This window comes from Zea mays, chromosome 7, assembly GCF_902167145.1.
Source record: "Zea mays cultivar B73 chromosome 7, Zm-B73-REFERENCE-NAM-5.0, whole genome shotgun sequence".
Taxonomy (NCBI): Eukaryota; Viridiplantae; Streptophyta; class Magnoliopsida; order Poales; family Poaceae; genus Zea; species Zea mays.
The window spans coordinates 142267428-142338552 of record NC_050102.1 but is presented as its reverse complement, the minus strand read 5'-3'; the positions used below and the strand labels follow the sequence as shown (position 1 = coordinate 142338552).

The window sequence follows — 71125 nt, the reverse complement described above, 5'->3', positions numbered from 1 at the left end:
AAGAGGACTTCCTTATTAAATAAAACAAAACGCATGTTAAGGTTAAAAATGCTTATGCTCTAGAGGTAGAAAAATGTGAAAAATTAACTAGTGAGCTAAGCACTTGCCATGATGTTATTTCCAACCTTAGAAATGAAAATGCCAAACTAATTGCTAAGGTTGAGAAGTTAGATATTTGTGATGATTCAATTGTTAGTCTTAGAAATGATAATGCTAGTTTGATTACTAAGATTAACAATTTGAATGCATCTCTCTCTAGCCTTAAAATGAGAATGAAAAATTAATTGCTAAGGCTAAAGACTTAGATGTTTGCAATACTTCTATTTCCAATCTTAGAGATGACAATAAAAACTCGGCCGGGGAGGGAAAGACCGCCCTCCCGGTATTATATTAAGAAGAGACCGAAACAATGGTCCCGGCCGAGAAAATCCCCGAACCCTGGCCCCCCATCACTAACGGGCCGGCGTCAACTGTCCACTCTGCAACGGCCCAACCGGAGGGTGGCGCACAGGACATCGTAACCTGAGAGCGGATGGGGCACAGCGAGGGGATTTTTTTAACCAAGCCTAAAAATTCGCTCCCGAGGGGAATCGAACCCAGGACTTGGAGGTGCTACTTGGAAGTCCTTAACCACTAGGCTAGAGATGACAATGATATTTTACATGCTAAGATTGTTGAATTAAATGATTGCAAACCCTCTACATCTAGCGTAGATCATGTCTCTATTTGTGCTAGATGTAGAGATATTAACATTGATGCTATTCATGATCACCTTGCTATGATTAAACAACAAAATGATCATATAGCTAAACTAGATGCTAAAATTGTCGAGCATGAACTAGAAAATGATAAATTTAAATTTGCTCATAGCATGCTTTATAGTGGGAGATGCCCTGGCATTAAGGATGACATTGGCTTCCAACAGGGAGACAATGTCAAGCTTAATGCCCCTCCTAAAAGATTGTCTAATTTTGTTAAGGGCAAGGCTCCCATGCCTCAAGATAACGAGGGGTATATTTTATACCCTGCTGGTTATCCTGAGGATAAGATTAGGAGAATTCATGCAAAGAAGACTCATTCTCATCATGCTTTTATTTATAAGAATGAGGCTTCTAGCTCTAGGCGTTCTACACATGTTAAAATGCCTAAGAAGAAAACTCCTATTGCATCAAATGAACCTAATATTTCATTTAAGACTTTTGATGCATCTTATGTGCTAACTAACAAATCAGGCAAAGTAGTTGTCAAATATGTTGGGGGCAAACACAAGGGGTCAAAGACTTGTGTTTGGGTACCCCAGGTGCTTGTTTCTAATGTGAAAGGACCCAAGACCGTTTGGGTACCTAAGAACAAGGCCTAAATTTGTTTTGTAGGTTTATGCATCTGGGGGCTCAAGTTGGATCATCGATAGCGGGTGCACAAACCACATGACAGGGGAGAAAAGGGTGTTCTCTCCTATGAGAAAAACCATGATCCCCAACGAGCCATCACATTCAGGGATGGAAATCAAGGTTTGGTCAAAGGATTGGGTAAAATTGCTATATGACCTGACCATTCTATTTCCAATGGTTTTCTTATAGATTCATTAGATTACAACTTGCTTTCTATTTCTCAATTATGTAAAATGGGTTACAACTGTGTTTTTACGGATATAGGTGTTACTGTCTTTAGAAGAAGTGATGATTCAGTAGCATTTAAGGGAGTGTTAGAGGGTCAGCTATACTTGGTAGATTTTAATAGAGCTAAACTCGACACTTGCTTAATTGCTAAGACTAACATGGGTTGGCTCTGGCACCGCCGACTAGCCCATGTTGGGATGAAGAATCTTCATAAGCTTCTAAAGGGAGACACATTTTGGGACTAACAAATGTTCGTTTTGAGAAAGACAGGGTTTGTAGCGCATGTCAAGCAGGGAAGCAAGTTGGTGTTCATCATCCACACAAGAACATCATGACGACCGACAGGCCACTTGAATTACTCCACATGGATCTATTCGGCTCGATCGCTTACATAAGCATCAGCGGGAGTAAGTATTGTCTTGTAATTGTGGATGACTATTCTCGCTTCACTTGGGTGTTCTTTTTGCAGGAAAAATCTCGAACCCAAGAGACTTTAAAGGGATTCTTGAGACGAGCTCAAAATGAGTTCGGCTTAAGGATCAAGAAGATTAGAAGCGACAATGGGAAGGTGTTCAAGAACTCACAAATCGAAAGCTTTCTTGGGGAGGAGGGCATCAAGCATGAGTTCTCTTCTCCCTACACACCACAACAAAATGGTGTAGTGGAAAGAAAGAATAGAACTCTATTGGACATGGCAAGAACCATGCTTGATGAGTACAAGACTTCGGATCGGTTTTGAGCCGAGGCGGTTAATACCGCTTGCTACGCCATCAACCGTCTCTACCTTCACCGAATCCTCAAGAAGACATCATATGAACTCCTCACCGGTAAAAACCTAATGTTTCATATTTTAGAGTCTTTGGTAGCAAATGTTTTATTCTTGTTAAAAGAGGTAGAAAATCTAAATTTGCTCCTAAGGCTGTAGAAGGCTTTTTACTTGGTTATGATTCAAACACAAGGGCATATAGAGTCTTTAACAAGTCCACTGGACTAGTTGAAGTTTCTTGTGACATTGTGTTTGATGAGACTAACGGCTCTCAAGTAGAGAAAGTTGATCTTGATGAGCTAGATGATGAAGAGGCTCCATGTGTCGCGCTAAGGAACATGTCCATCGGGGATGTGTGTCCTAAGAAATCCGAGGAGCCTCCACATGCACAAGATCAACCATCTTCCTCCATGCAAGCATCTCCACCAACTCAAGATGAGGACCAAGCTCAAGAGGATGAAAATGAAGATCAAGAAGATAAGCCACCTCAAGAGGAGGACAATGATCAAGGGGGAGATGCCCATGATCAAGACAAGGAAGATGATGACGGTCCAAGACCGCCAAACCCAAGAGTCCATCAAGCAATCCAACGAGATCACCCCGTGAACACCATCCTCGGCGATATTCATAAGGGGGTAACCACTCGATCTCGTTTTGCTCATTTTTGTGAACATTACTCCTTTGTGTCTTCTATTGAGCCATACAGGGTAGAAGATGCATTAAGGGATTCAGATTGGGTGTTGGCAATGCAAGAGGAACTCAACAACTTCACGAGGAATGAGGTATGGCATTTAGTTCCACGTCCTAACCAAAATGTTGTAGGAACCAAGTGGGTCTTCCGCAACAAGCAAGATGAGCATGGTGTGGTGACAAGGAACAAGGCACGACTTGTGGCCAAAGGGTATTCACAAGTCGAAGGTTTGGATTTTGGTGAAACCTATGCATCCGTAGCTAGGCTTGAGTCAATTCGCATTTTACTTGCCTATGCTACTTACCATGGCTTTAAGCTTTATCAAATAGACGTGAAAAGTGCCTTCCTCAGTGGACCAATCAAGGAGGAGGTCTATGTTGAGCAACCTCCCGGCTTTGAAGATAGTGAGTACCCTAACCATGTCTATAAACTCTCTAAGGCGCTTTATGGGCTCAAGCAAGCCCCAAGAGCATGGTATGAATGTCTAAGAGATTTTCTTATCGCTAATAGCTTCAAAGTCGGAAAGGTCGATTCTACTTTATTCACTAAAACAATTGCAAATGATTTGTTTGTATGCCAAATTTATGTTGATGATATCATATTTGGGTCTACTAACAAATCTACTTGTGAAGAATTTAGTAGGATCATGATTCAAAAATTCGAGATGTCTATGATGGGGGAGTTGAAGTATTTTCTAGGATTTCAAGTAAAGCAACTCCAAGAGGGCACCTTCATTTGCCAAACGAAGTACATTCAAGACATACTCACCAAGTTTGGGATGAAGGATGCCAAGCCCATCAAGACACCCATGGGAAATAATGGACATCTTGACCTCGACACGAGAGGTAAATCCGTAGATCAAAAGGTATACCGGTCGATGATAGGATCTTTACTATATTTATGTGCTTCACGACCGGATATTATGCTTTACGTATGCATGTGTGCAAGATTTCAAGTCGATCCTAAGGAAGTTCACCTTAGGGTCGTAAAACGAATCTTGAGATATTTAGTTTACACTCCTAAGTTTGGCCTTTGGTACCCCAGGGGATCCACTTTTGATTTAATTGGTTATTCCGATGCTGATTGGGCAGGGTGTAAAATTGATAGAAAGAGCACATCAGGGACTTGCCAGTTCTTGGGAAGATCTCTGGTGTCTTGGGCTTCAAAGAAGCAAAATTCTGTAGCTCTTTCTACTGTCGAAGACGAGTACATTGCCGCAGGCCATTGTTGCGCGCAATTGCTTGGATGAGGCAAACCCTTAGGGACTATGGTTACAAATTAACCAAAGTTCCTCTCCTATGTGATAATGAGAGTGCAATCCGCATGGCGGATAATCCCGTTGAGCATAGCCGCACTAAACACATAGCTATTCGGTATCACTTTTTGAGGGATCACCAACAACGGGGGGATATCGAGATTGCATATATTAACACCAAAGAACAATTGGCCGATATCTTTACCAAGCCATTAGACGAGAAAACTTTTACCAAACTTAGGCATGAGCTAAATATTCTTGATTCTAGGAACTTTGATTGATGTTTTGCACACATAGCTCATGTATATACCTTTGATCATCTCTTTCATGTGCTATGACTAATGTGTTCTTCCAAGTGTATTTCATGCTAAGTCATAGATTGAAAGGGAAATGGGGTCTTCGGTGAAGATAAAAGGCTTCCAGTCCACTCCATCGAATTATTCATCCTTCGTCGTCGCTCCACAACGCTCTCCCATTTGGTATAATCTTCACTCATATATTATTTGCCAAAGGGAAAGAAAGTAGAAGGGCTTATATTTCACTCACAAGTATCCATTTTTGGCGATTCATACCAAAGGGGGAGAAAGTATTAGCCCAAAGCAAAAGGACCGCACCACGACCAAAATTTCAAAAAAGTAGTCTTTCAAATTTGTGTTAAGAAAAGATTTTTCTATTGGTATCTTATTTTTTATATAATTTCAAATTGGTATATCCTCTTCAAAATTAATATCTAAAAACCCTCTTGAACACTAAGAGGAGGATTTCATTAAGGGGAGTTTTGTTTAGTCAAAGGAAAAGCATTTAAAACAGGGGGGAAATTTTCAAATATTGAAAATGCTTCTCAAAATCTTACTCATATACCTTTGACTATTTGCAAAAGATTTCTGAAAAAGAATTTACAAAACTTTGCAAAACAAAACAAGTGGTGCAAGTGTGGTCCAAAATCTTAAATAAGAAGAAAGTCATCCATGCATATCTAGTAGAAATAATTATTGGTTTCATTCCAAGCAACATTTGCACTTACCTTATGCAAACTAGTTCAATTCCGCACTTTTATATTTGCTTTGGTTTGTGTTGGCATCAATCACCAAAAAGGGGGAGATTGAAAGGGAAATAGGCCTACACCTTTTCCTAATTGATTTTGGTGGTTGAATTGCCCAACACAAATAATTGGACTAACTAGTTTGCTCTAGATTATGAGTTCTACAGGTGCCAAAGGTTCACAACAAACCAATAAAAAGACCAAGAAAGGGTTCAAATAAAAAGAGCAAAAGACAACCGAAGTGTGCCCTGGTCTGGCGCAACGAACTGTCCGGTGTGCCACCGGACAGTGTCCGGTGCACCAGGGAACCCGACTCCAAACTTGCCACCTTCGGGAATTCTGGGAGCCGCTCCACTATAATTCACCGGACTGTCCGGTGTAGCACCGGACTGTCCGGTGCACCAGCGGAGTAACGGCTACACAACGCCAACGGTCATCTGCAACGAGCAGTTAATGCTCTACAGTGCGCGCCTGCGCGCGCAGATATCAGAGCAGCGCCAGAAGGCGGGACAGTGAACAGGGACTGTCCGGTGCACCACCGGACTATCCGGTGGCCCAGCTGTCAGAAGCTCCAATGGTCAGAACCCAACGGCCGGGTGACGTGGCTGGCGCACCAGACAGTGTCCGGTGGCGCACCAGACTGTCCGATGCGCCATACGACAGAAGCCCTCACCAACGACTCCTTTGGTAGTTGGGGCTATAAATACCCCCAAACCACCACACTTCAATGCATCCAAGTTTTCAGCCTTCACACCTCATACAAGAGCTATAGACTTCATTCAAGACACATACAAAGAGATCAAATCCTCTCTCAAGTCCAAAGATCATTCCAATCAATTAGTGACGAGAGAGAGAGACATTTGTGTTCATTTGAGCTCTTGCGCTTGGATTGCTTTTCTTCTTCCTTCTTTCTTGATTCCAACTCAATTGTAACCAAGGCAAGAGACACCAATTGTGTGGTGGTCCTTGTGGGGACTTAGTGTCCCGTTTGATTGAGAAGAGAAGCTCACTCGATCTAAGTGACCGTTTGAGAGAGGGAAAGGGTTGAAAGAGACCCGGTCTTTGTGACCACCTCAACGGGGAGTAGGTTTGCAAGAACCGAACCTCTGTAAAACAAATCACCGTGTCATCCGCTCTTATTCGCTTGTGATTTGTTTTCGCCCTCTCTTTCGGACTCGTTTATATTTCTAACGCTAACCTCGGCTTGTAGTGTGTTCTTAAGTTTATAAATTTCAGATTTGCCTATTCACCCCCCCCCCCCTCTAGACGACTTTCAAATTAACTACAGGCTGTTACACTTCAGTAGACTGAAGGAGACCAAATAAGGTTTGAAATATTTAAGGGAAAATGTAGTAAATGCTCGAACCTCCATAGCTGTTCTAGGTTCTCCCACGTCCTGAAATATGAAGAGCAAGACTTAAGTTAGCCAGGTGCACAAATGACTGGTGGTCCTTAGTGATAGATGCATCGAAAATACCTTTCCAAATACTCTAACAGCAGAGTTGGTCAAGTACATCCTGTTAATCATTCGACTTGGATCTCTCATGTAACCAGCAACTTGATCACTAATGTTCTGTTCTCATCCTGTTAATCATCGTGGGGGCGGCATCGTCGTCTCCGAGCTTGCCGGGGGAGGGCGGCGCGTGAACCTTCAATATGTGAGAACTAATATCTGAACCTTCAAGTGGTAGATTTTGTTGATTCACTAGTTTGTAGTCACTACACAGTAGTGCAGGTGCAGCTCCTGCAAGGTAAAAGGATCTTCTCAACCAGATATCAAGTAGTCCAAGGAAAAGTGATAAAGCCTAAGTCTTTTGACAAATATCAAATTCAATATATAACCTTTGCATTTCTATGCCATAACAGAAGTTTAACAGAACAGTTCAGTTACGTGAGAACAAGAGAAAAGGAAGTCATATTTTTAGGTCTTTCTAATGTTGTTACTGACAAACATAACAGAAAAAAGTAGGCAAATGATTAGATTAATTAGCTCCGAGAAGTGAAGCTTTTGGAATAGATTCTATAAAACATATGGTCCAATCTAATTTCTGTCTTCCTCAAGTTAGGTGTAAAGCAAAATTCAGAAGTCATATGTTATCTTGTTCAAAATTTGGACATCATCAACCCACGTGGTGAAGGTGGCTGATGGCTGAAGAAGTCAAGTCTGAAAGTGACAAAACTCTGACTTTCTTCTCCAGACTTTAATCAAAAAGTAGGCAAACGAACCCTAGACTATTGTCTCAAACGGAGCTGAGTAGATCAGCGTGCTCCCTCATGGAGTCCCGGTAGAGCCCGTGCACCCTTTCCACCGCCTGGACTAATACTTTTCTATGGAAACACCATTAATAATACAATGAACATGTCTCCATGAATTGGCAAAGCCGATTTTGTGTATGCCAAGCTGAACAAAACTACTAATGGCGCTAGTAAACAAACCTACAATAACGTAAAGAACAAATCAGCAATAGTATAGAAAAGTTAAAGACAAATCAGCAACCTCAGACTTTAATTCGAGCAGGCAGAAAATTATTAGTCAAAGTCGGATTAAAGTAAAGGATCACTTGGCACCTCAGTTGGAGAAATGGATCCTTCGATTTGTTCCTCTTGCTTCTTTTGTGGGCACATCATTTTCCTGTGAGTTGTTGAGAGCACCTAGAGGGGGGGTGAATAGGTGATCCTGTAAAAACTTAACTTATAGCCACAAAAACTTGTTAGGGGTTAGCACAATAATTGCCAAGTGGCTAAAGAGAAGATCTTGCACAATACGACAATCACAGAGAATTCAACACAGAGGAGACACGGTGATTTATCTCGTGGTTCGGCCAAGTACAAAACTTGCCTACTCCACGTTGTGGCGTCCCAACGGACGAGGGTTGCAATCAACCCCTCTCAAGCGGTCCAAAGACCCACTTGAATACCACAGTATTTTGCCTTGCTTATCTTTATCCCACTTGCGAGGAATCTCCACAAATTGGAGTCTCTCGCCCTTACACTTAAGATTCACAAAGAAGCACGGAGTAAGGGAGGGAAGCAACACACACAAATCCACAGCGAAACGCGCACACACGCGGCCAAGATTCGAGCTCAAAGACTATCTCACAGTTTCTCACAAGAACAGAGCTCGAATCACTTAGAATCACAAATGGATGCGCAAAGACTGAGTGTGGATGATCAGGAATGCTCAAGAGTTGCTTGGTTTTCTCCTCCATGCGCCTAGGGGTCCCTTTTATAGCCCCAAGGCAGCTAGGAGCCGTTGAGAACACATCTGGAAGGCTATCCTTGCCTTCTGTCGTCGGGCGCACCGGACAGTCCGGTGCACACCGGACACTGTCCGGTGCCCGATTTGTTTCCATAAAAAGCTCATCCGACCGTTGCTTTCTGATGCAGATCTGCGCACAGTTGGCGCACCGGACATGTCCGGTGCACACCGGACAGTCCGGTGTATCTTTCCGACCGTTGGCTCGGCCACGTGTCGCGCGCCGATCGCGCGGCCGACCGTTGGCCTGGCCGACCGTTGGCTCACCGGACAGTCCGGTGCACACCGGACAGTCCGGTGAATTTTAGCCGAAGTCGCCGGAGAAAAACCCGAGAGCGGCTGGTTTGCTCCACGCTGGTCTGGCGCACCGGACACTGTCCGGTGCACACCGGACAGTCCGGTGCCCCAGCCCGAAACAGCCTTTCGCTGTACACAGCCACTCTCCACTTCTTTTCTTCTTCTTCCTGTTTCTAACACTTAGACAAGATATTAGTACACAAAACCAATGTACTAAGGCTTAGAAACATACCTTTACTTGTGATTTGCAACTTGTCCATCCATGGGCATAGATTCACATTTAAGCACTTTGTGTTTGCACTCAATCACCAAAATACTTAGAAATGGCCCAAGGGCACATTTCCCTTTCAATCTCCCCCTTTTTGGTGATTTATGCCAACACAACATAAAGCAACTAGAACAAGTGCAAAATCACTTCAAATGGAACTCAAATTTGAGTTTTATTCAATTTTGGCATATATGGATCATCCTTTGCCACCACTTGGTTTGTTTTTGCAAATCAAACTCAAATCTCTATTTCTAAGTCAAACACACATGTTGAAGCATAAAGAGAGTCATTCCAAAGAAATTTGACCACGGATTTCAAAAACTCCCCCTTTTTCCCATAATCAACATTTCTTCCCACAAGAAGCCAACTTTTGACAAAAGAGACAATACAAGAGTTTTGACAAACCAAAAGCTCTATTATACTTTTTCAAAATTTCTCAAGTGGTAGCTGATCCATTTATTGCTTTGGCCTTTATTTTCTCCCCCTTTGGCATCAAGCACCAAAACGGGATCAATCTTGGCCCTTTAACCCCATTGCCTCACCAAAATCTTCAATTAAGAGCAAATGGCAATAAGAGGTCATGAGATGGACTTGGAATAAGTTACCCTCTCATCGGAGTGCAGTGGAAGTCTTTCATTGGTCCAAGTCCACCTTTCCCTTTCAATTCGCCTTCGAGACTAAATCAAGCAAACTCAACCACATGGTTAGTCTCAAAGGGTCAAGTTGTAACACATCTCCCCCTAAACATGTGCATCACTTTGCAACGGACTTGTGAGGTCCAGGGAGTGTTTGTACAACTTGAGCACCACAATAAGCAACAAAATGCAGAATGAACATGATCAAAGGCATAAACACATGTATGCTACAGTTCAATCCAGGTTCCGCGAATCTAAGACATTTAGCTCACTACGCAGCCTGCAAAAGGTCTTCTCATCTAGAGGCTTGGTAAAGATATCGGCTAGCTGGTTCTCGGTGCTAACATGAAACACTTCGATATCCCCCTTTTGCTGGTGGTCTCTCAGAAAGTGATGCCGGATGTCTATGTGCTTTGTGCGGCTGTGTTCAACAGGATTTTCCGCCATGCGGATAGCACTCTCATTATCACATAGGAGTGGGACTTTGCTCAGATTGTAGCCAAAGTCCCGGAGGGTTTGCTTCATCCAAAGTAGTTGCGCGCAACACTGTCCTGCGGCAACATACTCGGCCTCAGCGGTGGATAGGGCAACGGAAGTTTGTTTCTTAGAATTCCATGACACCAGGGACCTTCCTAAGAACTGGCACGTCCCCGATGTACTCTTCCTATCGACCTTACATCCAGCATAGTCGGAGTCTGAGTATCCAACTAAGTCAAAGGTAGACCCCTTTGGATACCAGAGCCCGAAGCAAGGCGTAGCAACCAAATATCTAAGAATTCGCTTCACCGCCACTAAGTGACATTCCTTAGGATCGGATTGAAATCTAGCACACATGCATACGCTAAGCATAATATCCGGTCTACTAGCACATAAATAAAGCAAAGAACCTATCATGGACCGGTATGCTTTTTGATCAACGGACTTACCTCCTTTGTTGAGGTCAGTGTGTCCGTCGGTTCCCATCGGAGTCTTTGCGGGCTTGGCGTCCTTCATCCCAAACCGCTTCAGCAGATCTTGCGTGTACTTTGTTTGAGAGATGAAGGTGCCGTCCTTGAGTTGCTTCACTTGGAACCCAAGGAAGTAGTTCAACTCGCCCATCATCGACATCTCGAATTTCTGCGTCATCACCCTGCTAAACTCTTCACAAGACTTTTGGTTAGTAGAACCAAATATTATGTCATCGACATAAATTTGGCACACAAACCATCACATGTCTTTGTAAAAAGAGTTGGATCGGCTTTCCCAACCTTGAAAGCGTTAACAATTAGAAAGTCTCTAAGGCATTCATACCATGCTCTTGGGGCTTGCTTAAGTCCATAGAGCGCCTTAGAGAGCTTACACACGTGGTCGGGGTACCGTTCATCCTCGAAGCCAGGGGGTTGCTCCACGTACACCTCCTCCTTGATTGGCCCATTGAGGAAAGCGCTCTTCACATCCATTTGGTACAACCTGAAAGAATGGTGAGCGGCATATGCTAGCAAGATACGAATGGACTCTAGCCTAGCCACAGGAGCGAAAGTCTCCTCAAAGTCCAAACCTGCGACTTGGGCATAACCTTTTGCCACAAGTCGAGCCTTGTTCCTCGTCACCACCCCGTGCTCGTCCTGTTTGTTGCGGAACACCCACTTGGTTCCCACAACATTTTGCTTCGGACGAGGCACCAGTGTCCAAACTTCATTGCGCTTGAAGTTGTTGAGTTCCTCTTGCATGGCCAACACCCAGTCCGGATCTAGCAAGGCCTCCTCTACCCTGAAAGGCTCAATAGAAGAGACAAAGGAGTAATGCTCACAAAAATTAACCAATCGAGACCGAGTAGTTACTCCCTTGCTAATGTCACCCAGAATTTGGTCGACGGGATGATCCCTTTGAATCATCGCTCGAACTTGGGTTGGAGGTGCCGGTTGCGCTTCTTCCTCCATCACTTGATCACCTTGTGCTCCCCCTTGATCAATCGCCTCCACTTGAGGTACCTGTACGTCACCTTCGGTTGGGGAATGCACCATAGTTGAGGAAGAAGGTTGATCTCGTTCATCTTGTTCCTGTGGCCGCACTTCTCCAATCGCCATGGTTCGTATAGCGGCCGTCGGAACATCTTCTTCATCTACATCATCACAATCAACAACTTGCTCTCTTGGAGAGCCATTAGTCTCATCAAATACAACGTCGCTAGAGACTTCAACCAAACCCGATGATTTGTTGAAGACTCTATACGCCTTTGTATTTGAGTCATAACCTAACAAAAACCCTTCTACAGCTTTGGGAGCAAACTTAGAATTTCTACCCTTCTTCACTAGAATGTAGCACTTGCTCCCAAATACACGAAAGTAAGATACATTGGGTTTGTTACCGGTTAGTAGCTCATACGAAGTCTTCTTGAGGAGGCGATGAAGATAGACCCTGTTGATGGCGTGGCAAGCCGTGTTCACGGCTTCCGACCAGAAACACTCGGGGGTCTTGAATTCTCCAAGCATTGTCCTCGCCATATCGATTAGCGTCCTGTTCTTCCTCTCTACCACACCATTTTGCTGTGGTGTGTAGGGAGCGGAGAACTCGTGCTTGATCCCTTCCTCCTCAAGGAACTCCTCCACTTGAAGGTTCTTGAACTCGGACCCGTTGTCGCTCCTTATCTTTTTCACCTTGAGCTCAAACTCATTTTGAGCTCTCCTGAGGAAGCGCTTGAGGGTTCCTTGGGTTTCAGACTTATCCTGCAAAAAGAATACCCAAGTGAAGCGGGAAAAGTCATCAACAATAACTAAACCATACTTACTCCCTCCTATGCTCAGATAGGCGACGGGTCCGAAGAGGTCCATATGCAGCAGCTCCAGGGGTTTTGAAGTGGTCATCACGTTCTTGCTGTGATGCGCTCCTCCCACTTGTTTACCTGCTTGACAAGCTGCACAAGGTCTATCTTTTTCGAAATGCACGTTAGTCAAACCTATCACGTGTTCTCCCTTTAGAAGCTTGTGAAGGTTCTTCATCCCCACATGTGCTAAGCGGCGATGCCACAGCCAGCCCATGCTAGTCTTAGCTATTAAGCATGCATCTAGACCGGCCTCTTCTTTTGCAAAATCAACTAAATAAAGTTTGCCGTCTAATACACCCTTAAAAGCTAGTGAACCATCACTTCTTCTAAAGACAGACACATCTACATTTGTAAATAGACAGTTATATCCCATATGACATAATTGACTAACAGATAGTAAATTATATCCAAGACTCTCTACTAAAAATACATTAGAGATAGAATGCTCATTAGAAATTGCAATTTTACCTAATCCTTTTACCTTGCCTTGATTCCCATCACCGAATATAATTGAATCTTGGGAATCCTTATTCTTGACGTAGGAAGTGAACATCTTCTTCTCCCCCGTCATATGGTTTGTGCATCCGCTGTCGATAATCCAGCTTGAACCCCCGGATGCATAAACCTGCAAGGCAAATTTAGGCTTGGGACTTAGGTACCCAACTCATGTTGGGTCCTACAAGGTTAGTGCAAATATCCTTAGGGACCCAAATGCAAGTTTTGTCTCCCTTGCATTTTGCCCCTAACTTCCTAGCAACAATTTTCTTATCCTTTCTACAAATAACAAAGGAAGCATTTAAAGCACAATAAATTGTAGAAGGTTCATTCACTACTTTCCTAGGAGCATGAATAACATTCTTTCTAGGCATAGCATTTTTCCTAGACATATTTCTACCATGCATAAAGGAAGAACTATGAGCATCAAAATCATCATAAGCATTATAACCCCTATAAGCACTTCTATCATGATACAAAAAAGCATGGTTCTTTTTAGTGCTACTAGCCATAGGAGCCTTCCCTTTCTCCTTGGCGGAGATAGGAGCCTTATGGCTTGTCAAGTTCTTGACTTCTCTCTTGAAGCCAAGCCCATCCTTAATTGAGGGGTGTCTACCAACCGTGTAGGCATCCCTAGCAAATTTTAGTTTATCAAAATTACTCTTGCTAGTCTTAAGTTGAGCATTAAGACTAGCTAATTCATCATTCAATTTTGAAATAGAAACTAAGTGTTCGCTACAAGCATTAATATCAATATCCTTACACCTAGTGCAAATTTCAACATATTCAACACAAGAGTTGGATTTATTTGCTTCTACTAGTTTAGCATTTAAATCATCGTTTATGCTCTTTAAGTTAGAAATAGAATCATGGCATGTTGACACTTCACAAGCAAGCATTTCATTTCTCTTAATTTCTAATGCAAGGGATTTTTGAGCCTCTACAAACTTATCATGTTCTTCATATAACAAATCCTCTTGCTTTTCTAAAAGTATATTCTTTTCATTCAAGGCATCAATTAATTCATTAATTTTGTCTATCTTAGATCTATCTAAGCCCTTGAACAAACATGAATAATCTACTTCATCCTCATCACTAGATTCGTCCTCACTTGAAGAAGCATAGGTAGAGTTGCGAGTACATACCTTCTTCTCCCTTGCCATAAGGCATGTGTGACGCTCGTTTGGGAAGAGGGTTGATTTGTTGAAGGCGGTGGCGGCGAGTCCTTCATTGTCGGAGTCGGAAGAGGAGCAATCCGAGTCCCACTCCTTGCCTAGATGCGCCTCGCCCTTTGCCTTCTTGTAATGCTTCTTCTTTTCCCTCTTGTTTCCCTTTTCCTGGTCACTGTCATTATCGGGGCAGTTAGCAATAAAATGACCAATCTTACCGCACTTGAAGCATGAGCGCTTCCCCTTTGTCTTGGTCTTGCTCGGCTGCCCCTTGTGACCTTTCAGCACCGTCTTGAAGCGTTTGATGATGAGAGCCATCTCTTCATCATTAAGTCCGACCGCCTCAATTTGTGCCACCTTGCTAGGTAGCGCCTCCTTACTTCTTGTTGCTTTGAGAGCAAAAGGTTGTGGTTCGTTGATCGGTCCATTCAAGGCATCGTCCACGTACCTTGCCTCCTTGATCATCATTCGCCCGCTGACGAATTTTCCTAAGACTTCTTCGGGCGACATTTTGGTGTACCTGGGATTCTCACGAATATTATTCACCAAATGAGGATCAAGAACGGTAAAGGACCTTAGCATTAGTCGGACGACGTCGTGGTCCGTCCATCGCGTGCTTCCGTAGCTCCTTATTTTGTTGATAAGGGTCTTGAGCCGGTTGTATGTTTGAGTTGGCTCCTCGCCCCTTATCATTGCGAACCGTCCAAGCTCGCCCTCCACCAACTCCATTTTGGTGAGCAAGGTAGCGTCATTTCCCTCATGAGAGATCTTGAGGGTATCCCAGATTTGCTTGGCGTTATCCAAGCCACTCACTTTGTTATATTCATCCCTGCACAATGAAGCTAGAAGAACAGTAGTAGCTTGTGCATTCTTATGGATTTGCTCATTAATGAATATAGGATTATCCGAACTATTAAAGTGCATTCCACTATCTACAATCTCCCATATACTAGGATGGAGAGAAAATAGGTGACTACGCATTTTGTGGCTCCAAAATCCGTAGTCCTCTCCATCAAAGTGTGGGGGCTTGCCGAGTGGAATGGAAAGCAAATGTGAATTTGAACTTTGCGGAATACGAGAGTAGTCAAAGGAAAAGTTAGAATTAACCGGTTTCCTTTGCTCGTAGTCGTTGTGGTCGTCGTCCTTTTGGGAAGAGGAAGATTCGTCGCTGTCGTCGTAGTAGACGATCTCCTTGATGCGCCTTGTCTTCTTCTTCTTCCCTTCCCTCCGTCTATGGCCCGAGCCGGAGTCGGTAGGCTTGTCTTCTTTGGGCTCGTTGACGAAGGATTCCTTCTCCTTGTCGTTGATCACGATTCCCTTCCCCTTAGGATCCATCTCTTCGGGCGGTTAGTCCCTTTCTTGAAGAGAACGGCTCTGATACCAATTGAGAGCACCTAGAGGGGGGGGTGAATAGGTGATCCTGTAAAAACTTAACTTATAGCCACAAAAACTTGTTAGGGGTTAGCACAATAATTGCCAAGTGGCTAAAGAGAAGATCTTGCACAATACGACAATCACAGAGAATTCAACACAGAGGAGACACGGTGATTTATCCCGTGGTTCGGCCAAGTACAAAACTTGCCTACTCCACGTTGTGGCGTCCCAACGGACGAGGGTTGCAATCAACCCCTCTCAAGCGGTCCAAAGACCCACTTGAATACCACAGTATTTTGCCTTGCTTATCTTTATCCCACTTGCGAGGAATCTCCACAAATTGGAGTCTCTCGCCCTTACACTTAAGATTCACAAAGAAGCACGGAGTAAGGGAGGGAAGCAACACACACAAATCCACAGCGAAACGCGCACACACGCGGCCAAGATTCGAGCTCAAAGACTATCTCACAGTTTCTCACAAGAACAGAGCTCGAATCACTTAGAATCACAAATGGATGCGCAAAGACTGAGTGTGGATGATCAGGAATGCTCAAGAGTTGCTTGGTTTTCTCCTCCATGCGCCTAGGGGTCCCTTTTATAGCCCCAAGGCAGCTAGGAGCCGTTGAGAACACATCTGGAAGGCTATCCTTGCCTTCTGTCGTCGGGCGCACCGGACAGTCCGGTGCACACCGGACACTGTCCGGTGCCCGATTTGTTTCCATAAAAAGCTCATCCGACCGTTGCTTTCTGATGCAGATCTGCGCACAGTTGGCGCACCGGACATGTCCGGTGCACACCGGACAGTCTGGTGTATCTTTCCGACTGTTGGCTCGGCCACGTGTCGCGCGCCGATCGCGCGGCCGACCGTTGGCCTGGCCGACCGTTGGCTCACCGGACAGTCCGGTGCACACCGGACAGTCCGGTGAATTTTAGCCGAAGTCGCCGGAGAAAAACCCGAGAGCGGCTGGTTTGCTCCACGCTGGTCTGGCGCACCGGACACTGTCCGGTGCACACCGGACAGTCCGGTGCCCCAGCCCGAAACAGCCTTTCGCTGTACACAGCCACTCTCCACTTCTTTTCTTCTTCTTCCTGTTTCTAACACTTAGACAAGATATTAGTACACAAAACCAATGTACTAAGGCTTTGATAGTCGCCTAGAGGGGGGGTGAATAGGGCGAAACTGAAATTTACAAAAATAATCACAACTACAAGCCAGGGTTAGCGTTAGTAATAATAAATGAGTCCGCAAGAGAGGGCGCAAAACAAATCGCAAGCAAATAAAGAGAGTGACACGTGGATTTGTTTTACCGAGGTTCGGTTCTTGCAAACCTACTCCCCGTTGAGGAGGCCACAAAGGCCGGGTCTCTTTCAACCCTTCCCTCTCTCAAACGGTCCCTCGGACCGAGTGAGCTTTCCTTCTTCTCAATCAACCGGGAACAAAACTTCCCCGCAAGGGCCACCACACAATCGGTGCCTCTTGCCTTGGTTACAATTGAGTGTTGATCACAAGAGCACAAGAGAAAGAAAGAAAGCGATCCAAGCGCAAGAGCTCAAAAGAACACGGCAAATCACTCTCACTAGTCACTAGGGTTTTGTGTGGAATTGGAGAGGATTTGATCTCTTTGTATGTGTCTAGAATTGAATGCCTAGCTCTTGTAAGTGGTTAGAAGTTGGAAAACTTGGATAGCTATGAATGTGGGGTGGTTGGGGTATTTATAGCCCCAACCACCAAACTTGACCGTTGGCTGGAGGCTTCTGTTCGATGGCGCGCCGGACAGTCCGGTGCACACCGGACAGTCCGGTGCCCCCTGCCACGTCATCGTTGCCGTTGGATTCTAGCCGTTGGAGCTTCTGACTTGTGGGCCCGCCTGGGTGTCCGGTGCACACCGGACATGCACTGTTTGATGTCCGGTGCACCGGTATGGGCAGCCCTGACGTCTGCGCGCGCTGCGCGCGCATTTAATGCCGCGCAGAGAGCCGTTGGCGACGCAGAGAGCCGTTGCTCCGCTGGTACACCGGACAGTCCGGTGCACACCGGACAGTCCGGTGAATTATAGCGGAGCAGCTGTCGCGCGAACCCGAGGCTGGCGAGTTCCGGAGGCCGAGCTTCCTTGGAGCACCGGACATGTCCGGTGCACACCGGACAGTCCGGTGAATTATAGCGCGCCGGCTTCCGAGAAATCCCGAGAGTGAAGAGTTGGAGTCTGAGTCCCCTGGTGCACCGGACAGGTACTGTTCACTGTCCGGTGGCACACCGGACAGTCCGGTGCGCCAGACCAGGGGTGCCCTCGGTTGCCCCTTTGCTCCTTTATTGAATCCAAACTTGGTCTTTTTATTGGCTGAGTGTGAACCTTTTACACCTGTATAATCTATACACTTGGGCAAACTAGTTAGTCCAAAGATTTGTGTTGGGCAATTCAACCACCAAAATTATATAGGAACTAGGTGTAAGCCTAATTCCCTTTCAATCTCCCCCTTTTTGGTGATTGATGCCAACACAAACCAAAGCAAATATCGAAGTGCATAATTGAACTAGTTTGCATAATGTAAGTGCAAAGGTTACTTGGAATTGAGCCAATAAGACTACTTACAAGATATGCATGGAATGTTTCTTTCTTATATAACATTTTGGACCACGTTTGCACCACATGTTTTGTTTTTGCAGAACCTTTTGTAAATCCTTTTCATAGATCTTTTGCAAATAGTCAAAGGTGAATAAATAAGAGTTTGCAAAAGTATTTTCAAGATTTGAAATTTCCTCCCCCTGTTTCAAATGCTTTTCCTTTGACTAAACAAAACTCCCCCTAAAAGAGATCCACCTCTTAGTGTTCAAGAGGGTTTTGATATATTTTTGAAATACTACTTTCTCCCCCTTTTGAACACAATAGGATACCAAATGATAAAGACTTTTGGAAAGCGCTAAGTTTTGAATTTGGTGGTGGTGGTGCGGTCCTTTTGCTTTGGGCTTGGAAAGCGCTAAGTTTTGAATTTGGTGGTGGTGGTGCGGTCCTTTTGCTTTGGGCTCATTTCTCCCCCTTTTTGGCATAAATCGCCAAAAACGGAATCATTAGAGCCCTTTGAAGTGCAATCTTCCCCTTTGGTCATAAATAAGTGAGTTAAGATTATACCAAAGACGAGGTCCTTTTGCGTTTGAGCTTTTACTCCCTCCCCCAAGGATGAAGTCCTTTTCCTTGATGCTCATTTCTCCCCCAAAGAAGAGAGAGTTGCTCGGAGTGGTGGCGAAGTATGAGTTACGGAGTGGAAGCCTTTGTCTTCGCCGAAGACTCCAATTCCCTTTCAATATACCTATGACTTGGTTTGAAATAAACTTGAAAACACATTAGTCATAGCATATGAAAGAGATATGATCAAAGGTATTCAAATGAGCTATGTGTGCAAGCTTAACAGAAGAAATTTCTAGAATCAAGAATATTGAGCTCATGCCTAAGTCTGGTAAAAGATTGTTCATCAAGTGGCTTGGTAAAGATATCGGCTAATTGATCTTTAGTATTAATGTAAGAAATCTCGATATCCCCCTTTTGTTGGTGATCCCTAAGAAAATGATACCGAATGGCTATGTGCTTAGTGCGGCTATGCTCGACGGGATTGTCGGCCATTTTGATTGCACTCTCATTATCACATAGCAAAGGGACTTTGGTTAATTTGTAACCGTAGTCCCGCAGGGTTTGCCTCATCCAAAGCAATTGCACGCAACAATGACCTGCGGCAATGTACTCGGCTTCGGCGGTGGAAAGAGCGACCGAATTTTGCTTCTTTGAAGCCCAAGACACCAAGGATCTTCCCAAGAACTGGCAAGTCCCCGATGTGCTCTTCCTATTGATTTTGCACCCCGCCCAATCGGCATCCGAATAACCAATTAAATCAAATGTGGATCCCCTAGGGTACCAAAGCCCAAACTTAGGAGTATAAGCCAAATATCTCAAGATTCGTTTTACGGCCGTAAGGTGTGATTCCTTAGGGTCGGATTGGAATCTTGCACACATGCAAACGGAAAGCATAATGTCCGGTCGAGATGCACATAAATAAAGCAATGAACCAATCATTGACCGGTATACCTTTTGATCCACGGACTTACCTCCCGTGTTGAGGTCGAGATGCCCATTAGTTCCCATGGGTGTCTTGATGGGTTTGGCATCCTTCATCCCAAACTTAGCAAGAATGTCTTGAGTGTACTTCGTTTGGCTAATGAAGGTGCCCTCTTGGAGTTGCTTGACTTGGAATCCTAGAAAGTACTTCAACTCCCCCATCATCGACATCTCGAATTTCTGTGTCATGATCCTACTAAACTCTTCACATGTAGACTCGTTAGTAGACCCAAATATAATATCATCAACATAAATTTGGCATACAAACAAGTCATTTTCAAGAGTTTTAGTAAAGAGTGTAGGATCGGCCTTGCCGACTTTGAAGCCATTAGCAATAAGGAAATCTCTAAGGCATTCATACCATGCTCTTGGGGCTTGCTTGAGCCCATAAAGCGCCTTAGAGAGCCTATAGACATGATTAGGATACTCACTGTCTTCAAAGCCGGGAGGTTGCTCAACATAGACTTCTTCCTTGATCGGTCCATTGAGGAAGGCACTTTTCACGTCCATTTGATAGAGCTTAAAGCCATGGTAAGTAGCATAGGCCAATAATATGCGAATTGACTCAAGCCTAGCTACGGGTGCATAGGTTTCACCAAAATCCAAACCTTCGACTTGTGAATACCCTTTGGCCACGAGTCGAGCTTTGTTCCTTGTCACCACACCATGCTCATCTTGCTTGTTGCGGAAGACCCATTTGGTTCCTACAACATTTTGGTTAGGACGTGGAACTAAATGCCATACCTCGTTCCTCGTGAAATTGTTGAGCTCCTCTTGCATCGCCACCACCCAATCCGAATCTTGGAGAGCTTCCTCTACCCTGTGTGGCTCAATAGAGGAAACAAACGAGTAATGTTCACAAAAATGTGCAACCCGAGATCGAGTAGTTACCCCCTTATGAATGTCGCCGAGGATGGTGTCGACGGGGTGATCTCGTTGGATTGCTTGGTGGACTCTTGGGTGTGGCGGTCTTGGTTCTTCCTCATCCTCCTTTTCTTCATCATTTGTATCTCCCCCTTGATCATTGCTATCATCTTGAGGTGGCTCGTCTTCTTGATTTTGCTCTTCATCATTTTGAGCCTCATCCTCATTTTGAGTTGGTGGAGATGCTTGCATGGAGGAGGATGGTTGATCTTGTGTACTTGGAGGCTCTTCGGATTCCATAGGACACACATCCCCGATGGACATGTTCCTTAGCGCGATGCATGGAGCCTGTTCTTCACCTATCTCATCAAGATCAACTTGCTCTACTTGAGAGCCGTTAGTTTCATCAAACACAACGTCACATGAGACTTCAACTAGTCCAGTGGACTTGTTAAAGACCCTATATGCCCTTGTGTTTGAGTCATAACCAAGTAAAAAGCCTTCTACAGTTTTAGGAGCAAATTTTGATTTTCTACCTCTTTTAATAAGAATGAAGCATTTGCTACCAAAAACTCTAAAATATGAAATATTGGGCTTTTTACCGGTTAGGAGTTCATATGATGTCTTCTTGAGGATTCGGTGAAGATATAACCGGTTGATGGCGTAGCAGGCGGTGTTGACCGCTTCGGCCCAAAACCGGTCCGGTGTCTTGTACTCATCAAGCATGGTTCTTGCCATGTCCAATAGAGTTCGATTCTTCCTCTCCACTACACCATTTTGTTGTGGCGTGTAGGGAGAAGAGAACTCATGCTTGATGCCCTCCTCCTCAAGGAAGCTTTCAATTTGAGAGTTCTTGAACTCCGTCCCATTGTCGCTTCTTATTTTCTTGATCCTTAAGCCGAACTCATTTTGAGCCCGTCTCAAGAATCCTTTTAAAGTCTCTTGGGTTTGAGATTTTTCCTGTAAAAAGAATACCCAAGTGAAGCGAGAATAATCATCCACAATAACTAGACAGTACTTACTCCCGCCGATGCTTATGTAAGCGATCGGGCCGAATAGATCCATGTGCAGGAGCTCCAGTGGCCTGTCAGTTGTCATTATGTTCTTGTGTGGATGATGAGTGCCAACTTGCTTCCCTGCTTGGCATGCGCTACAAATCCTGTCTTTCTCAAAATGAACATTGGTTAGTCCTAAAATGTGTTCTCCCTTTAGAAGCTTATGAAGATTCTTCATCCCAACATGGGCTAGTCGGCGGTGCCAGAGCCATCCCATGTTAGTCTTAGCAATTAAACATGTGTCGAGCTCAGCTCTATCAAAATCTACTAAGTATAGCTGACCCTCTAACACACCCTTAAATGCTATTGAATCATCACTTCTTCTAAAGACAGTGACACCTATATCAGTAAAAAGACAGTTGTAGCCCATTTGACATAATTGGGAAACAGAAAGCAAGTTGTAATCTAATGAATCAACAAGAAAAACATTGGAAATGGAATGGTCAGGTAAAATAGCAATTTTACCCAAACCTTTGACCAACCCTTGATTTCCATCCCCGAATGTGATAGCTCGTTGGGGATCTTTGTTTTTCTCATATGAGGAGAACATCCTTTTCTCCCCGGTCATGTGGTTTGTGCACCCGCTGTCGAGTATCCAACTTGAGCCCCCGGATGCATAAACCTACAAAACAAATTTAGTTCTTGTCTTTAGGTACCCAAACTGTTTTGGGTCCTTTGGCATTAGATACAAGAACTTTAGGTACCCAAACACAAGTCTTGGAGCCCTTGTGTTTGCCCCCAACAATTTTGGCAACTACCTTGCCAGATTTGCTAGTCAACACATAAGATGCATCAAAGGTTTTAAATGAAATGGCATGATCATTTGATGCATTAATAGTTTTCTTTCTAGGCAACTTGGCATGGATTGGTTGCCTAGATCTAGATGTCTCACCCTTATACATAAAAGCATAATTAGGGCCAGAGTGAGACTTCCTAGAATGAATTTTCTTAATCTTATTCTCAGGATACCCGGCAGGGTACAAAATGTAACCCTCGTTATCCTGAGGCATGGGAGCCTTGCCCTTAACAAAGTTAGACAAGTTCTTAGGAGGGGCATTAATTTTGACATTGTCTCCCCTTTGAAAGCCAATGCCGTCCTTAATGCCCGGGCGTCTCCCATTATAGAGCATGCTTCTAGCCAATTTAAATTTTTCATTTTCTAAGTCATGCTCTCTAATTTTAGCATTAAGTTGTGCTATGTGATCATTTTGTTTTTTAATTAAGGCAAGGTGATCATGGATAGCATCAACATTAATATCTCTACATCTAGTGCAAATGGACACATGCTCAATAGTAGATGTAGAGGGTTTGCAAGATTTTAATTCAATAACCTTAGCATGCAACAAGTCATTCTTAGTTCTAAGGTCAGAAATAGTAGTATTGCAAACATCAAAATCCTTAGCCTTAGCAATTAATTTCTCATTCTCACTTCTAAGGCTAGCGATGGAAGCATTCAATTCATCAATCCTAGCAAGCAAATCAACATCATTATTTCTAGGATCAATGCAAACATGAGAATCAACCTTAGCCAACAAATTAGCATTTTCATTTCTAAGGTTGTCTAAAATCTCATGGCAAGTGCTTAGCTCACTAGATAATTTTTCACATTTTTCTCTTTCTAGAGCATAAGCATTTTTAACCTTAACATGTTTCTTGTTTTCCTTGATTAGGAAGTCCTCTTGGGAGTCCAAGAGATCATCCTTTTCATGGATAGCACTAATTAGCTCATTTAATTTTTCTTTTTGTTCCATGTTAAGGTTGGCAAAAAGAATACGCAAGTTATCCTCCTCATTTTTATCATCCTCATCACTAGATGTTTCATATTTAGTGGAGGACTTTGATTTTACCTTCTTTTTGCCGTCCTTGGCCATGAGGCACTTGTGGCCGACGTTGGGGAAGAGGAGGCCTTTGGTGACGGCGATGTTGGCGGCGTCCTCGTCGTCGGAGGAGTCGCTTGAGCTTTCGTCGGAGTCCCACTCCCGACAAACATGGGCATCGCCGCCCTTCTTCTTGTAGTACTTCTTCTTCTCCTTCCTCTTGCCCTTCTTGTCGTTGTCCCTGTCACTATCACTTGATAATGGACATTTAGCAATAAAGTGACCGGGCTTACCACACTTGTAGCAAACCTTCTTGGAACGGGATTTGTAGTCCTTCCCCTTCCGTTGCTTGAGGATTTGCCGGAAGCTTTTGATGATTAAGGCCATCTCCTCGTTGTCGAGCTTGGAGGCGTCAATTGGTTGTCTACTTGGGGTAGACTCCTCCTTCTTCTCCTCCGTTGCCTTGAAGGCCACGGGTTGCGCCTCGGATGTGGAAGGCTCATCAAGCTCGTTGATCTTTTTGGAGCCCTTAATCATGCATTCAAAACTAACAAAATTCCCGATGACTTCCTCGGGGGTCATTTGTGTATATCTAGGATTGCCACGAATTAATTGTACTTGAGTAGGGTTAAGGAAAATAAGGGCTCTCAGAATAACCTTAACCACTTCGTGGTCATCCCATTTTGTGCTCCCGAGGTTTCGCACTTGGTTCACCAAGGTCTTGAGCCGGTTGTACATGTCTTGTGGCTCCTCCCCTTGGCGAAGACGGAAGCGACCGAGCTCCCCCTCGATCGTTTCCCGCTTGGTGATCTTGGTGAGTTCATCACCCTCATGCGCCGTCTTGAGTAGGTCCCAAATCTCCTTGGCGTTCTTCAACCCTTGTACTTTGTTGTATTCCTCCTTGCTTAAAGAGGCAAGGAGAATGGTTGTGGCTTGAGAGTTGAAGTGCTCGATTTGGGCCACTTCGTCCGTGTCGTAGTCCTCATCCCCTACGGATGGTATCTGTACACCATACTCAACAACATCCCATAATCTTTTGTGGAGAGAGGTTAGATGAAATCGCATCAAATTACTCCACATAGCATAATCTTCACCATTAAAAGTTGGTGGTTTGCCTAATGGGACGGAAAGTAAAGGTGTATGTTTAGGAACGCGGGGGTAGCGTAGGGGGATCTTACTATACTTCTTACGCTCTTGGCGTTTAGAAGTGACGGACGCCGCGTCGGAGCCGGAGGTGGAGGTCGATGAAGTGTCGGTCTCGTAGAAGACCACCTTCCTCATCCTTTTGTGCTTGTCCCCACTCCGATGCGGCTTGTGAGAAGATTTTTCCTTCTTCTCCTTATGGTGAGAAGAGGAAGATCTTTTCTCCTTCCGCTTGGAGGATTTCTTCTTCTTCTCTCTTCTCTTGGTGCGGGACTCTTCCGATGAAGTGCTCCCTTGGCTTGTAGTGGGCTTGTCGTCGCCGGTCTCCATCTCCCTCTTGGTGTGATCTCCCGACATCACTTCGAGCGGTTAGGCTCTAATGAAGCACCGGGTTCTGATACCAATTGATAGTCGCCTAGAGGGGGGGTGAATAGGGCGAAACTGAAATTTACAAAAATAATCACAACTACAAGCCGGGGTTAGCGTTAGTAATAATAAATGAGTCCGCAAGAGAGGGCGCAAAACAAATCGCAAGCAAATAAAGAGAGTGACACGTGGATTTGTTTTACCGAGGTTCGGTTCTTGCAAACCTACTCCCCGTTGAGGAGGCCACAAAGGCCGGGTCTCTTTCAACCCTTCCCTCTCTCAAACGGTCCCTCGGACCGAGTGAGCTTTCCTTCTTCTCAATCAACCGGGAACAAAACTTCCCCGCAAGGGCCACCACACAATCAGTGCCTCTTGCCTTGGTTACAATTGAGTGTTGATCACAAGAGCACAAGAGAAAGAAAGAAAGCGATCCAAGCGCAAGAGCTCAAAAGAACACGGCAAATCACTCTCACTAGTCACTAGGGTTTTGTGTGGAATTGGAGAGGATTTGATCTCTTTGTATGTGTCTAGAATTGAATGCCTAGCTCTTGTAAGTGGTTAGAAGTTGGAAAACTTGGATAGCTATGAATGTGGGGTGGTTGGGGTATTTATAGCCCCAACCACCAAACTTGACCGTTGGCTGGAGGCTTCTGTTCGATGGCGCGCCGGACAGTCCGGTGCACACCGGACAGTCCGGTGCCCCCTGCCACGTCATCGTTGCCGTTGGATTCTAGCCGTTGGAGCTTCTGACTTGTGGGCCCGCCTGGGTGTCCGGTGCACACCGGACATGCACTGTTTGATGTCCGGTGCACCGGTATGGGCAGCCCTGACGTCTGCGCGCGCTGCGCGCGCATTTAATGCCGCGCAGAGAGCCGTTGGCGACGCAGAGAGCCGTTGCTCCGCTGGTACACCGGACAGTCCGGTGCACACCGGACAGTCCGGTGAATTATAGCGGAGCAGCTGTCGCGCGAACCCGAGGCTGGCGAGTTCCGGAGGCCGAGCTTCCTTGGAGCACCGGACATGTCCGGTGCACACCGGACAGTCCGGTGAATTATAGCGCGCCGGCTTCCGAGAAATCCCGAGAGTGAAGAGTTGGAGTCTGAGTCCCCTGGTGCACCGGACAGGTACTGTTCACTGTCCGGTGGCACACCGGACAGTCCGGTGCGCCAGACCAGGGGTGCCCTCGGTTGCCCCTTTGCTCCTTTATTGAATCCAAACTTGGTCTTTTTATTGGCTGAGTGTGAACCTTTTACACCTGTATAATCTATACACTTGGGCAAACTAGTTAGTCCAAAGATTTGTGTTGGGCAATTCAACCACCAAAATTATATAGGAACTAGGTGTAAGCCTAATTCCCTTTCAGGCTTAGAAACATACCTTTACTTGTGATTTGCAACTTGTCCATCCATGGGCATAGATTCACATTTAAGCACTTTGTGTTTGCACTCAATCACCAAAATACTTAGAAATGGCCCAAGGGCACATTTCCCTTTCAGTTGTCAAGACTAAAATATTGGTCTAATGCAATTAGCTTCAACACAGGGTGGATCCATGGCACCATTATTTTCTACAAGCGTATCAAAGTTCGTAGCTATTTCAATTGAAAGTACATTTCTAAAAATCAATAAACCAAATTAACCCAATGCAAGCAACGGTTAGATTACGAGAGTACTAATTGAAAGAGAAGTGAAAAGACATAACAGAAGTTGCATCATGAATATTGTGAAATCAGTTTGCACCAGGGATCTTGATGCCTGCTAGTGGCTGCCGTCCTTATCCTTAGATTTCTTGGTACACCGTGTGTCGTGCGACTTCTCTGGATGAGCCTGTCCGCCATGGCTGACTTCTCTGGACGAGAGTACTAATTGAAAGAGAACACCTTGCGGGGCATGGCGTCTGGGACGAGCCTGTCCGCCATGGCTTCCAGCACATCGCTGTCGTAGCATAGGGCCTCGATCTCCTCCTCCCTCTCGTCCAGGATAAACCCCTTGCTCCACACGGCGTAGTCCTCGGCGTCCTCTGGATCAGACGTGAACGTGGCCGGATCCGCTTAGAGCTCGCGCAGCTGCGCCTCGAAGCGGCTGTACCGGACGTGGGTCCCGGAGGCGGAGCTGGGGTCGGAGTCGCCGCCGTCAGAGGCCTGGGGGCCGTCACCGGTGGCGGCGGTGGACTGGGAGAGCGCCTCCTTGCTCCACGCGCGAAGTCCTCGGCGTCCTCGGGATCGGGCGTGAACGTGGCCGGATCCGCCTGGAGCGCGTGCAGCTGCGCCTCGAAGCAGCTGTACCGGACGTGGGTCCCGGAGGCAGAGGGGGTAAGGGCCTTCTTGCCCTGCGCGACGATGGCAGGTCCCACGCTGCCCGGGCGACGGCCTTGCTGAGCACCTCGATCTCGTGGCGCAGGCCGGTGCCGAACTCGGCGAGGTCGCGGGGGTAGGCCTCCAGGACGGTCTCGGACTGCGAGGTGGGCGTCTTGAGCAGGCCACCGATGGAAGGTACGCTGTGCGCGCCATCCGGATGGAAGATTTGCCAACACCATTAGAGGGAGCCCCGCTATGGGGCTGGCCGTCGAAGGAAGTCGCGGCTGCTTGATTTTTGGATGGAAGGAAGCCTCCACTGCTCGATTAGAGGATGGAAGGAACTGCGGGATCCGCGGTCGGGATTCGCGGGAGCCGCTACGGGCTGGGCAACGAAGGAAGCCGCTGGATTAGCGGAGGATGGATGGAGCGCGGAGGGAGGCGGAGGGAACACGGAGGGAGCGCTGGATTCGAGAATGGAGCGCAGTTTACGGAGGGAGGGAGGGAGGTGGATGAGCGCGGAGGGAGCACGGGAGGGGGCGCGCCGGCCACGGCAGAACCGTGCACCATCCTCAAATGTGGACGCCTACAATCTCTACTACTACATAAGACTATTGTAGACGTCCACACTACAGTGGTGCACGGTTCTGCCTCGAATTGACCGCCATCAACGCTCGCTGCCGCAATCTCCGCCGCCCGGCTCTCCTCTCTCCCGCAAACCGCCCGGCTCTCCTCTCTCCCGCAAACCGCGCGGCCGCAGTCCCAGCCGCCCCTAATCTCCTCTCTCTCCTCACCCCAAATCACCGCCCACGGATCTCCGACACCAGTGCAGTGACCCAGCCTCGTGGACAACATCCGTGGAGTCGCTCCTGGGCGGCCGACCCGGACACCGCGCTCCGCCTCGTGGCCAACCTCCGCGGCATGCGCGGGAGCGGCAGTCCGACCGCGAGGGCTTCTACAGTGGTGCACGGCCGACCTCTTCGCGAGGCTCATCGCGGAGGACATGCGCAAGCTCGCGGCCGGCAAGGTCCGGAAGTTCTCGCTCGCCGCCAAGTGGTGCCCGTCGCTGGACTCCTCCTACGACCACTCCACGCTCATCTGTGAGGCCGTCGCGCGCCGCCTCTTCCCCAAGGGCTCCGCTCCCGAGCTCGCCGCGGACCTCGCAGACGAGTACGCGTACCGCGCGCGAGCGGCTCTGCAGGGTGGCGCTCGTGCCGCTCCGCCGCGCGCTCAAGCTCCCCGAGGTCTTCATCTCGGCGCGCGCGTGGGAGTCAGTTAGGTACACCCGCGTCGCCTCTGTGGCCATGAAGAACTACACGGACCTCTTCCTCAAGCACGACGGAGGCAGTCCAGCGATGGGAGAGCCGACGGAGGCAGCGCCGGGAAACAGGGCAGGACGAGGCGGCGGAGGACGAGCATCGCGGCGAGGTAGCTGCAGATGACGGCAGCCGCGAAGGACGCGGTCGCGCCGACCGTGCGGCCTGGCTGCCAGCGGGACGAGGCCACGGCCGGGTGCTCCACCAGGAGCCACCGCGACCGGCTCAGCAGCGACGCGGCCGCCATCGATCACGCCTCGTCGTCCGAGAGAAGGAAAGAGGGGGAAAAGGACCAGGCCAAATTCATCGGTGGCGGTGTCCGAACCCACCTCATGCCGTCCCTCGCAAGTAACGAGCCTTCTCTACTGCGGCTACACGTCCCCCGCCTAGATCGAGCGGCCAGCCGGCGAGAAAATGGTGGCGTCGAGTGGTGGCGCGTGAGGGGTGCTACCACTTCCGGATCTGAATCTCGCCATCAAGTCCGCTTTCTTGCCTCCAGGTCTGGGCGCCGTCAGGAGGAGAGAATGGCCTCCAGGACGTCGCCGCTGGTGTTCAAGAGGGTGGCCGGGATCCGAACCATCGCTGAGTCCGGCCGCTTCAAGGCAAGCTCCTTCCACTTCCCAATAATCAAGCTATTACCTGCTTTAATCACAATCGCTCTGCCCCTCCTGGTGCTTTGCTGGCCTTCGCGGGTCACTGTCCACAGTAGTAGCTGCAAATGCTTGGGATTCGCCTTGCGACTAGCCGCGGAATGCACGATTCTGATCACTAGAACGCAAATTCCGATCACCAGAGGCTACTCCGTTCGGAGCAAGGTAAGACGATTGCCTTTGTATGCGTCTGAGCTATGCTCTAGGTTGGGATTAGTTCCGGCCAAAAGAAAGGGAATAAGGGATGCTATTAAATGATGTGAAATTGTTGCTCAAGGCTCCCTGTATGGTTGCTACTATGTGTGCATACAGGATGCCTATGCATAGGCGTGCAGGCGCACCCACCACCTGTCACCTATGGTCCCTTAGCTGAAATAGACAAAATTAGGATGGCAAACCTTAGGTTCAGTTTTGATTTCTGAAGTACTTTGCTGCCATGTCAACAACAAAAACAATATGTTCTGATTGATTCACATCCCACAGGAAAGGAATTATGAGCCTTGTGTTGGAGAAGTCGGAGACTAAGAGTATATGGCGACTCCATTGGTGAACATGTCAACGGCTGGAGTGTTCTGGAGCAACTCGAGGTTGTTGTAGAGCTCAGGGAGACTTGCCAACCTTGTCACCACGTAAGTTTCTATCTCTACAAATTTTCTCTACCGTCTCCTTTTGGTACCCCCTCAATCTCCCGCCCCTGAGGATTCTCGCTGGTTCTGAGCATTCTAGATCTCCTGTGCCATGCCTTGATTAGTGTTGATTAGGATTAGTTATATGCTCAAAATGCTGCTTGCTTATTATGTAGTCTGCTTGTCCTTAGATTGCCTCTTTTGCAACTTTTTGCATGAAGTATTATGCATTGAGAGTGATCTTCTATTGTCATGTTCATTGCAAAAGTCTCACTTTTGATCCTCAAATTAAATGCTAGAACTCTTGATCATGGCTATATTTTTTGCAGATTCTACTCTTAGGAAAATTCATTGTCTATGCTTCAGGTACCATCTTCAAACTTGGGCTAACCTATGTTTGGTGATTGTAGCAAACCTTTCAACTAGCTGTGGATCCACTCACGAGAAATAGAAACCTTTCAACTAGCTGTGGATATTAAAGGACAAACTTTCATCTCAAAATGAGTCTGTAGGTTCAACTTGTCAATTTGTCAGCACATCTGTTCCATGTGCCAATACAATCAACTGGACTACTGTAAGAGCTGTTCCTGTATGCAGTAGTGCCCTTATCTTATGCTTTCAGTATCTCACTAGGATTATTCAGATATAATGGTGGATTTAGTTACCAGATCTTTTCTGTGTTAATTTGTTCAGAGATAGCTGTATTCATGTGCAGTTTTTGTTGTCTTTGTTCCTTAAATCTGAATTTAGCAAAGTACTGTTAAATTGTTCAGAGATAGCTGTATTCATGTGCAGTTTCTTTCATCACATAATAAAAGCGAAAAGGGCGTATTTGTCATGAAAACAAGATTTGTTGAACTCTGTAGCTTCCATTCAAATAGCTTAGTTCTCTTCCTTTTTGTAGAAGCATTTTTTTCCTAGCAAAAAAGATCCGGCATGTTTACCTACCCTTCTTATGTTCTTCCTCTTGTACTCCTAATATCTGTGGTTAATATTTCCTCTCACACCATTGCTGTATTGCCCTGCAGCCATGGACTACAATGTGCGTGAATGCAGACTATACCACTCCTGCTGATTCTGTCGCCACCTCGGAGCAAACAGGTGGTGAAGCTGAGGCCACCTTAGAAACAGGTGGTGAAGCTGCAGCCACCTTGGAGCAAACAGGTGGCGAAACCGAAGAGCCGACCATTGTAGCACCTGCTAATGAATATACAGAGCAGGAGGCTGCTCCTCAGCAGAAGTGTGCAAAGATACACGACTTTTGCCTAGGGATACCTTTTGGTATGATTCCAGCTTTGCAGCTAGCAAACTTTTTGGTGAATACAGTTAAGTAGAAGTTTTTTTTATTGCTTCGGTACTACTGACATAGCAGCATGGTTTGTTTCTATGTCTTCTCTCTTTCCACCCCCTCTGACTAAATCTTTAGATAGGGGTTTAGGGAGCTTCTAAGCATTTTATCAATATCTCAACCTTTTTTTAGAGCTTCTCAGTTCCTCCAATACTATGCTATCCATTCAACATTCTCTCTAAAGTATCAGGAGAAAAAAAACCTAAAGTTACAAATTTTCTCGTTCAGGTGGACTTTTACTCTCCATGGGCCTTATTGGATTTCTCTTCTGGAGGAGCCCTGCGAGTCTTACCTTTGGCGTTGCACCTGGCCTTGCCATATTGGCCCTGGCTGTACTTAGCCTCAAGGTCTGGAGGAGCGGGAAGTCCAGCTTACTGTTCATACTGGCGCAAGCAGGTAGTTTTGTTTTCTGCAACATACCGTCTTGGCAGGTTTTGTTGGAGCAGGGCTTAGAGTTTGGATGCATGCTGATATTCTCTAGATCTCATTAAAGTGCATTCTGAACAGGCAAACTATAGTGTCTGAAAATATTTGGTACTGTTAACCAGCTGTCATATAAGCTGAACTGAAATTCTGCACGTGGATGAAACCTATGATAATTAATATGCTACGCTCGTTGTTTGCAGGCATTGCCGCTGCGGTAGCATGGAAGCACGGCCAGGCGTACACCACTGTGAGTCAGACTGCAATTCGTTTTATCGAGGACCACTTGGGCTAGCTTTCTGATCAACCTTTACTCTTTTCCTCACAGACGAGGAAGCTGCTTCCGTGGGGCTTCTACGTCGCGCTGAGGTGCTCCTTTATTTCCTGAATTTTTTTTCTCTTTTGAAAAATCCACTACTATCATCTTTGTCAAAGTTATATATGTTAATATCTCGTTTCTCATATCATGCTTCACTGCGCTTCTGTCGATCTCTTAATCCTATCAGTGCCGCAATGATCTGCTTCTACTCCTACGTTCTTGGCATATTTATTTTGACGAATACTAAAGAATTGCAACTACCATTCACTATACTTCAAAATGGAGAAGTTTCTACCAGCAAACATGGATGCAATTATGCGTCTTAACAAGCATGATGTGAAGTAACAATGTACGGGCACCTGACTATAGTAGAGTTAAAGGTAGTTGATCATTTGATAGCAATGGTAATGCGATATCCTCCCCGACTGGTATTATAACTCCCTCACGGGATGGAGTGTCTTTTAGATTGTGGTCGTCGTTCATTGGTCTACGTGCCGCCCTGTACGTATGCTAATGTAGTCTACTTTGCCACTCAGAGAGTCAAATGAAGGCTGCACCATGCAGGCTTAGAAGGCAGAAATCAGAGATCCTTCGTGCCCAGTATGTTGACGTTAGAGAGCTCTGGTACAGACACCATGCATACAGATTTAGTCGGTCTAATAACATCGTTTCTTCTCCCATAATTTCTTTGGACTGAATTCGCATTCCTGCTACTCACTTACTCCTGAATCCTGAATTCCTGATACAGTGGTGACATGCCAGTAGCGGCAATCAGACTCAGCTGCTACTTGTTGGCCAGCTGAAATATATAAAAGCATGCTACTTATTATTTTGTAGTTTGTAGTTTGTAGTGATGTTCTATCATTTAATTCGCAAAGTCTTGATAATACAGGATCTGTGTAGGAACATGGAACATTGAGGCGTATGTCAACCCAATGAATTGGATATTGAAGAATGGCTGGATATAGATGAACCAGCTGATATTTATGTTCTTAGGTAATTTTTTCACTCAGATAAACCTTCATTCTTTCATGTGAGTTAAACATGCTCTCGAATTCGAAAGGGGGAAAACAATAACGTAAACCTTTTATATATATTCTACTGATATTTGTGTCGTGCAATTATGAATTAGTAAGCATATTTGATACTAGAATAGTTACTCTAGCCCTGTTCAAAAATCTGAGACTTAAATCACATTGCAGTGAGTTATATTCAAATCAGCACTAAATTTTTTCATGCGATGTACTCATAGCAGTAGCACTAAATCTTTTAAGTGACTCATTCCATGACTTAAATACATTTTTACTGATTACTTCCCATTTCTTGCTAGCTGTTTACGTGTATCTGTTCGATCTATGGCTTCTCGGCGCTCTCCCAGGTAATTTTCTCGTCTCTTCATTCGAACTCATAGCAGTAGCACACAAGTTTTTCTTGATTAGTGGTATACTCATATCAGTGGTATATTTAGAACAAGTTTTTCCTGATTAGTGTTATACTCACATTGCAGTGAGTTATATTCAAATCAGCACTAATTTTTTTCATGCGATGTACTCATAGCAGTAGCACTAAATCTTTTAAGTGACTCATTCCATGACTTAAAAGATATAATGTTTGTCAATAGTTGCTTGTAGCTTGGGGCTTGCTTCTGGCGCATACAGGTGTATTGCATGATTGCCTTGTAGTCTGTGACTTCTATTTGATCATTTTTGCTCCTCGTCGGTCGTAGTTCCTAGCGATCTCTTTTAGCATCAATCATCGTGACAAAAAAGGTTTGGCTAATACAAGTAATGCTAGGACGCAAGGCCCACACATCAAAATCACATGAACCCTAGATGACTAGAGTGAACGAAAAGATTGATGAGTTGAAGGTTGGGATTCTGCTGCAAGTTATCAGCTCAAGCTTCTACCATAGCTTTGGGAATTCTTGAATTGTCTAACACAGTTACCTTTTCCCCTCCAGTCCCGGATGGAGGAGCTAAAAGCAGACTTGATCAAAGCAAAAAATGGAAGCCCCTAGGTTTTGATACAGAGGGGAAGCCAAAGAGGAACTTGGCTCCTGAAGCGCAACACATCTCAACCATACATTTTGTTGTATTTTGTTTTTGTGTGTTAATAAAAGCTAAGGTAGGCAACCTGAAAAAACCTACTTGCAGGATTGAAAAGAAGATTGCAACGCTTGAAGGCAAGATAGAGAAGATGGAGATGAATAAGAAGATAAAAGAGGATCTGAAGGCAGTTGCACTTGGAACGTCAAAGGTCAACTACCTTGATTCTAGAATAACAGTGGCATGGTGCAAACGCCATGAAGTCCCTATTGAGAAGGTATGCAATTTCTGGTTCTGACAATATTTGTTTTTCCCCAAATTCCCCAGTTGCAAAAGCCTGCAGTTATTGAACATGCAGTTCTGCTAACAGATTTTCAATAAATCTCTTCTCAGGAAATTTGTATGGGCAATGGACATTGACTCGGAATTCAGATTCTAGGAGAGCATTGGCTACCATGTGCGAGCCAGTTTGGTCCAATTTCTAGCCCTTCTCGTCGGACACTAATTACAGCTAGGAAGGAAAGTTCGAAGTCCCCTGCTCCTAGAACGAAGGAAAGCACCCGACATTTTCTTTGTGGACCCTTCTTTTTTCTTCTTCTTTCGGTTCAATTGCGTTAAGTTCAGTATGTATTATGCTGAGAAATTTGAGCTCGTTTGAGGACGAGTGAGTTTGAATGCACTAGAGCTAATGATTAGTTAGCTAAAAAATATTAGTGAAATTAGCTAGCTAACAAATATTCTCTCGGTTCTTTTTTATTTGTCATGTTTTAGTTCAAAAATGAACCAACGAGCAACAAATATTCGAGAACAGTGATAGTAGCTAGCTAATTTGCTAAAAATAGCTAATAGTTGAACTATTAAATAGATTGTTTGGATGGCTTCAACTAATTTTAGTAGCTAAGTATTAGCTTTGTGTTTTGGCCATAGAAGACTTGTTCAGGGAGGATCCCATGGTCATTTGTATGTTTCCAATTTGTGTTTTTATTAAATCATTGTCTAATTGGTGTCAGGTCTTCTTCCATGGGCGGATCATTGTCGACTGGTGGTGTCAGGTCTTCTTCCATGGGCGGTGCCGTGGAGCACCTGATTGTCTCACGTATTTGACCAGCAACAAGGGACGAAGATTGTCGACTAGTGGTCTCACGTCGATAGATCATAACTCAAGTTTTTTGTAGATCTTGGTGCTATTTCATCTGATGTGTCATGTTTCAGTGATTGATTTATAGTGAACCTGTAAGATGTAAAATGACCTTTATGACAGAACCAGCTGCAAGAACAGAGTATTCTGAGAAACCTTTGTTGAAGTAAATGTCATCGAGTTTCCTAGCAATCTTATTTTTGCTGGTATCATATTTCTTTGAGCTAATCTTGTTCATTAGCTTTATATGGCTTTTGCTATGAATAGAAGCTATGTACTTGTCCGGATTTTGTATATTATAATGATGTTTGCACTCACCATCCGTTTTCAGTTCTATTGTTACTTTCGTCGCAACGCACGGGCACTCACCTAGTACTAACATAAGGAGTAGTAGAGATATAGAAACGAGACAAAAACGAGAGTGTTTATTCCATCCATTTTTTATGGGATCCGGTTTTTATTCTGATTGAATCCGTATTTATTCCATATTTAATAAATATAGGACGAGTCTAATATCCATTAGTATATAAACTAAATTCTCATGTCTTTAGGTGACAAATTATAGACAAGTGGTCATTGTAACCATCGACTATTTTCAATGACAAGTGGTCTGAAGTCTTAAACAACATCAGATGAAGCTATATGTATATCATTATCAACCAAACAACAATAGAATGTTGCATATCTGTATCTATTTGTTTTGTGTTATTGTCCTGCCAATCAATCATTAGTCAAACATCAATACCATTTGTGTTTGTATTAAATTACGAGTTTCCGTTAGTATTTCAGTTTCCATTTGTTTTCGCAATTCCGTTTATCTCGCTCCAATTTCTGTTCCTGACTATTCTGGACCCGATCTCGTTTTTCGATAATAAAATGTGGATACAGAAATAGGAGAGGTTTTTCTGTCCGTTTCCAACCCTATATGAGACAAGGCAACATCGGCGCACGACCGCGGTGCTAGTCTAGTAGGCCCCGTAGAACGGCAGAAGTCCCCGTCAAGAGCGGCAGTAGGACGAAACCGTCAGCCGTCATGGACCTCCCGTGCAGGCGCGACTAACGCGACACGATCGGCCGAGCTCAGCGCACGTGACCGTCAAGTGGCGCTTGTAATTATAGATGGTCAAGTGAGCTGTGATAAATGGGTCGACACTAAGCATGCACGATTCGTAGTGCTTCGATACGACACAAGCAGGATTCATATATTGCTAGTGTCAGTACGACACTAGTCTAGTGTCGTGCTTGGGCCTGCACCTCGACACGATGGGTTGGTAAGAGCACAACACGATTAAGTGGTCGGTATGATTAGACACGACTTAGACAGACTGGTACTCTATAGATGTGATTGTGATATGTACTTTGTGACTGTGAATTGTGATTTGTTATGATTTTAAGCATAATAAATTCACTCTATAATGGTTTACATGTTTAAGTTCTAAAATTGTACATATAATCTTAAAGATGTTATATATTTTTAAGCTCTCAAAGTAAAATAGTGACTACACGGACACTATTAGATGTTAGTGTAATATAGTGCTGACACGACATGATTATGATTATGTACTATAATATAGTATCTGGCCGATAACTATTCACTGGTGCCGATATGACGTGACACATTTACGACCATCCGTTTGCCGGTAATCGTGAGGGTGCTCCAGCCAGCGTCCTGCCCGTCCGCGCGCCTCACGCGAGACGCGACTCGACTCGACTCGCCTCGCCTCGCCTCCCAAAACAAGAGGGCCGAATTTTTTGTATTTTGGCCATTTTTCGAAAAAAAAACACGTTTGGACCCTAGAAAATTTTAATTGCATTTTAGACCCTTTGCTCGGCGTACCTCGGCGCCATAGGTTATGGCGCCGAGGTACGTGCTGCGTTGGCACAACCCGGACGCCGTGGCGTTGACGTGGCACCGAGCTCGGCGCCACAGATCTTGGCGCCGAGCTCGGTTGTGTTATCAACAGTTTTGTTGCAAAGAAATAGTGCAAAGCTTTCTAGCTCAGTTGTTGGAGCACAAGGTTTTAAACCATGAGGTTAGGGGTTCAAGCCCTACAACTTGCTTAGATTTTTTTTATCTTTTAAATAACTCATTAGGTATACTATTTGGAATGCAGGATTATTATATAAATCAATACATGAATTTTGTAGTCTCACCAGGATTATTATATTAACTAGGTGAGTGCCCGTGCGTTGCAACGGGACCATATAATACCACAATAACTTATGTATAAATGTGTGTTATATTATTATAAAAAAGATTTCATAATTCATTTATGATCCTAGGCATACACAAATTTTGTTATTTTAATCTAACTGTTTCACCACTACATTACAACCAATCTAATTATAAATATTCTAGATAAGTTTATGGAATGAACTTTGAAACAAGTTCTTTAAGGTCACTTGCTTAGATTTTTTTTATCTTTTAAATAACTCATTAGGTATACTATTTGGAATGCAGGATTATTATATAAATCAATACATGAATTTTGTAGTCTCACCAGGATTATTATATTAACTAGGTGAGTGCCCGTGCGTTGCAACGGGACCATATAATACCACAATAACTTATGTACAAATGTGTGTTATATTATTATAAAAAAGATTTCATAATTAATTTATGATCCTAGGCATACACAAATTTTGTTATTTTAATCTAACTGTTTCACCACTACATTACAACCAATCTAATTATAAATATTCTAGATAAGTTTATGGAATGAACTTTGAAACAAGTTCTTTAAGGTCACATGTAGAAGCCACGATAGAAAAATGCAAGTTTTTTAAACAAGTTCTTTCTCACAAAAGGGCGTTCTCGCGGATCCTTGTTGTATATATGGGGGCAAAGTACCAAATCAAAGGACACAAGAAACCTAAAAGGTAACTGTAACCATAATATGCTCAATAGATAATTGTGAACCAAAGTATATATGAAGGTTGTAGTAAAGAATACTTACAAAGATCACTATCTGGCTATCTCACAATCCACCAAAGTTCTGTAAACATTTCACAGTGAGCAAAAAAGACAGAAATAATAATATTTGCTTGTGTTTGCTGGTAGTCTCAAAACAGGATTGCCCCCCACCAAAATGAAGAACAGAGTTCATGCACCGTTTGTGAGAACTCAACTGGGCGAATCGAAGAATAGCGGAAGATGTGAGGAGGAACGGGGTGGGGTGGCGGCCTCGACCATCTCTTCCCTTCGGATTTCTTTAATACCCGTCGTTGTGGTGCAGCGTCGTTGGAAGGTCGCCCCCAATGATGGGAGGAGATTGCAGGGGCGGTGATGGAGGGTGCGGCCACAACGACGATTACCTTCCATCGGGTGCGTGGAGCGGGTCTCTGGTCTGGGGGCGACCTTCCATCGACGGGCGCACGGTGGGGGAGGCGGCGAGGTGAAGCTGCGCGAGCGGGTGCGCAGATTGCGGAGGCGGTCGCGTTGTCTCTGGTTTGGGGTGACCTTCCATTGGCGTCCACGCGGTGGGGGAGGCGCCAAGGCTGAATCTGCGCGATCTTCCATTGGTAGACGCGGACGCGCAGTGGAGAGGCGCCGATGCTGAATCTACGTTAAATCTGCTCGACCTTCCATCGATAGACGCAGACGGGCGGATTTTGCGGATCGCGGAGGCGGTCGCGCGATCTCTGGTTTGGGGCGACCTTCCATCGGCATCCACGCGGTGGGGGAGGCGTCAAGGTGAAGCTGCGCGACCTTCCATCGGCAGACACGGACACGCGGTGGGGAGAGCGTGCGATGGGAGCCAGTGGACGCAGATTCTGCGGACGTGGACGCACGGTGGGAGCGCAGCGCGGCAGAACATGGCGCACAGAGTGTGTACTCCTACAATAGTGTCTTATAGAATAGTACAACATCCTCAGTGTTATAGAATAGTACAACGCACGGGCACACAAACATATTTAATATCCATAAAAAATAAATTTAATATCAGAGTGAACATATAGTTCACATATCAGATATTAAACTAATAAGCACAAATATAACACCTTAGCTAAAAGGCCGAGAAATATTGCTCTCAAAATCTTTTTAATATGATGTCATGTTAGTACAACATCCTCAGTGTTACAGCAGCACTACATTGCTCGGCAGTAGCAAATAGGGTTCCTGGAGCTTTAGGGTTGTATGAATTCTTAACCCTAACTGGAATATCACCTTCTCTATCAGGTCTCATTGATTGTGGATGCAAAACCTGCATTAAAGTGAACAGTCCATAATAACGATCCTAAATTTCTCGCTTCTGTTCAGGAGACTGACATCATGAGCTATATGTTCAATTCATGATGGTTAGTAAAGCAAATGCCAAGCAACAATAAATATAGCTTTGAAAGGTAAAAAGGGAACATATGTTTATCTACTGAACATGATCTTTCGTTTTTGAGAAGTATGCAACTGAAAGATTCGTTTATTCACTGAGAAGCAGCCTGCTCAAAATACACGTGTAATAAGGATGAATATCCTGTACCGTTGTTTAGTTCCAGAACTCTTTTCTTGAGCATTTAAAATATAATTTGTACAAAGATTCATTAGTGACAAAACAAAAGAAAAAATATGTATGGGGACAAGCAACCCATCTCGTCGATCCATACCTATCACAAGCACAGTATGCTTTCAGACCAATTAGGCAATGTATGGGGATAAGCAACGATTTTCATGAAATGCACATGCTAGCTTAGTGATTAGCATCAACTGTTGTCTCAACTTTTTTCCTCAGAAAGAAAAATATGGTTTATTAAATATCTATTCAGACTAAACATAGACATAAATTTCTCTCGGTCCCAAGGCTTTACCAATGGTTGTAGTAATCAAGTCGCTACCACCTTGGCCTAAAGTAGTTACAGCACCAGATTTCCAGCCCTGCAAGTGATGGCGGTTGCAGTAAACAAGTTGCCTCATGAATGATAATGTGAACATAAAATAGAATGTAAAAATGCTTTTAAAGCACGTAATATTTCTAGGGAGATTTTCAAGATAGTCGTAGATTCAAAATGAACATTTGGTCTATATAATACCTCTGAATCAATGAGTGCAGCATCAACGTCGTCAAGGTTAACATCTTCGCCTTGTTCAAAATGTGGTGGTTTATAGCCTTTTTTGAACCATTCATCTTCCAAAAATTCTGCAATTTTTATCCTCTGCAAGAATACAACACCCATTTATCCAACAGTGATAACAGTGACACTGGTTGTAATCTGGTGACAACAATACAACAGATAATTTTTTTTTGAACAAAGAATACAACAGATAAATGAAAGAGATGAGACAGATAATGAAAAGACACGTCTTAATTCGAACTTACGGTATCAGGGTTAGGATCGAGAATGCGCTTAATAAACTTCCTTGCTCCAAAAGAAAACCATGGTGGGTAAGAAAAAGTTGCATGGCAGATCTACAAAAGGAAGTCAAAGAAAAGTTCATCAAAATTATCCTTGCATTTCATAGGGAAACCAAGATATAAGTGTATTAACCGAATTTACCAGTTTGTACAGTCTCATCAGATTGGCATCATCAAAGGGTAAGTATCCAGCCATAAGAACAAACAAGATTATGCCACAGGACCATACATCTGCAGCCATACCATCATAGCCTTTATCAGCGAGCACCTGTAGAAAGTGTGCGATACTTACACATCTTGAAGCACATTAATCACATAAGGTAACAACACAAATAAGCTGACAACTGTGGAGAGGTGAGAAACTCACCTCAGGCGCTACATAGTTTGGAGTTCCACAGGCAGTATGCAGAAGCCCATCCTCCTGACAGAAGCTCAGAAGAGTTAATGGAAATTCTTATCACCTTTCCATGTCTCCAAACACAAACACAACTGAGGAATACATTATACGTCTGCTTTAAAAGGTGGCAAGTTAATTCAATGACCCAAAACAATGATGTAATAAAACATAAGACACATCAGCTTCAAATAGAAAGAAAAGAGCTTGTCTAATGAACACACAAAATTCATGCTTCTAGCTACTAAAATTCACTCTCTAGCCGACGTTGTTCACTGCTTGGCTCTGCACCTGTGGTAGCTTGTGGAGGAAAGTATTCTGTTCTATAGCTGTCCATCTTTAGTTTGATCCTTTTCTCTGGAGGATAGGAACCAACTCCTCTTGCGATAGCGCTAGGAGCCATTATCACACTCTGCTCACAGCTAGTAATCATTGAACTGACCTGAAGAAAGTTTTCTCCAGGATCATAACCTGGAGGTCCAGCTTCCCTTGAGATGGCAGCTTGAGTCATAGTTAATTTCTCTTCACACCTGGTAGTATATTGGCTTGGTGGGATATCCTCTTCAATGCATTCGTTAAGATTAATTTGTACCATCAACTTTTCAGAAATCATGTCATTTGTATCTGCATCTGGTTTATCTATCAAACCAAAATTGGGTTCTATTACTTGTATACCATCAAAGATTGCGCTACTATTATTCTCAGTAGTATTTTCTCCTGGGTATTTTTGGTTCTTGGCAACAGCAACTCTTGAATAATGTTCAAAGGTTCAGGTAAAATAGATCCCAGACGATCAGCAGATGTTGATGGAGGGGGCACCATAGCACTTATTTCCTGGCAGAAGGTTAGAAAGGTCTTAGAAGATAATATATGGCAACATAGTCATGAGGTCAACAGGAAAAATACATTGGTTGAGACAGTCGTTACACTAACAGGAAGGTCATTAGATGCCAATGGAGAAAATGTAGATGCAGCACCAACTGTTCCACTAAATAGGACAGGAGACTCGCTTGGTCCAACTTGGCCAGGATTACTATGGAAGGCGCAAGAATATAATCAGTCCAAAACAAGCAACAGAAAAAAGAATGACACATCTGTAAAAGATAGTCAAAACATGTGTACCTCAAAAATTGTGCAATAACAGTATCCTCAGACCCCAGTTCTGTCGTCGGCTGAGTTATACATGTTAGTCCACCCATATGTACAGTTGACAAATTACTGGAGGATGCTGATGTCGAATTTGGACTATAAGCTCGAAGTACACCAAGAGTACTCGAGACAGTAGCAACACCAGACAGACCAGAACCTGTTGCTCCCACATTTTGATTGTGGGGATGCCACACGTGAACAAAGTCCTGAAAAGAACAGAATTAGATGCAGACAGTCATGTATCCAATGCAGAAACAATATGCAAAATTTTAATTCAGAAGTTTATGTTCTGCTGCTGTACCTCGTACACTCTCTGTTGGGAAGCAGATAAATGCCCAGGCTTAGAACGTAAGCTTCAGGTACACGAGCAAACGGCCCTTGAGCATAAGCAAAAGTTTCATGATATGTAGGACCACCACCCTCTCTTTTTTTCCTTTGTTGTGAAAATGACTGCGCTATTTCTGCATCAATCAATTCAACAGACTGACAAGAGCATGTTAGTCATGAGGATCAGGGGAAGAACAATAGCTTCAGCTGCTTATCCATTACCAAAGGTAGAAGTGGTAGTGAATTTGGATAATCAAAGTCCAAATGGACTCTAGTTGCTTTGAATGCACTTAGATAGGATCCAATATTTATAAATTGTATAGTCAAACCTAGTTGCCATGGGACAGACTAGGCAACTAATCATGATTAGTCCTCGACCAGACCGATTACTCAAGCCTAGTCATAGTCGTAACTCGTACATATAGTCATCCTAAATATTTCAGGACAAAAATAATATATACAGCTATTTATACTAAATAGTATACACAATAAAGCAAGCATCAAGACTACAGGCCCATATCCTGGTGGACCATGTTCTATTGAGGTGGTCGCAGGACTCATAAATAGTCCCGACTCACAGCTTGTATTCCATGAAGTGTCACTGCGCTGGTTTTCTCTGGGCAAATATCCTGGTGGACCAAGTTCTCTCGAGATGGTTGTAGGGCTCATAAACAATATTTGCTCTCTGCTTGTATTACAGGAAATGCGACTGCCTTGGTTTTCTTCAGGCCCATATCCTGGAGGTCTGACTTCTCTTGAGCTAGTCGCAGGACTCGTAAACGGTCTTCGCTCATAGCTTGTATTCCATGGAGCCCCATTGCCCTGGTGTTCTCCAGGCGTATATCCTGGTGGACCAACTCCTCTTGCGATAGCGCTAGGAGCCATTATCACACTCTGCTCACAGCTAGTAATCATTGAACTGACCTGAAGACAGTTTTCTCCAGGATCATAACCTGGAGGTCCAGCTTCCCTTGAGATGGCAGCTTGAGTCATAGTTAATTTCTCTTCACACCTGGTAGTATATTGGCTTGGTGGGATATCCTCTTCAATGCCTTCGTTAAGATTAATTTGTACCATCAACTTTTCAGAAATCATGTCATTTGTATCTGCATCTGGTTTATCTATCAAACCAAACTTGGGTTCTATTACTTGTATACCATCAAAGATTGCGCTACTATTATTCTCAGTGGTATTTTCTCCTGGGTATTTTTGGTTCTTGGCAACAACAACTCTTGAATAATGACGGGTGGCAAATATTCGAGAATGAATGTAGTATAATGGTATTGTCTGGATTTCAAAAAACTGCTGATATTGTTAGTTTTGGTAGTGTCAGTGAAGTTAGTAAAATGATAGCACCAACATGGATATTGGAAATGTTAAATCATATTTCAAAAAATAATGTACATGCTAAATCCTAAACTACTGAGTGGAACTTCACCTTTTTTGACATGCTAAATGTTATTAGAAAAATACTTGACGTGCTAAATCTTTTTTTTAAAATGTGCTGAACAGCAAAGGAACTTCACCTTTTTGGACTCCTTGGACTTGCGAGCACATTGTGCGTTCCCAGAACCTGGCACAGCTTGTTAGATGATATGCGTGAATCCACAATGTCCAAGAATACCTTACAAAGCATAGTATATGTAATATGTTACAAATGGGATGTTTACAGTTACATATATTGTGGTTAATGAGAAATAATATAAGAGGTTGACCATATTGGTCTGGACTGATGCTGAATCCACTCTGAACTGTTCGATTTTATTCAGTCCGTCTAGGCAAATGAACAAGAGTGACAAGTTCAGAACTTCAAGCCAGCGACGATCACGATTTGTTTTCTAGCAAATGCAATGGAACAGTGCAGTCTTTTTTTTCATGTTGTTTTAAGTAGGATAAAAGGTCGGGAAACAAATATTCTGGGGGAAATAAACTGTTTTTTAGAAAAGGGAAAAATCAGGCCTTAAAACAGGGTACAACCAATTCTGACTAAGTTTTTTTAGAAGAAAAAATATACCTGCCAAAGCTTTAGCCTTTCTGTGGTCATCTGCAAGCTTTCCCACATTGTCACGAACGGCAACATGAGCAGCAGCACAGAGAACTCCAACCTGCCTCATTCCACCACCTAGGGTCTTCCGGAGAATTTTGGCCTGAAGGTATTATTCATATTTCCATCGTAACTTGCAATTCTTTTCTTTTTGCAAACAATACAACGCTGCAGTTTAGACTTAGGAACACAAATCAACCGACCTTGTCGATGAAGGCCTTCGAGCCAACAATAAATGATCCAACGGGGGCGCCTGCTCCAGCAGGAACAGGATCCGCTCGAACGACTCCAGCTCCTCCTTGGGCACATTCAGAAGGAACCGGCTGCAGAGGTGACTCAACTCGGATTTATTTAAGCAAATCCAATAAGAACTTCAGAGGGGTCTAGGGCGTAGGGAAATACCTGCAGAGATCGTCAAGCAGCTCTTGCGGCGGCAGCTGCCCCCTCGATGAAGACCGGTTCAGTCCCCCGCCACCCGCCATCGTCATCCACCGGCCAGCGCGCCTTCCAAGCGCCTGTTTGTTTGAGATAAGGTTTTGGTTGTGAGCAGTTAGTTCGAAGTTCGTAGGCATCAGATAGCCAAATAGCTTGAGGTTAGAGTACGGGACGAGGGGTGGGAATACCTGATCTGGTGGGCGCTCTTCTCCGGCGCAGATATCGGCGAAGTTCTCGGCACCTTGCGTAGGGCAGCGGTAGCCCACCCAGTCGTGCACGGAGAGGGGGAGGGGGAGGAGGGGAGAGAGAGCACGCACGCGGTCTGCTGGGGCCGGCTGCGGCTCGTGCGGAGGAGGGGGGCAGGAGGCGGCGGGACGATGTGCGGAGGAGGGGGGCAGGAGGCGGCGGGACGATGGGGTGCTCGCACGGTTGGACGATGGGGGCGGGGTGATGCGTGGGGGTGAGACTGCGCGCATCGGACGCATCGGACGGCTGAGAGACTCTAAAGTGTATTGGACGGTTGAGATCGTCGGAAGGCAGAACAAGCAGAGGCAGCCTACCCCTTAGAGCCTTAATAGGTAGTATAGATTTTATTTGGTACGACATTGATTTGTATAAAATTAAACTGGTGGTGTTTTTTTCCGAAAAATAGCCAAAATACAAAAAAATTCGGCTTCAGCGTTCGTCCTCCTCCGTCCGGCGTCGGTCAAGCTGGGTCTCGCGAGTCGGCAGGCTCAAAAAACCGTGTCTACCGTGGCTCAGCATGTGCCCAGGAGGAATAGAAATACAAGAGACGTGCGCGTAATCATCCCTGCCTCTCTGTTTCCTGTTACTTTGATTAGCTGACTGGTCAATCACGAACGTTGATATTTCTGACAAGTTTTTTAAATATGTCCGCGATAAAATCTAGGTATCATAGGGATTACATGCAGATAAAGACAAAAGTATTTATAGGGTTCAGAATCTAGAAAGTGTCAGATTTCTATTATTACAACGACTCGATCTATTTGTGTTCGTGTGGATTTTGGATGATTTTTTATCAAATCGATTTTTATCAACTACAAAATTCATGTATTGATTTATATAATAATCCTGCATTCCAAATATTATACCTAATAAGTTATTTAAAAGATAAAAAAATCCAGGTGAGTTGTACGGCTTGAACCCCCAACCTCATAGTTTAAAACCTTGTGCTCCACCAACTGAGCTAGATGGCTTTGTACTATTTTTTTGCAACAAAACTGTTAATAACACAACCGAGCTCGGCGCCAAGATCCGTAGCGCCGAGCTCGGTGCCATGTCAACGTCACGGCGCCCGGGTTGTGCCAACGCAGCACGTACCTCAGCGCTATAACCTATGGCGCCGAGCTGTGTTACCTCGGCGTTATAGGCTATGACGCCGAGCAAAAGGTTCAAAAATGTAATTAAAATTTTTTAGGGTCCAAACGTGTTTTTTTTTTAAATGGCCAAAATACAAAAAAAAAATTCGGACAAGAGGGGCGCCCGAGCAGGATAGCGGCACGCGGTATAAACTGGGTAGCGGCCTAGCGGGCGGCAGCGCCAACAGGCGGCGTCAGCGGGCTTCTCCAGTCCCGAGTTGGTGGCGCGAGCGCTGAGGAATGGATGTCCGGGTGCCGCCGCCGCGGCGCGGCGTCACGCTGGCCGAGCAGCTCGCCGCGTCGTCCAACCTCCGCAACCTCCTCAAGCTCCGGGACGACGGCGGCGAAGGTGGAGGCCGCCCCGCCGCGGCGGGGAGGCGGCGCACGCTGCTGGACGCCATCCGCGACGCGGACGAGGGCCGCCGCCCTCCCGCCGTCGCTTCCGGCCGCCACAGCGTTCGTCCCGCGCCAGGAGGCACGGCCACCGCGGCGCCGGGGTCCGCCGCGCGGGGGGCGAGCCAGAGGGTGTCCCTGATGGCGCTGCTGGAGCGGACGGAGCAGCAGTGGACGTGGAAGCGCGCGGACGCGGAGGAAGCGGCGCCGGAGGAGGAGGAGAAGGAGAAGGGCGGCGGCATGGGCGGGCGGTGCTGCGTGTGCGTCGCGCGGGGCAAGGGCGCGGCCTTCATCCCCTGCGGCCACACCTTCTGCCGCGCCTGCGCGCGCGAGCTCCGCACCGGCCGCGGGCGCTGCCCGCTCTGCAACGCCACCATCCGCGAGGTCCTCAACCTCTTCTGACACCCCCCCGCAGCGCCATGCGTTGCATTCCGCCACGTTTTCGCGTTCATCGGTGACGGGTCGATGATCGATTAGAGAAAACAAGCATTCGATCGGTGTATAGATGAGATCTCTGTTTCTTGTTTCGCCTCAGAACCAGATTCAACATAACACATGTACTAGTACCATTCAACGTTCATGCCCATGGATCGAATTGATCCTGCAATCCCCAGGACGCCGTGCTGTTGTAGTAGAGATCTCTTGGTCCAGATGCTTCAGATGTCCAACCCATCAGAAGAATATCCTGGCGTCGCTGCCCGGAGATTGCGTGATGGTACACGCGTATCATCTGAGTCTCGTGCAGGCCGACAGCCAGGCAGTGCATGAGATGATCCATGGAATCCAAGCTCCACTGCGTTCAACGCATCGGTACGTCCAATTTCAGACTGCGGTTTGTGATGTCAGGAGCAGAGAAAGATAAGCGCGACGAGACCATCCGCCTGTCCACCTGAACACTTCAACGTTAGGCCGGGATGTTGACTCGGCGGAACCGGGACGGCTTTTTGTCAAGTCGCCGTAGTGTTGGGCCGAGCGATCAAAAACGAACAGTGCCGGCGACCATGATGCCTTGAGGCGCTGGCACGCGGACAGAACGACGCGCAGATCATGTTGCATATATATACTCGGTAACTTGTGTTGGGACTTGTTCTCAAATGCTATGAATTAATAACAAGGCAACATAAAATGTTAAATGTTAACGTCCTTCGTCCATGAAACATTATTCACTTGAGGATAATGAGCCTTGGACGAAGGTTGGTGAGAATATAATTACGAAGCTCAAGTCTTCGTAATACAATTTTAATAGATTGTATAAGATAACATAAAATAAAGGGTATAAAAGGGTAAATAAATCATAGACGAATTATATTGTATTTACTTAATATATTGAATCATTGAATACAATAATACCTCTGCCTTGGCAAAGGTTGGTTCCCGAAAGATGCGATTACAATTACCAGAATCCGTGAACAATAAAGGAATACTGTTCACTATTTATAGGCACAGGACGCAGCTTGTGAGGAATTACAAGTATGCCCCTTATAAAAGTTTACAACATTGACTCAGACATTTATGGACTAAAAGGTCATTCTATCTTTAAGTCGGTTTGTAATACCGAAGCTTCATGAAGAGGAACCTTCGGCCATTTTATGCAAACAGCTTCAGCCGAAGACTGCTTCTTCCTATAAGACCTTCGGCGACGAAGCATGGACCCAACAGTAGCCCCTTTCGCGGTGCTAGATCGTTTTTCGTAACGAGCTTGATCCATGAAAAAAGTCTCTTTAAGCTTCGGGGAGCCGAAGGTCTAAAAAACACCTTCCCTGAGCTCGTTGTTCGAGAAACGATTCAGTTCCCCAGCACGTAGCGGTCCCACCTTGCAGAGTTACTGTTTGGTCTCTGCGGTCCACCACACAGTGAGTGCGAGCGGGTGTTCGCCTGGTGTAAAAATCCTGGCGCTTCGCCTTCTTACCTGCAGTACTATATAAACAGACGAGTGGGTGTGAAGTTACCACAGCATTCATTGCTATTTGCACTGTTTTGCTGCCAAAATTTTTAGCCATCGCCGAAGCTTGACTCTCGGAATCGAACGAAGCTCCAGCTTGAAGCCTGCTTCGTCAGAAGAAAAAACTTTGGAAGAAAAAAGAAGAAAAAAAAAGTATTAAATTTCCACAAACTCATAATTAAATGGCCAGAGTGCGTTCTACCGCCAGGGTAGAGCGTGAGGGGGGCGAAACTGAAGCTTCGGAGACTGCTCCCATCTCCGAAGTTATGCAACGATCCGGGCTGGTGACTTCAGAAAAGATCCCTAGTGATGATGCGGAACAAGCAGAACAAGCAATTACCGAAGCAGAAGAAGAAGATATTGAGGAAACTGATCCCGAAGATGATTATCGCATTGCCATGCCAAGCAAGCCCAGCCACTTGGACTTCGAGAAATCTACTGTTTCGAAGGCTGATCTCTCCAAGATGGTAAAGTCGGACTTTTTTAATGAAAATCAGAAAAAGCTATTACGCTTCGGGGGAGAAGAGACTACCCCAAAGCCGGAGAAGGATGAAATTGTTATTTTCAAAAGCTTTCTAAAGGCTGGATTAAGATTCCCCCTACATGGGATTATTGCAGAGGTACTGAAGAGGTTCGGTATCTAATTTCACCAGCTGACCCCTAACGCTATCGTTAGGCTTAGTGTTTATATCTGGGCACTCTGAAGCCAAGCAGTGGAGCCATTTGCGGACAGCTTTTGCCGGGTTCACGAGCTGCATTATCAGACGAAGGCTAGAAAGGATGGATTGCACGACAATTTTGGTTGCTATAATTTCGCCTATCGGAAAACCACAAAGTTTCCTGTAATCAGTTACCGGAGCAAATGGGCAGCAGGCTGGAAGTCGGAGTGGTTCTATGTCAAGGTTGATGACGACAAGGAGAAGCTTGTGCAAAGTCCACTCGAACTAATCTTCGGAGAAACCCGACCTCGCTGCAACATGACACCCGAAGGTCCAACACAACCAGCACTGAATGAATTCAGAATTATTTCAGAGCATATCAGTACAAGAGACCTGGTTCAGGAGTTTTTGGCTTTCAAAGTTTTTCCTAGTTTGAAAGAATGGGAAATGTCGAAGCTAAAGGGGGAGAAGAAAGAAGGTGAACTTGTGCGTTTACCTTACCATTTCAAGTTTAAGAAATACTTTAAAACACCTTGCCAAGAGTGGCTAGATACAATTGAAGTAATGTGCAATGAAATACTTGGCAATTATTCCAAAAAAGAAGATCAGTTGATGACCGCAGCCTTCGGCACCCGTCCGAAGCGAAGACTAAATCGAGTGCTGGACGCCTTGGGTTTTGAATACCCTGATTATGAAAATCTGAACAAAGGTGTCGGAGGCCAGAAAAGGAAAAGGATAACTGAAGCCTTAGATGAAGATGAAAAAGAACCACCAAAGAAGAAAATTCCGAAGAAGAGGAAAGCGTCTTCTCCGAAGCGAAAAACATCCGACGAAGAAGAAACCCCCGCATCACCCTCTGCCACTGATGTGGAGGAAATTTTGAAGGTAATGACTGAATCCCTGCCTGCGAAGCTAAGTCCTTTGAGGCCTCAACTGACAAAGTTTTTTCAGAAGGAAAAAGAGCCCGAAAAAATGAAGAAAACAACTAAAGTAAAGAGACAGAGAATCATCGGTGTGACAGAGGTCATTGACAAGACACCGCCAAGAGCTTCAGCTCAGAAGACACCAGCGGCTGAAGAAAGGACAGATATTGAAATCACACCTTCGGAGGTCGCAGCTGTCGAAGCTGCCTCAGTTGAAGATTTGAACCTGGAGAGCACAATTGAACATATTGACAAAATACTGCTAGACATGGCCACAGAAGAAGCCACCACTGCCGCCGAAGAGGCCACGGCCGCAGCGTCGGGGAAAGGAAAGGAAATTGCTGACGAAGCTTCAGAACACGAAGCCTTCCTGTTTCAAAATTTAGTTGGAGAAAAATTGTCAAAACCCGAAATAGAAGAACTTAAAGAGTATGCCAAATCTTGCGGGTACAAGCCAGGAGCACTCCTCTTCGGAGGTATTGATGATGAGAAATTAGATTGTATCCGAAACCAAACTGGAGCCAAAGTTATCGGTACTCTGTCAAAGAGTATCGGTTTTCCGAAGCTAGAAGTGGACATTAGCCGCTACCGACGACAACATATCGTTGGTAGTTTATTTTATTCCAATTTCAAGGTGAACTACTTTTCCCTTAACTTTTATTGTTTTTAGTAACGAAAACATGTCTTACGAAGGTTGTTTTCGTGCAGAGTATGCTGCTGAGCAAAGCCTTGAAAATGCAGCAAGATTTTGAAGACAAGAAGCACGAAGTTATAATTGAAAATTTAGAAAGCAAAATAAAGGAGCAATCAGCTGCTATTGAGAAGAAGAACTTCGAGCTCCAGGCAGCTGAAGGTTCAATGGCGGAAGCCGAAGCAAAAATAACAGAACTGAACACGAAGCTTCTCTGCCAATTTGAGCAGTTTGAGCAAGAAAAGCAGGAACTTAATGCTAGACTCGAAGCCGAAGCTCAACAAAATTCAGATTTGAAAAAACTATTGGTGGGCCTTCAAGAAAAATGCTTGGAATTTAGCAACAAATGCATTCAACGACTAAGAAAAATCTTCCACTCAGTTGGAGCCAGCAGTGAGAAATTCACCCCCTCAGCTGAAGATTTACCGAAGACCTTTGAACATATTGAGGGTGAAATTGATGAGCTCGACGAAGTTATAGCTGGGCATGGTGACTTCTGTGCCTGGGTAGCTTCTCGAGGCACTGCTGCAGCCTTCCTAAAAGCTGGCTGCGATCATGGAAAGATTGTCAATAGGCCCAATTTCACTTTATCACCATCAATCCTAGATGACATTCCTGATCTCGCCCGAAGTATCTCCAATAGATTTGTAAAAATGATATGGACAAAAGGCGGGCGAGAAAAAGCTGGAGACGAAGCTCGGAGTCATCTTGAACCAGTAAGAAATCATACCTTGTGCTTACCTCTTTCTTCAAGCTCAATTTTGACTTACAACAACTTAATTCATGTAGGATGACGAAGCCGAAGTCGATGATTAAAAAGAATGATGCCGAAGCTAAAATCCCTCGAAGATTACGTAGGAGTAGAATGTAGACAGACTTAGGAAATTTTTGAGATAACTTTTTGTGAATGTAACTAAACTTGCCTTTAATGAGTTCTGTTCATACCTTGTATTATGCACTTACCCTTCCATTAATGCATATGAAGTGCTTTGTTGTGGACGAAATTATCTTTTTTGAGCCGAAGGCGAAAAAACACCTTCCCTTCTTTTCGTACACAGCGAAGCATAGAAAACAACATTTCCCTTTCTTCCGAAGCTCTCCTTTTTGTACGCGAAGAAGCTCTTCTCTTATGCCGAAGCAACCACTTATGCCATGATGATAATTATCCTACATATGCCTGGATGAATGTTTATGAATGCAAATGTTATGATGTAATGTAATGTGCGAATGAATGCCCAAACACATATCCGAAGCCATACTCTCAGCCATTATTTTCTTAGAAACAATCACACATCAGCTCTGCATTCCTTTAGGAACGACTTTGGAGCTTCTTCGCCTTTTACTTTCGGCGAAATCAGCGTTAACTTTTTGCTGTAAGCTCTGCATTCCCTTAGGAACGACTTTGGAGCTTCTTCGCCTTTTACTTTTGGCGGAATCAGCGTTGACTTTTTGCTGTAAGCTCTGCATTCCCTTAGGAACGACTTTGGAGCTTCTTCGCCTTTTACTTTTGGCGGAATCAGCGTTGACTTTTCGCTGTAAGCTCTGCATTCCCTTAGGAACGACTTTGGAGCTTCTTCGCCTTTTACTTTTCGGCACTCGATGGTGCGCTCTCAGCTTTTACATTTACATTCCTTGGGGGATTTTGCTCTTATAAAAGCTAAAAAAGGAAATTACATATGATGGCCCCATTAAAAACCTTTCTCCCCCTTTAGAAAGGAAAAGGGTGCCATAAAAAAGAAAAAACATAAAAAATTACATCAAGTTACACATAATATCGCCGAAGCTCATCCGCATTCCAAGATCTAGGAATGTCGTTGCCGTCCATATCCTTCAATCTGTATGAACCGGGTCTTGACGAAGATGTTACTAAGAAAGGTCCCTCCCATTTCAACTGTAATTTGCCCACTGTGTCTGGGTTGGCCACTCTCCGAAGTACCAAATGTCCTGGCTCAATATTCTTTAGCCGAACCTTTCTATCTCGCCATTTGATTGTTTCGGCTTGATATTTATTGATATTCTCCACAGCTTGAAGCCTGATCCCTTCTAAAGCATCTTTTTCCACAGAATAAGCATCTTCAGAACCTGATTCTGCCGAAGCTAATACTCTTATTGATCCAGTTTTAGCTTCCTCCGGAGTTATTGCTTCGTCACCGAATAATAACTTGAATGGAGTAAAGCCTGTAGACCTTGATGTTGTTGTGTTGTGGCTCCACACCACTTTGGTTAACTGATCTGGCCACTTTCCCCTGGGTTGATTGAAGATTAACTTCATTATTCCTGTCATTATAATGCCGTTGGCTCTTTCAACGAGCCCATTTGACTCCGGATGCCTGACTGATGCAAAATGGATCTTCGTACCAATTTGCTCACAGAAATCTCTGAAAGCTTCGGAGTCGAACTGTGTTCCATTATCCACAGTGATGGCCTTTGGTACCCCGAAACGACAAACAATATTCTGCCAGAAAAACTTTTGAATGGTGGCCGAAGTTATTGTGGCTAAAGGCTTTGCCTCAATCCATTTGGAAAAATATTTCACAGCCACTACAACATATCTTAAGTTCCCTTGGGCCGGTGGTAATGGACCCAACAAGTCAAGGCCCCACCTTTGCAATGGCCAGATGGGTTGTATGAGTTGTGTCAAGGACGAAGGTTGTTTTTGATCTCTTGCACATTTCTGACAACCTTCGCATTTTTGAACTAATTCCGCTGCATCCGAAGCTGCCTTCGGCCAATAAAACCCTTGACGGAAAACTTTTCCAAGTAACAGCCTAGATCCAATGTGAGATCCACACAGGCCTGCATGTATCTCTTTCATCAACTCTATGCCTTCGGTTCTAGATAAACACTTGAGTAGCGGAGCACAAACTCCATGCTTGTACAACTCCCCTTCTATCATGACATATGAACGAGCTCTTGCCTCTATCCTCCTGTTATAAGTTTCGTCATCTGAAAGGAATTTACCCTGAAGGTAAGAGATGATCTTAGTTCTCCAATCTTCGCTATAAACAGGAGATATATTGAGGACTGCTCTTTCAAGAAGTTCCACCGAAGATGCTTTTATTGTTTCGAAGAATACATCCGAAGGTAAGGGCAGCCCCTGTGCTGCTGACTTAGCTAGCAAATCAGCATGCTCATTTTGTCCTCGAGGGATATTTTTGACAGAAAATCCTTCGAAGGAAGCTTTAACTCTTCGAACCATATCCAGATATTTTTCAAGCTTCGGATCTTTAGCCTTGCAACTCTTGTCAATATGACCCGAAACAACCTGGGAATCAGTTTTAAGTATGGCCCTTCTGATACCCATTGCTTTTAGCTTCCGAAGACCCAAAAGCAGGGCTTCGTACTCAGTAATATTGTTTGTACAACTGAAATCGAGTTTTGCCGCATAATAGGTTTTAACTTTGGACGGCGAGACCAACACAGCAGCTGCTCCTGCCCCGAAGGTTCCCCAAGACCCATCGCAAAACACTGTCCATACTTCGGCATCTTTATTCGTTTCTTCATCCTGAGCCCCTGGCGTCCAGTCAGCAATGAAGTCTGCTAACGCCTGGGACTGGATCGAAGATCTATGCACATAATCAATGTAAAATTCATTGAGCTCTGCAGCCCATTTTCCAATCCGCCCAGTAGCTTCTCTATTTCTCACAATATCCTTCAACGGCTGCGAAGAAGGAACAACAATATTGTATGCTTGAAAATAATGCCGAAGCTTCCTGGATGCCATCAAAACAGCATATAACACCTTCTCTAATTCTGTATAGTTTTTCTTTGATATACTAAGAACTTCAGATACAAAATATACTGGGACCTGCTTCTTGACTTGACCATCAAGCTTCTCCTGGACAAGTGCTGCACTTACCGCTGAGTGTGAAGCTGCCACATATAATAACAAAGGAGCCCCTGGCGTTGGTGGAGTTAATGTTGTTAAATCTATCAGATATTGCTTCAACTCCTCGAAGGCTTTTTGTTGGCTTGGTCCCCATTGAAAGACTTCGGCTGATTTCAGCACTTCGAAGAATGGTAGATTCCTTTATGCTGATCTGGATATAAATCTATTAAGAGATGCCAACCTCCCTGTTAATCTTTGGGCCCCCTTTTTTGTGGTTGGTGGCTCCATTCGAAGTATGGCTTCAATTTTACTTGGATTAGCTTCAATTCCCTTTGTTGAAACCAAGCATCCAAGAAATTTCCCCTTCTTTACACCAAAGACACATTTTTCTGGATTCAACTTTAAGCCAGCTTGTCTGAAACTGGCGAAGGTCTCCTGCAAATCAGCAATATGATTTTCCTGTTTCGTGCTTTTTACAATGATGTCATCAACATAAGTTAGCACATTTCTGCCTATCTGAGATTGGAGAACCTTCGCAGTCATTCTGCTGAAACTTCCTCCAGCGTTTTTGAGCCCCTCAGGCATCCGAAGATAGCAATATGTGCCACTTGGGGTTATGAAGCTAGTCTTCGGCTCATCTTCCTTCTTCATCCAGATTTGGTGGTAGCCTGAGTAACAGTCTAGCAGACTCATGAGCTCTGAAGAAGCTGCTGCATCAACTAAAGAGTCTATCCTTGGCAATGGGAATTTGTCCTTCGGACAAGCCTTGTTGAGATCTGTAAAATCAATGCACATTCGCCACTTGCCATTGACCTTTTTTACCATAACAGTGTTAGCTAGCCATTCTGGGTACTTTACTTCTCTTATAACTCCTGCACTGAGGAGTCTTTTGACTTATTACGAGCACCTTCGGCCTTATCATCAGACATTTTCCGAAGCCTATGCTTTCTGGGTCTGAAGGATGGATCAACATTGAGCGAGTGTTCAATAACATCCCTATTAACTCCGCAGAGATCATTGGCTGACCATGCAAAAACATCTTTGTTGTTGAACAAAAACCTTATCAAGGTTTTCTCCTGTTCTTCGGATAATTGAGAGCCCAACAGCACTTTCTGCTCTGCTATGTCCTCACATAAGAGCATGGGCTTCGGCTGATCTGCTGAAGCTGCTTTCTCCCTTCTGAATTTGTATTGTTCACAAGCTTCAGCTCCATCTATGTTATGGATTGCTTTTGAGTCAGTCCAGTTTCCTTCGGCCCTTCTGGCAGCTTCCTGACTTCCATGAATAGCGATGGGTCCTTGATCCGAAGGTATCTTCATGCAAAGATAAGCAGGATGAAGAATTGCTTCGAAAGCATTGAGGGTGCCACGACCAATAATTGCATTGTAAGAGTATTCCATGTCAACAATGTCAAACACAACTTGCTCAGTTCTAGTATTGTTTATAAACCCGAAGGTCACCGACATGGTGATCTTGCCCAGTGCTACAATCTGTCTTCCTCCGAAGCCACAGAGAGGATGTGTAGCATCGTGAATCTTATCTTCTGGCTCTTGCATTTGTCTGAAGGCTTTAGCAAATATGATATCAGCTGCACTGCCTGTGTCAACCAAGACATTGTGGACCAGAAATCCTTTGATAACACAAGAGATAACCATGGCATCGTTGTGTGGGTAATCCTTGAGCTGAAGGTCTTCTTGGGAGAAGGTAATAGGAATGTGAGACCATCTTGACTTGATGAAGGGTCCTTGCACCCCAACATGCTGTACCCTTCTCTGTGCTTCCTTCTTCTGTTTCTTGTTGGCTGTCTCTGAGGACGAACCACCTGTAATCGGGAGCACCAGCTTCGGGCCCGAAGCATCTCCAGCTTGATCGTTGAACGAAGCCATCAGCTCAAAAAGTGGAAGTGAGTTCACCGGAGGTGGGCGCCAATGTTGGGGACTTGTTCTCAAATGCTATGAATTAAGAACAAGGCAACATAAAATGTTAAATGTTAACGTCCTTCGTCCATGAAACATTATTCCCTTGAGGATAATGAGCCTTGGACGAAGGTTGGTGAGAATATAATTACGAAGCTCAAGTCTTCGTAATACAATTTTAATAGATTGTATAAGATAACATAAAATAAAGGGTATCACTATACCACAACACCAAATTAGTGTCTGACGACCGTCGCTATAAATAGAGAATTAGCATCAAATTGTTAGTCGGTATACATTGCCACAGATGGTGAGTCGGCATATGTCTATATTCCAACTCATTGTTAGTCGTTATATTTATATGTGAATAGTGTCCCTTTGTCAGTCGGCAATTCATACCTATAGCATCTCACTGTCAGTCGCCAAAAAACATGTGTGGCACGCAAATTAGTTGCTGGCCCAAATACAAGCCGCGCCACCGCAGCCCAAAACCCTATCTCCCTTCCCGTGATTCCAGCCGCCGCCGCCAATCGCCGTCCACAGCCGCGCGCCCTAGCCGGCCGGCCGCAACCGCCGTCCTAGCCGCGCGCCTAAGCAGGCCGGCCCCCAACGCCATCCCAGCTGCGCGACCAAGCAGGCCGGCCGCCAATCCGTCGTCCCCAGCCGCGCTCCCAAGCCGGCCGGCCCCCAACGCCGTCCTCAGCCACGCGCCCAAGCAGGCCGGCCGCCAAACCGCCGTCCCCAGGTGCGTGTGTTGCCTCCAAGCTGTGCCTCTCTACCTCTCTGTCCTTGATTGGTGTTCTTTTGGCGAGACCACGATGAGGACCAACGCCGAGGGCGGCGGGCCATGGGCGGATTGGGGGTTCTCCGACGCCGAGACGACAGCGCCATCGCCATCGCCGCATTCATGGCGCTTCTTCATTGGATTAGGTCCGCAGCTAGTGCAAGGGAGAGCAGCCTTCGCTTTCTCTCCATTCTGGCATTTTTGGTCTTGTGACCACGAACACGATGGGAAATCCTTTCTTGCCAGGGAGACACGGTTACGGAACGTCGGAGCTGCTGCGTACCAGCACCACTAGGGGACTGCACCAGAGATGGCTGACGGCTTATTAGGATTCAAATTCTGGCTTAAATTTTCTAATACATTTTTATATTGTACATCTATATATATATTATTGCTAAGCTGTTTTTTTCTAAGCAGTGGGCCATGGGAAATCTCCTGACAGTTCTCTCGTCTTGAGCGAAGCTGTTTATTTCTAAGCCGTCGGCGCCCCACTGCTACTGCAGCAAGGCTGACCGCACTGGAACGAGTCAGGCGGAGAAGCGCCGGCGCGGCTACAGTACTGTCGTCCGATCCCAGGCAAGTTTTATGTCTCCTAACCTTTTAGTTTAGTAATGCTACTTTGCTACTCGTGGAGTTTGCCAGAATCAGCCTCAGCTTCATGAAAATCACTACTCGTGGAGTTTAACTGGTGATCCTTCTCATTATTGCTAATGACAATTCTTAGCCTCATTTTAAGCTCTTTAAGCGAGAAATGACAATCATGTTTATCACTGCCTTCCTGAACTTGCCTGTCAATATGATTTGATAGTGGTAACGAAGTTGCGCTACCTGAGATAAGACTGCTATGACCTCTTGCAGGACTGGGCTTCAAGATTACTATTCTGCTAAGGCCACGAGAACCATCATTTAACTTTGGTGGCTTCCTCGTGACCAACATATCCTCCTTCAAGAAAGAATTATGCCTTCTATTCATCTTACTTGGAGAAGTCGCTGACTGCTCTAGACTATCTGTCGTACCTTGCAACTCAGTTCCTTCGTCATAATCTTCAGAGTCTAACTTGGTACTTCCTAGTGACATGTAAAGGTTTTGGCGACATTCTAACAACCTAGAGCTTGGATCTTGCATAAGCATCAGAAACAATTCCTTGTTTGAGCTCAGTAGCTGTAGATTTCTTGGCCTTCAGTATGAGGTCTGTAGATTTCCATGGGACTTCCAGCCAAGTTTAGATCAATATCTTCAGAGCATATCCCAGCGACATAACTTTGTGCTTGCTTCAAGGGCTGTGTGCTGCTGGCCATCTCTTCTTCCATCAAAGTTCTAATACTTGACCTACTAGCATAAATCAATTCAACCCTGTGGTCCTTTCCATTCTGAGAAAAAGAAACAATAAATTCAGTTTATATTGCTGCACCCATCAGCTCTAACAAAGGTTTGAAAAACTTATGTTATCTTGCATGCCATACTCAAATATTTTTTTCTCAAATGTGCAGGAGAGTTGAGAATCATTGCATGAAGTAGGAGGTTTGTAGTACTATATACTGTTGTTTACTAGGAATATTTGTGGTTTAGGAAAAGACATATCAAAAGTTTTATGAACCAAAGTTCAAAACTAACAGAACAATTAGTGTTGGTCAACATTATCTAAAATGTTAGCCTATGACAAAATCATGCTGACAGTAGTACCAGTTGCAGCTTTATAAATGGAAAAATGGTTTTCAGCTCAATAAACGCCCTAGAAGGTTAGTGTTGCAGCTGTTTTTTCATTACCAGTTGTTAGTTATAGTGAGTAGAAAAAAATTGCAGGTACTATGAGAAATACTAGATACAACAGTTTTGGTTCTGAAAACTTACATTAGCAGATATGTTTCCATGGATATCGTCAAGACCTTTTTGATCTCTTTTGACTGCATGACCACAGAAATTAGGAACCTCATATTATTTCAATTAAAATTAGCTTATACTACTATATTGCAACTAACATTTCCATCTTATCCACATAAAAACTGAAAACTTAAGCTAGCAAATGATCTCCATGGTATGCTGGTTTGTTTCTTAAAAACTCAAGGGTTGTTTGTATGGATCATTGATAGAAGTTGATGCTCTCTAGTTTGATATTTTGAGTAGCAGCAAGGTGTCCTTGAGTAGCAGCAAGGACACTTGTTTGATCAACATAGCACGGACCCTAGCAAGGACACTTGAGTAGCCGCTCTCTAAAATTCATGCGGCTCAATAAGCAGCAGCAAGGTGTTGTGATCATTCAGTTCTGTTGCGTTCAACTATTGTATATTTAGCTTAATCATGGAGCAATGGTGGTATCTATTCTATAGTTTATTTTGGAATGGATTTCTAAGTAGTCTACTAATGATTTGGGTTTTAATTTTGTCAGGAGGGAGGTCCTAGAGGTAGTAAGTCACTTGTTTACTCCATGATGACAATAGCAAGCAGATCGCGGTGGTGCCTATGGATGCTACAACAAGAAAGATCAAAAGTTCTTTTAGATGGATGGCTAGATATTTTGTTTTGTATTTTCTCCAAAAGAGAAATTTGCAAGTGAACTTAAAATTGTGAAACCAACATGTGGTTGTACTAGCTAGTATCTCTGAGCTTTCACAAGCCAAACTTAGTGTTGTTGCTACTTATTTTGATCTTTATTACAACAAAAGCAAACTTGTGAACTTTATGTATGAATGCAGTACAATTGTTATTGTCATGAATGAAAACATGAGCTATGTCAACATGAGCTATGTATGAATGCAGTACAATTGCTATGTATGAATGCAGTACAATTGTTATCTGATGTTGATGATAATTGGAAACTGCTAGTAATATATTTTTTTAGGCTCATATAGTCGTAGCGTTTGATTGTTAGTCGGTAAAAATACATATATCGCATCAGACAGTGTGTCGGTATAAGTTCTAACAGACTGTCTGTCGAGATAAATATGTTAGTCGGTATATCTTTTTAACGTCTAACCGTCCGTCGGTATAAACATGTCTGTCGCTATATGTTTATGCCGACGCCACTTACAGCGTCAGAAAGTGTTAGTCGGTATAACTCTATAGCGACTGATAGTACGTTGCTATAACGGTTTATACCGACTGTAAGTAAGTCGTTATAGCTAGGTTGTGGTATAGTGTATAAAAGGGTAAATAAATCATAGACGAATTATATTGTATTTACTTAATATATTGAATCATTGAATACAATAATACCTCTGCCTTGGCAAAGGTTGGTTCCCGAAAGATGCGATTACAATTACCAGAATCCGTGAACAGTAAAGGAATACTATTCACTATTTATAGGCACAGGACGCAGCCTGTGAGGAATTACAAGTATGCCCCTTATAAAAGTTTACAACATTGACTCAGACCTTTATGGACTAAAAGGTCATTCTATCTTTAAGTCGGTTTGTAATACCGAAGCTTCATGAAGAGGAACCTTCGGCCATCTTATGCAAACAGCTTCAGCCGAAGACCGCTTCTTCCTATAAGACCTTCGGCGACGAAGCATGGACCCAACAACTTGCCTCTACCATGATGCCATCCACCCCTCGTCACCCATCCCATGCTCGGTAACTCATCATGTTGCATATGCGCAGATCATGCCGCCGAGGCCGAGCCGAGGGACACATGGCGAGGCGGGATCGGCCGGCGGCGAGATCGAGTTGTGCTCTCAGGCACGACCGGTGCGGCAACCCCGGCCGGACAGACAGGTTTGTCCCTGCACCGCTTGTCTTTTGGGAACGGCGACAGCGCGCATGATTGCGACGGCCTGCTGCCGCAGCGACGAGACACCAGTTGAGAGGAGGCACCGAGAGGGCACACGAGGACAAGCGCGCATCGCTGGGAGGGATTGCCGTGTAGCTCACAAGATTACACGGCCGATCCGTGGAGTGTAGTGCCGGCCGTTGCGGTGTGCCCATTTGCGCGTAGTATTGGCTGGGAGAGAATATTTGTACGCGGGAAACGCCATTGTTCCAGGGCCAGCAGATCGATTCTGCAGCAGTCTAGGATCCCGTTCCCATACATGGTTCTCAGATTTAACAATGGCTCCGATCCACATCTGTCGAGTTGGCATGACCAAAACTGTGTCCCTAGGCAGATCGGTGGTTGAGCTGCATCGTCCACCTGCATGGGCTACAGCCTACAGAGGTCCCATGGGCCATGGTCCATCACTCACAGCGTTCTTCAGATGGAGGTCGCCTCTGTGTGCAGGAAAGAAAGCGACGTCCTCTGCAGATACAGTTCGATCCTTTCCTATCCACGCCGGACGCCGCCCCACACCATCCCCCTGGATCAGTGGATCATATGGTACTATTATACTAGTGTTTACGGTTGAAAAGTAGACAATTTTTAGAATCAGGGGCGGACCCACAGGGGGCAAAGTGGGCCATAGTCCCCCTGAAATTTTGACAGTATTTATATGTGTAATATAATTTACTATAAAATACAGAAAATGTAAAAGGCATAATAGACTAAAATCAACTTTATTGGGCCTTCTCTTTGTCAAGCCGAGGCCCAATAGCTATCTTCGGCTTGCTTCTTCCCATGTGCCTCTCTCTGTCAATTGTCAAGCCGCCGCCACTTCTTGCCTTCTTGGCTTCTTGTATGCATGTGCCCGTCCAGGTCCAGGCATCCAGGCTCAGCGTCTAGGGACCAGCCCCAGCCCTGGCGGCCGGCGTGGCGGCACACAGTGCCCGGCGCCTCCGTCCACTTCCCGGCCCGGCGCGACGTTGGCCCCGGCGCCTCGCTCATCCGCTTTCGTCTTCCGGTGCAGCACAGGCGAGTAGCGCTTGCGACGACCCGGCCCGTCGGTCTCCGCTCCCTTCCATCAAGGCAAGCAGTCAGGAAGGTAAGCAAACAAGCTATGCTAGATTTGCAATTTTGCATAACTGATAACTGACACCTTGAACTCTATGCGGCTATGCGGCAGTAGTTGTTTATAATGTAGTTGTTTATTAGTTGATTTTGTCATGTGGTTTTTGGCCCCCTGAATTCCGTCCGCCACTGTTTTAGATTAATAACAGAACACAGACAGCGACAATCTTTAAAACAAATATAAACATAGTTCGTACATAACTCAGATTAAATAACATGGATACAAAAAATAGTGTGAGTATAGCTCGTACACTAGTCACCTCAAACAACATGAACATAAATCGGTAGTTAGATTAAACGTGAACAGAGACACTGAATCATGAGGTGTGTATCTTTCGCAAGAACTAGATTTTTGGAGACCTCTCGAACAGCGCGTGTACGTAGACGCTGTGATGGAGAAACTATTGATAACGCAACAACCAAAAGAGAAAAATACTAATTCAATACTCACACGCTATATATTGCTAATTAATGTTGCGCCTTTCATCTTTACTCGTGGAATCCATTAGAAGACATAGATATTGGACCTTTGAGATTTATTAAAATTTCTACATGTGGTCTTAGGGAAACTAGACTATATAGATTGTAACAATTGCCACCATATCTCAGATTCTCAGTGTAAAATATTTTTCTTCTACTATTATTATAAAAGAAGGATAATAAATCAAGATACAAATAATATTGTTATTAATTAACTAAAATAGAAAATAGAAAATTTACTAACACATTGTGAGGGGGTGGGACTATAGGAACAGTAGATTAAACAAAAATAAAATATGCATAAAATATTTGAGAATATATAACTGTAATTGAGTTTCTGTAATATATAACTGTAATAAAATTTCTGTGTTTCAAACAGACATCTGACCGGGTCAGACGATACAGCCCATATACGTACGTCGAGTCCTCAAAGTTCGATTCTACGACCATCGCACCCATCTTGGCCCAAAGTACTTCCGCGCCGCGCTACGAACGAGGCCATCCGCCGCCACACGCCGTAGGCCATGCCGCTGAGGTCGGAGACCGGCACTGCTGGGGAGGGCGATGAGGAGCAGCGGTTGCGGGCTGCTCTGCGTCACCTGCAGGCGGAGGCGGGGGTGCTGGAGCGCCTGGTGTACAAGCACCGGAACCAGCACCGTGGCGCCGCCTATTTCCAATACCTCCTCAAGGTGAGGCCCGGTCGCTCCTCTACTGCTCTACATCTCCTGATGAAACCTCCCACCCCGCTAAGCGAGTGGCGAGTTTCTATGCGCGCAGGTGAGGAGGGACCTCAAGCTTCTGCTCGGCGCCGGCCTCGCGGAGGTCCTCAACGCCGTGTTCCCAGTTCTCGCATGCCGCAAGCCGGCCAACACGATCCTCGTCCCCAACAAGTCAGTCTGTTATTTTATTTACGCCTCTTGCAAATTTCACTTGCTCTGATTAGTGGTTACTTGAATGTTCAATGTTTGGTTTTTTACATTTTTTTCTGAATTCTGATATAGGCAGACTAAGAAGAAACCTGGTGCAAACCACAGCCATCACCAGAGGCTTTTGGGTGTAGCCCGCTTGTTATCCCAGGTATGTTTTCTGTTTGTTGAGCAATGTGATTGGAATCTTGACTTATGTATAGGCCTGAAGTGAGATTTCATACTTTGCCCAGTTTAATATCGTATAAAACCTCAGTCAAATTTCTCGGTCCCTTGCAGATGTCTGAACCTGTTATGAAGGCAGCAATGTATCCTTTTTATTCTGCTTGCTACATCATGCTTCTGTTTAGTTTCTTAGGTAACAAATAGGACTAGTTGTGCACTTGCACTTGCACTTGGCTTGCATTAAACTATACTGGTGTGTTTGGTTTGTGGAATCATCCCATGCTTCATGAGTGCATCCCATGGATTTTTGTGGAATCAAGTAATCATCCCATTCCTGGAGCATGTACTAATTATTAGTTTATGAGGAATGAGATAGTGATGGATCAATCCATTCCATTCCACGGACCAGACCAAAAAAAATGAAGAGTGAGAACAAGATGAACCACCTTATTCCTCAAACCAAACACACCCTACATGTCTTGCCTTGGCCTTGATCATATCATTATCATCATAACTTCATAAGGAAACAAATATAAATTTCTCTTGCAATTGAAAGATGTCCAAAGTTCCTTAACCTAGATTACAGTCAGATAACATTTTTACTTGCTAGATCATTCTTCGTTGATCTTTGCACGGCTGTGCTTTCTTTGCTTGCACGAGTAAGGGTCCTGATCCAACAGGTGAGGCTTTTAATCTATAAGCATGGCTAATATTATATCAATCTAATTCGGTTTGAAATTGCTGACATGCGCTCTCCTAATAGGTTAGGAAAGTCTCCTTGGAATCACATGCTAGCTAATATTGTTATATTCTTTCTGTTTTCTATACATAGCTTTTGCTGTAGGCACTGACCCTCTGGTACTTATTTCACAGATGTTACTTGATGTTGTGTCTATATACAATAAGGTCACTGATCTTACTGAAAGGAAGCAGGCTGTTAAGATTAGCATCAGTGGAGTGCAGGTGTATTTTACTTCCACGCTAGCAATGATGTCATTTTGTATATCTTGGAGAAGCCGTATTTCCTGAGACCATGTTTTCACTTTTCACACAAACTTATCTTGCTAGTAAATGTAATGATTTTGCTTAATAATTTTGCCTCTTTTTCTCTCTTATTCTACAGGCTTTCAGAGAGTACTACCCCTCTATGAATGATGCATGTACAGTTCTGGAGTGTGTATGGATAAAAGATAAATTCGTTTTGCATGAAAAGGTTAAAGATATCTCTCAGGAGACCCAAGTTGAGAATCAGAAGTGCCGCGATCCTGAATCTACAGTCCAGTATGAAACGCTTGCACTGATTAGTGAAGGTTAAAATGCTTTATCTTCTATTTGTCACAATAAATGCATGATGATCCATTGATCTTGAATTTTTTTTTGTTGCCTTTGTCAGAATTAGCTGACATGCCCATGAATCATGAGAATCCTTGGTGCTTTGTTGCTGATTTGGTTTGAAAAACAAGCACTTTGTAGTGTATTGCATTGTTAAGAGCATAGCTCAAATTAAATATTAAGATATTTTGAATTGTTTTTCTATACCCATGGTTCCCAAGCTAGCTACGAACTACCAAGGCGAGAGTATCACTTTTGACGTTAGTCCATCAATCTTTGGAAGTATGTCACATTAGAGTGTATATTAAACAGTTACAGTTCACACATTATGGCATGATTTATGGTGATTTGGCAGACGCGTGTTCTAATGCTAACCTCACAACCTACTTGAATGATAAGCTAACATGGTTCTGACTGACACGCACCAGGTTTTGCATGTTACTACAGGTATATATGGAGCAACATTTGATTAGTTATTTATATAACTTTAATTTGAAAGTCAACTGTTGCTTTAGAGAATGAAACAAATGGTTTTCAGCATCATTTTTTTATTATGTAGAACATGACTGGTTCTATTTTTATGATTCTATGGTTTTTAACTTCAAGGCATTCTTTTGAATTCCATGGCCCTATTTTGTGACCAATTTCAGATATGAAAATCCTAGAAGAAACGAACTTGCCAGACAGACAGACAGATACTGCTCTAGCGGAGCAACCGGATAAAATGATTCATTGCAATGATGCTGGAGATTCTCAGAAGGGGAGGCAACTAGAAAATGAAAGCAGTGCTCGTTTAGTTCCTGACACCCTTAGTACTCGGAAGCACCTGAAGCCCGAGTCTAGGAAGAGAGTAGCATTTGTAGCAGTTGGAAATTCGAAAGTTACGGGTGCAGCCTCAGAAATAAAATCATCAGAGGTGAACAAGAAGCAAAGGCTAGACATGATTTCTCCTTCCAACATACAATCTGGACTGTACAACAAATTGCTGGATTGTGAGTTTGCAGAAAAATCCTTACTTTAGTATGTTCAGAATTTAATACTTCAATACTTTTTCAACTGGAAAAGCAATAGATAGGAAAGTGCGCTTGTGCGAAAGTATCTCAAGGTACGGCAAATGTCAGTGTTCTGAAGCTGAGGCCCTTTATCATTTCTGTTTCAAATTTCTAAGGATGATCTGCAACATTGTTTTGTAGTGTTTGTATTAGGGAGATGCCCATCTTCACATCAATGTTCAGAAGTTATGTGCGCTATGAGATTTAAATTATGAGCTGCCAGATTGTTTTGTAGAGTTTGTATTTGGTCATTGTCGTGTCAATGTTCAGAAGCATGCTCTTATACAACTGAGTTTTGTTTGCATCAGCAGATTTCTGCCTTGCAGATTTTATTATTCATTCATTCATTGTGTGATTTTGCGCTTGCTTATTTAGTTCCATTTTAAATTGCTTCTCATGCCAATTTGAGACTTTGGGTACCAAAAAAATATGGCTCAACTATATTCATCTAGGGAGCAATGGTCCACAAGTACCACCATGATTCGTTGTCCAGGGAACACCAAACCTTCCAACGATATATCCAAGCGATTTCAAGTGCTTATAAGCCTAGAAGGTATCTCAGGAGCAACCATAATTTCCTCCAGCAAGCTTTCCACGGATGCCTTCAGTTCCTGTGGTTTCATCCTTACCAATGAGAAGAATCAAGGCACCTCTTTCAGCCAAGAACCTGCACGTTTTCATCAGACAATAAGCGCCTTCACTAGTAAAAAACTCGAGTACCTGAAAAATGAAGTCAACGACAAGCAATTCATGCATACTACATTGGTAGTAAATGGCCTCAGTGATTCACGCAGTGCAGCATTTGGGCTGGTCTGCTGGATGCACAGCACACCATGGCTATACGAGCAGTATATATTACAATCAAATGCTGCACAGATACGGTTATATTTCATCGAACAGTTGGTGTACCCGATCTCCTCAACGTTGTACTACAGCTTGCCGGCCCGATTGACACCGGTGGTCAGCCACAGCTTGCCCCTGCTCTCCGCCACATCCGCAGCGCCGCGCGACGCCATATTCCTATGCCCAGATCCGCAGAATCCAGCGAGGTCACAGTCTCAGGACGAGCCAACACAGACCTGAACTCGACTCTTGAGGAGGCGGACAGCGCAGCATCGAGGAAGGAGTTGAGGTGCTGCTCCTTGCCATCATCATTTCCAACGGCGCGGGCGGCACCAGCTGGCCAGCCCCAGCACGTCACCTTCGCCGCCGATCACAAAGCACGTTTTTAAAAAATAAATTACACGAATTAAACAAAGTTCATAAAATTTAAAACAATAATAAAAGTACATGCTTCTTAACTTCTTATGTAGTGTGGTGGCCACAATCGTATCTAGGTATTGTACCATTTTATGTTCTTGTCTGAAAGTCCTGAAAATGGTAGACAATCTAAGCTGCAGAACCATATAGTATATGATACAGTAGAAACCAAATCATAAATGGAGGTGTAAGTTTCGTAATTATTACTCTAACTCAGATCCATATGGAAACAGATCTTCGGAAGACCCTAAACCTAAATGGAGATGGAAGCGTGTGAATAAAAGAGAAGACTTGACAATTGGAGATGAATGTTTCATAGTTGGGACTCCATCTCAGATACGTATAGAAACGGAGGTTCCAAAGATCATAAACCCTAAATGGATATAGAAGTGTGTGAACGAAGGAGAAAAATTGACAATTGGAGATGAACGTTTTGTAGTTAGGACTCCGCCTCATATCCATATAGAAACGAAGGTTCATAAGATTCTAAACCCTAAACAGAGATGGAAGTGTGAATGAAAAAGAAGACTTGAGGATTAGAGGTGGAAGTGTGTGAATGAAGGGAAAGTCTATCTATTTATAGGATGAATTCAAGTTCTTTCAGTTTTTTTCTTTCAAATTGGAATGGTTGGAATTAAATGAACCCATTGCAGGGTTCCACGTGGACACCAGACTATTGGTACCGACCGTGCCCGATCCGCAGTGATCGTGACCCCAACGCGCCTGTCGGTACCGATCCGTCGATATCAACCACGTCTCTCCTACGCGAACGTGTACACCGACCGATCTACAGCAGCTGATCGACCAGCCATGCTACCCTACGCTGCGCTCGAATAGGTCAATATCGACCTCCTGGGCCACCATGCCAGTAGTCGGTACCGGTCGCCATTGACACAGATCTAACGGGTCATATAGGGAGATGACAATAGTGTAATGCTGGTTTTCAGCCCTAGTGGGTTATATCTACTACCACCTCACTATTGATCAGTCGGTATCTACCAGCGCCAACTTTTATCTACACTAACTTTTCAGTACACAGCCTTTAACGCCAGCCTACAAACATGACAACGTCACACCAACTTTTCTTTTATAGACTTCTATGCACAATGAAACATTAGTTGTATTGTTTTAATACAAACAAAGTATGAAAACATAGAAAAACATTAAAAATATATTGCTCGTTAAAAAATAAAACGGCATGAATTAAACAAAGTTCATAAAATACGACAAATTTTAAAAATAATAAAAGTGCAAAGTTTATAAAAATTATTCTTCGTCCTCTTCGTCCCCCTCCTCGTTACCTTGGTTATATATTTTTAATTGTTTGGTCAATCGTTTAACGATCAACATGTTGAGCCTTCTCATGTCATCATTCACATGGGTCCCGATAGTCGAGACGTTATTGAGATTGTTCGTTGAGCAAGTCCGCGAAAAGTTTCGTAGTTAGGACTCCACCTCAGATCCATATCGAAATAGAGGTTTCCAAGACCCTAAACCCTAAATGGAGATGAAAGTTTGTGGAAGAAGGAGAATACTTAAGAACTAGAGGTGAAAGTGTGTGAATGAAGGCAATGACCTCTCTTCTATTTATACATTGATATTGGTGAATTCAAGATTTTTAGTTTTTTTTTTTTTGGAAAATTTAGGATTTTTTTCAAATTCAAAGATTAAAATTGAATGGACAAATCACAGGCTGCCACGTGGCCTCCAAGTGGTTGGTACCAACCGCGCTTTGTCAGGAAGGAGTAGCCACGACCCAACGTGACGGTCGAAGCCAACCACATCGTCTCCAATTCAGACGGTTTTGCCTAGACCGATCGATTGACATCCTAGCCGACTGTCACGTTGCAGTTGCAGCAAAACCTGCACAACAAAAACAAATGATACTCGTCGATGTCACGACTAATTCACCAAAACAAGAGCTATCATCAACTCTACTTGACCTTAATTGGTATGTGAAGGTCTAAAGGGCATAGCGCTGCAAAGTATGCGTCGTTCGTTGCCCTCTTTGAGGCTATTTTCAGCACAAGACGGATGCAGATGTGGAAATCTCTTGGTTTTCGAAGTGTGGTCCACGTTTCGCGTCGCGATGGGAAGAGGCTGCTTTCAGTAGAACGCCAATGCAGACGTGAAAAAGGGTGCTTCTAGTTGAATACAGAGGAGAGAGAGGAGTCTGACAGTTGGGCTTTTTGCGGGTATGGTGAGAAGAAGAAATGGTAAATATGCGCTTTCTAGAGACATCCTCGTTTGCGTCCACATGTGAAGGCTCCTCGAATGGGCTACGTCTACGGTGGCCCGATGACTCCTCTTTTCTACATGTGTAGGCTAGTAGGAGAGCTGCTGAAGCCCCTGTTTGGTTCAGCTTCTGGGGAGCTTCTGGCCGCCAGAAGCTAGAAGCTGAACCAAACGCTCAACTTTTTAGCCAGCTTCTATAAAATTCGTTTAGGTAAAAATCATTCAAAATCAACATAAACACATAATCGGTTGAGTTGTTGCAATAGTGATAATCTGTCACTTTCTAGATCCTGAGTCATATGTACAAGTTTATCTTCCTTCGCACGTAATCCTAACTAGGTGAGTGCCCGTGCGTTGCAACGGAACCGAATAATAACACAATAACTTACATGTCTCTGTTGTATGTTATAGATATGTGTCAGTGTGTTGCGACAGAAGTAAAAGATTTGTATGAAACATTAATACAGAACGACAAACATCACTATAGTATGCAATCACAAAGACTAAAAACAAACGGACGTCGCTGCTGACGGCAATCACAGAGTGGAATTGTGAAATAATAGGACACAGATATAATTCATTCCCACATGATTATATTCATGGGTTAACTTAATTTAAAAGTAGCCATTCGTTTCTTTTCTTCTTGTTTTCTTGATAATACCTGACTGTATTAAAGCCTTTGCAGAACAATACAAGGAAGCTTATAGAGCAGGTAAGCCGCCTCCTACACTACATAGGATGACAGGAAGGGAACGCTCAGATTACGTACAGATCCGGGTAGCTCATCTCATCTGTGTTCACCATTCCGATTTCCGAACTGGGACAAACTGGATCCATTCCGCACCCTGCATGCACGCCGAAACGAACCATCTATTATCTGACCAAAACCAAAAACAAAAATGTCTCGTAAAAATAGCAGAATAAAGCCGCATATAGTATATAGAAATATATCAACATGAGGTCCTAAAACATATCTTTTTCCTTGATGATGATGAAGGGTGTAACCATTCTGCAGCGAGAACAAGTCACCAGCAAAGGAAATGTTCTGCAGCGAGATTAAGTCTCCAGCAAAGCAAGTGTTTGGGGATCAGAACAAATCGTCATCAAACCAAATTTTTGGAGATGAAAACAAGGAGCCGTCGGCATGGGGTGCTATAGAGACCCCCATGTGTGATGTTAGAGTGACTGACAGCCCAGTGTCTTCTCAGCTTTCTCCAATCGTATGCCAAGTGGTGGGTGCACCATTATCAGAGGAACTGAATACATGCAGTGCAATGGAAGGAAGTGATCCGAGCAAGGAGAAGAACAGTCTTGCTGGACAGAAGGATGGCGGCGGCCTCTTGGAAGTTTACATAAAATGGGAGTCTGGCAACCTGATCAAAGGGCTGAAGCTACTGCGCAACT

General features: G+C 44.4%; 3 protein-coding genes, 1 long non-coding RNA gene and 1 pseudogene across 4 annotated transcripts; 2 read left to right on the top strand and 3 right to left on the bottom strand.

Annotated features, from left to right (window-relative positions):
- The first annotated feature begins 28962 nt into the window (after positions 1–28962).
- LOC103632980 (protein FATTY ACID EXPORT 1, chloroplastic) lies at positions 28963–32322 on the top strand. Its single transcript, XM_008654682.2, has 6 exons — positions 28963–29232; positions 30935–31187; positions 31483–31650; positions 31881–31927; positions 32006–32046; positions 32184–32322. The coding sequence occupies exons 1-6, from the start codon at positions 28963–28965 to the stop codon at positions 32320–32322; spliced, it is 918 nt and encodes a 305-aa protein (XP_008652904.2).
- A 6708-nt stretch (positions 32323–39030) lies between these two features.
- LOC111589889 (uncharacterized) lies at positions 39031–39206 on the bottom strand (annotated as a pseudogene).
- LOC118472975 (uncharacterized) lies at positions 39191–41298 on the bottom strand. Its single transcript, XR_004851532.1, has 4 exons — positions 40895–41298; positions 40670–40795; positions 40492–40581; positions 39191–40327 (listed from the first exon to the last, which is right to left on the bottom strand). It is a non-coding gene; the product is annotated as an uncharacterized lncRNA (long non-coding RNA).
- Positions 41299–43904: 2606 nt separating this feature from the next.
- On the bottom strand, positions 43905–45352 carry LOC109941173 (uncharacterized). Its single transcript, XM_020541686.2, has 5 exons — positions 45065–45352; positions 44645–44764; positions 44412–44544; positions 44113–44171; positions 43905–44021 (listed from the first exon to the last, which is right to left on the bottom strand). The coding sequence occupies exons 1-5, from the start codon at positions 45350–45352 to the stop codon at positions 43920–43922; spliced, it is 702 nt and encodes a 233-aa protein (XP_020397275.1). The 3' UTR covers positions 43905–43919.
- Positions 45353–61748: 16396 nt separating this feature from the next.
- LOC103632978 (uncharacterized) lies at positions 61749–66581 on the top strand. The gene is made up of 9 exons (XM_020541162.2): positions 61749–62245; positions 63131–63440; positions 63529–63641; positions 63753–63828; positions 63957–63985; positions 64429–64522; positions 64716–64805; positions 64966–65152; positions 65825–66581. Exons 2-9 carry the CDS (start codon positions 63276–63278, stop codon positions 66193–66195), a joined length of 1125 nt encoding a protein of 374 aa, XP_020396751.1. The 5' UTR covers positions 61749–62245; positions 63131–63275; the 3' UTR covers positions 66196–66581.
- Positions 66582–71125: the final 4544 nt, after the last annotated feature.

What these genes read in the sequence shown, in the direction of transcription:
- LOC109941173 (XM_020541686.2), bottom strand. Translation starts at nt 45,352, where the DNA reads ATGCGCGCAGTCTCACCCCCACGCATCACCCCGCCCCCATCGTCCAAC. An exon ending in AAGAGCGCCCACCAGATCAG is followed by an intron (nt 44,765 to 45,064) that starts GTATTCCCACCC and finishes TCACCTCTGCAG; the next exon opens with CCGGTTCCTTCTGAATGTGC. An exon ending in CATCAGTCCAGACCAATATG is followed by an intron (nt 44,022 to 44,112) that starts GTCAACCTCTTA and finishes ATGCTTTGTAAG; the next exon opens with GTATTCTTGGACATTGTGGA.
- LOC103632978 (XM_020541162.2), top strand. Translation starts at nt 63,276, where the DNA reads ATGCCGCTGAGGTCGGAGACCGGCACTGCTGGGGAGGGCGATGAGGAG. An exon ending in ACGATCCTCGTCCCCAACAA is followed by an intron (nt 63,642 to 63,752) that starts GTCAGTCTGTTA and finishes ATTCTGATATAG; the next exon opens with GCAGACTAAGAAGAAACCTG. An exon ending in GCTTGCACTGATTAGTGAAG is followed by an intron (nt 65,153 to 65,824) that starts GTTAAAATGCTT and finishes GACCAATTTCAG; the next exon opens with ATATGAAAATCCTAGAAGAA.
- LOC103632980 (XM_008654682.2), top strand. Translation starts at nt 28,963, where the DNA reads ATGCCGTCCCTCGCAAGTAACGAGCCTTCTCTACTGCGGCTACACGTC. An exon ending in CTGAGTCCGGCCGCTTCAAG is followed by an intron (nt 29,233 to 30,934) that starts GCAAGCTCCTTC and finishes ATTGCCCTGCAG; the next exon opens with CCATGGACTACAATGTGCGT. An exon ending in GTTCATACTGGCGCAAGCAG is followed by an intron (nt 31,651 to 31,880) that starts GTAGTTTTGTTT and finishes CGTTGTTTGCAG; the next exon opens with GCATTGCCGCTGCGGTAGCA.